Raw genomic sequence first — 71,834 nt, 5'->3', positions numbered from 1 at the left:
TCCCACACAAAATATGCATAAATAAAAATAAATTTACATGAAATGATATGAGGGAAATGAGGAGTCTAAACAGCCTGGGATCCAAATACAGTCCTGATATTCCTGACAGTGTGCCGAAACTTCTCTGGTCTCAGTGGTCACAGTCACAGTTCCTGCAATCTTAATCTCAGTCTCCTCTCCCCATCTCTCTCTCCCTTCCCCTCCCCTTGGTAAGAAAAGAATTGTCCCTGTGTATGTTGGGGAAATTATAAGAAAATTAACTGTAGGCCTTTAGCATGGTGTCTCACAAATAATGACATTCGTCATTGCTCTTCAGCGATTTATTGTTAATTCCGGCTTTGCCGGTCCTCAGATGCATTCCCCATTCATTATTGCTTTCTCTACAGCTTAGCCTGTGCGTTTCTCCACGATCATGTGTTGCTTATCAGACTATCAGAGGACACGCACAGTTTGGAAGCTTGTCATACAGACTCTCTAGCTGTTCTAGGAGCTGTGTACTGATTTGTGGTGGATTTTAAGGAAACCAGTTATGAAGTTAGGTGCTATTATCCAGGAAGCAAGGAGCCCCCAGCACTTGAGGAATGCCCCTAGCATCTGCTCTGGAGAGAGATCCAAGCTAAGGATGGTCACTGTCTGAGTAATGACTAACACCTTTTAATTAGCAAATGAAAATTGATAATGATAATGAGTTCTCTAATTTTAGCTCTCAATTTCCTGTTTCCTAGGAGTCACGTGTCTGGAATCCAGTGCCTGGCTGGCACACACTCAGCCTTTACATTTTCATCTGACCAACGTAAGTGAGTAGCTACTGAGTGGAAAAGGACCTGATCCTTTGTCCCTTCCTAGAAGGGCGTGAGGTCTTGGGGTCACAGGTCAACACCACACTGGCACATACATGGCTTTGGAGGACAGGCTGGAAGAGTCTGAAAAGTGGTGACTGTGGAATTACAATCCTACACAAGGTCCTATTGTGCTCTTTCACAAATTGGGTCGAAGGCTTCTTATAAAATACCGAATCCCCTGGAAAAAAAAAAAAAAAAAACACAGCCCACTGCAAGACACACCTCCTTAAAGGGCCAATCTCAAAAATGCAAAGGACAAAACAGGACTAAAACCAGGACCAGAGGCCAGGGGAGAAACTCACACACTCCACTGTTAACAAACGTACTGCGTGCTTTGAAAAGGTTTTATTAAGCAGTTGTTTGGTTACTATATCCGGGGGAAAGGAATGCAAGTTCTGTGAGACAGGTACATGAGAATACGGCGAAGTCTTAGTTAAAATGTACAAAACCCATCAAAGAAAGAAGCCAAAATACTCCCGATGACTATGGTGACGCAGATGGACCAATCAGTACTGCCAAGCTACATCATATATTACAGGTTGTTGCTACAGTGTTTAGAGACATTCACACAAACGAATGTTTTCCAGTACATTAAATCCACAATGCTAAATGTGAGGAACATAAACATTTTTATGGTTCAAGCTATATTTGGGTTTGAATTATTAAACCACGGAAAAGTTTCAAGCTGCTTTTCCTCAATGCTCTTTCTCTCTGTGTCTAGGGGAGAAGATGAGCCCAGAGAGGGTAATTGTGAATACTTTCACAAAACCAATTGGCCATCTTCATGAGACATATTTTCTGAAAGTAGAGGGGTGTTTTCTTTTTCTTTTTGGCCAGTTTTGAGAGTAGCTGGCAGTCTTTTGAGCAAAGATATGTACAATAAAGGCATGAAGTATTAATGGAAATTCCAGGAAGTGGCCAAATAGTAGCAGGGACATAAACACACAGCATTGGAGAAACAAGATGACAATGTTGTCAGCCTAAAAAGCTAACCTCCAGTACCCAGAACATGTCTGAGTTCAGAAGGAAAACCACAAAGATAAGCCCCACCAGAACCCTCCTCCTCAACTCTGTCACCTTTATATTATTGCAAGGAATTGGATGATTGGATCTGAGGAAAATGAATTAGGAAGTGGCAAGGGCTTTGCTGATCCTCAGATGCCTTCCCCATTATTGGGGGTCTGTGTCACTACTGTGTAGCTTTCTGTTGGATTTTGAATAGCAGTTTATTTCCTGCTAAAAATAATAAATAAATAAATAATATGTTACCAATTCACAGAACTACCGCTGATTATCTGTGCAACTTACAATTGTGCACGCCAGCTAATGTCACAGTTTAAATTGCAAAGATGTCACTGGTGACTCATCAGCTAACAAACCCTGTTAGACATGGTGTGTCTTCAAAGACATCATCTCCTTCTTTTAATGCTGTGATTTACACTACAGACAGCATTCCTGAAAAGAGAATGACTCTGTTAGCTTACACATTATGACAAGAACATTTTGTATATGTAACTATTATGCAGTATTTTAAAGAGGTACATACTATTCTTTAAAAGACAAAAGTGTAGGCACCGATCTTGCACAAAATCTCACAGTTTTTCTTTTTTTAATATTAAATTCAAGTATATGGAGCAATGAAAAAGACAAAATGAGCTAAAACTGTTTATGTTGAACCCAAAATTGTAATCATCTTAGGTAGTTAACAAAACCATTTGTGTGGAAAGAAAAAAAAAAAAAAACTAGACTCTTAAGTCCAATCTCATCTCAGCCACCTTCCCTGCAGCTCAAAGTTTGCTATAAAGGTATTTTTCTAGGCATAGGAAGTACTGGGAGTGTTTCTAAATTTCCTTACCACAAAATTTTAACATTAATGTTCATTGGTTTGTTTGTTGAGATTGGATCTCCCTCTGCATCCCAGTCTGGGGAGGAACTCGCCAGATAATTCAGGCAGTTCTTGAACTTGTAATCTTCCTGCCTCAGCTTCTCAAGTGCTGGGGACACAAGTATGCTCTACCACACCCAGCTAGAATTTCCAATTTAAAATGATTGATGGGCATGAATGTTAAAGTGATTATTCAAAATGCTCCTGTTCATAAAACAGTTACTTTCTGTTTTGGAGATAATGATATTGACTTTGAGGCTGCCTAAACTGTGACAGAAACCTGACTGTTGGGTTCCAGGGTAATGGAAACAAAGACTAAAGGAGAAGCTGGTTTCTTTCTGTTGTGAATGCCCTCAGTGTGATTCCCACTCACAGACATATTAGCTCTCTCTACAAATAGTGCCGTGATGGCCCATACAAACATATCTGCAGCCAAGAATACAATACACCTGTGGGTTGAAAGGCCCACTGCAGCCCTGGGGTGGGGAACATTTGATATAGTGCACACTAGAAATGTGTTCTTCTTCATAATTCAAACATCTTTATCCATCACCCACAGGAACAAAACACAGATGATTGTGAGATCACTAAGAATAAATAAAAACCTTTGCATTGCTACTTTCTCAGAGCTCTGAACCTAGCAGGCACATACAAAATGTTGATAAAAGGAAGGATTTCCCAAAAAATTTTCATCAGCATTATGTTCATTTACCTTGAGTTTTAAACAATACAGGGAATGTAACAGCATAAAAAAACCCGTGAGCAATCAAAGAAAGCAATGATTGGAGAGGACAAATTAGAGATGCCTTTCTTTAAACATGTCCTTTCACTTTCCAGGTTAATCAGGGGAAAGCAAGGTGGTCTTTTTCTGTAATCTAGTCTCAGGATGTGAATTCAGGACTCCTGGCATGGAGTACAAAAGGTGGGACAGGTGAAGAGATTAAGCAACTCAGTAGAAGCTTGTTTCTCTCCAAAACAGTGATAAGCATTATATGTTTAAAACCTGTTTCCTCTCAGGTGTGGTGTATTAATAGACAAAACTCTAAAGCCTCAGAGAGCTGAACTACCTCTGTTTAATTTTCTGAACACCACTTAGGAGTTGGATGCTGACGGCTGAATAACTGCCTCCTGGAACTGAGTGCATCGCTGTGCTTGCTCATGCACTCCTAAGAAGTGACTGAACAGGCAACCTGTTGACCCTAAACTCATGTTTAGAGTGAGTTTCATGTCCAAATGGACTTCAAAGGTATTTCTTTAGAAGGAATCCTAATTAAGATTGGCCTTTGATGTTTCCAAAGCAAAAAGGCAATCCATCGATTCAGCATAATAATCTTTCCTTTTAAGTGGATACAAAATAAGCACGGCATTAGCGTCTTTTAACGGCGTAAACAGTCCTTTCATTGGGAGCTGTTCCCTTGACAGAAGTGCACAGAACGGAAGCAATCATTTTGGAATGATAGATTTAGATCTTCCTGTTGAGTGGAGAGAGAGTAGTGTCTTTATAAATGAAATTTCACTTTCATAGCCCAAATCACAATATTCATTGAAGGATTATTCATAACTATTACTAAGAATGAGACTAGAGCTCCATTGACCATGTCCATCAGCTGCGCAGTGGGAGGAGAATAGCAATACTGCCTTGGAAATGGGACAAGTTGGAATAAATGATTGCAATTTTTTAAAAATTTTGAATAGCAATAGGCTGAAATGTTCAAGAAACTCTGAACCTACCTTAACCATTTGAAGCTTTCAAATATTCTTTAGGTTACTATAAGCTGGCCAGAATAAATAACAATTGCTTTAGTCACAAATTAAAGGCTTATATTTAGTTTATGTATTAAGTCAAAAAAGGCAGTCTGTGATTCGCTATGGTTTTCGTATTTCACTTCCTGAATTGATTATGCAACCAAACTTAATTTTAAAATGTATGACTTAATTTTAAGATGTATTTCACTCTCTTCCTAGCATGAAGATAGAGAATTTAGGTGTGACCTTAGGATTTATTACTCTAAAATTCTGTTATACTAATATACTATTTAAAAGCATTTGAAAGAAATAGTTACCTATTTTTAAAACATTTTATAAGAGATTGATAAATATTTGGCATGCACTCTGGATTATCTGCTTGGTACCATAATCACTAGCCATGTTTGTCTGTTGAACACCTGAAATGTACCTAGTACAACTAAAGAACTGAATTCCTTATTTCAAGTAAGCAATTCAATTAAGCAATTTAATTCTGAATTTAAAAAAAAAAAAGCTTTGTAATGTAGGTTACTCAAAAGTTTTGAGGGTACTCATGAAACTTAAGCGGTTGAGCCTACTTTTCCATGCTCACATTAAATGAATCAAACATTATGAGTGAAACTAATTGTCCAGCCTCAAGTGGGCTGTGTAAGAAACAGACTAGATTTCAGAATTGCTATGGGGGGGGAGGAGGCGATGGAGATTTCTCATCAATCGTTTCATATTGATTACATACGTGCCTTGTGTTGTGGTGCTTTGGGAGGCATGTGGTGGAGCTTTGTGGAGATTGCCAGCTTTGAAGGGCCGTGTCTGCAGTTGTTGTTTGTAATGTCATTTCGTTTTTATTATGATGAGAAAAGCGAATGGGGTTTGGTGTTACCCACCCAGAAGGAAAGCCAGTGCCCACTCTGCCCCCTCCTTCCTCTGAGCAGCAAGGCTGCCAGTAGCTCTAAACACCAAATCATAGACACAAACTTGCAAGGCGCCCTGGTGAGTGCAGTCAAGTCAAACTGCACAGACCCTGCCCATCTGGCTTTACTCCCCACCCCCGACCGTTTCGACCTTCATTTGTCTTCAATCCCCAAACTGACTTTCTACTTCCTCCCAAGTTCTGCTTGGCTCTGGCTTCCGGCGTGGAGCAGTAAGCGATGAGTGCGTGCTGCCCAGGTGTTGTCATGTGTTGGTGCTCGACTTGGTCCAGGCCCGAGAACTTTCGTCCTTCAGAGTGGAGAGCTTTCTCTGGGAGAAGGATTCAAACCCCAGAAGCTTGAACACCGCCACCCGGTACTTCTTGGACATGATGTTGTACAAGATGGGGTTGATGGCGGCGCTGAGGTAGAAGAGGACGAATGACACCAGGTTGCAGTATTGGCTGATCTGCGCGATCTCCAGAGAGCCCGGCTCGAAGGACTTGGAAAACAAATATCTCCCCACATGGAAGGGCAGCCAGCAGAGGATGAACGCAAACACCACTACAGCTGAAGGACAAGGGGAAGAGAGAGAGGGTCATTGCGAGGCATGGCGCAAATCACTGTGCACTCTTGAGTCTTGGCGCTGCTTCCTCCACGAGTGGCATGCCCGCTGACGGGGCAGTGTGTCCTGCTCTTTGTTGTGGGTAACATGGTATCCTGCTGTCCACATGATACTGCTCTGCTCCCCCCAACCCCCTTACCCCCCCACTCCCACCCCCCATCTATTCTGACACGCTAACACACAGTGAGACTGTCAGACCGACAGCTGGGTAATCTTCACTGATCTTCTCAGTCCGTCTACTTGATAAGGTCTCTGCTTTGTGACTGACCTGACACAATGACTCAACTAAACGATTTATTAATGATTATCCTCCATTTATATGCATTACACAGAGCACAGATACAAATGAGGGAAGGTGTTTGTATTCAGCCACAGCAGTTGATTAGAATTCCCAGGAGCGCTTCTCCTCCGCCATGCTGGGATCGAAAATGCCCAGTAAATACCTTACCACTAAGCCAATACTCTACCCCAGCATGCTCTTGGGCATGCTTAAGAAATTAGTTGCTTATAGACTCATTAAATTAAGTTCTCTAGGTAAGGGAAGTGGGAAAGGCACCTGCCTTTTCTTTTCCTGTCATCCTTTTTCTTTTTTCTTTTTTAAGGACAGATCTTTGTTATGTTTCGTGGACCACTGTACCCAGAATTTTAAAGTTAATTTTTACAGGGGACTGAATATGCAATTGGACTTAGTAACCACTCAGAAAAAATTCTGTCATCTTTAATAAAAATAAAGTGTAAGGGACAATTGTTAAGTCAGCCGGCAGCAATTGCCACACATCCAAGGCTTCATTTTACACGTGTAAGATACTTTCTTCAAGAATTTAAAACATTTAAACTAAGTTTTTAAAATTCAGAAATGAAAGAAAAATGATGCTCTGGTCCTTGTGCCACTTTAATGATCTCCTTCAGTTTCTCATGGCAGAAGAGCATGGACATTGGTGTGGAGATGCCAGTGAGGTAATTAATAACTTACAATGCTGGGGAGAGTAAGTTCTCTTTAGGACTAGGTTGCATAGGAAGAAATGTCACCTGGCAGCAACAATGTGGTCCTCTCTCTGGTGAGTACGAGTTCACAGCCCCATGGAGGACACAGGGCAATCACTGGTCTGGGAAACACAATTTGACATCCCTAGGGAAATCTTTATCATTTGGATATGCAGGATCTGAGAATAATAAAATTGCAAACAGGAAATCATCCTGCAATAACTAAGAAGTATTAAGTGTCTATAAGCATTGAAAAAAGTGAGATCAGCTGTTTCTCTTGGCTATGAGCATTATCTTCATTTCCTCACTACACCAGACACGTGCCTTTAAGGAAACAGAGTTCCTGCACTAACCATTCAGTACACCCAGTGGTTAGCCTGTACCCAGAGGTTCCTGCGGTAGAACTTGAGGAAAGAATGGCTTCTCTACACTACCCTGGCCTATGCTACTGGGGAGGCAGATACAAAATCAACAAAGCCCCAGAATAAACAGAGTTGAAGTGATTATCTGAGAAAGATGCAGGGCAGAAAACAAAGCCCAATATTGAAAACAAACAAAATGCATCTATAGATCGTCTTTAACAGAGCGATCCAAATTTATGGTTAAATTTACAATGGAGTAATTTCTAAGTGCAATTCCTGCCTGCTTGCTTTAATGTTATTTTGATAATCACAAATTCAATATGGGGCAGGGACCTCAAAAACAAACAAACAACAACAAAACAACAACAAAAAAACGTGATAAGGTATTTCCATCTTGAAGCAAGTTACCCCGAGTAATATTAATTTTAAGCAACTGAAAGTGTGAGAAGCCTTTTCGTGGATAAGAGAAGATACAGGAATAGACAGAGGAAGAAAGGGGAAAGCGGTGAGACCAAGAACATAGGTGGGGAAAAAAGAAAGAACCTAGGTGGGAGGGCAGAGAGAGAGAGACAAAGAGAGACTTGAGAGACATGGGGAGATAGAGACGACGAGAAACAGAGATAGAGGCCCCCCGGGGGAGGAAGAAAGGACTCACCGAGCATCTTCACTGTCTGCTTGTGGTTCTGGTCCCTGAGCGAGGCGCCCACCGCCGCGTCGCCGCGCCTCCGCCACAGCTTCCTCCCGATGAGGCTGTAGAGCACAGTGAGGCAGAAGACCGGCAGGAAGAAGAAGACGCTGGACACCCACACCATGACAGTGAGCAGCCCAGAGCGCACGGCGAACTCGGTGGCGCGGCACTCGTTGGTGTCCCGGGGGTCCGTGCCGTTCTCGTGCTCCACGCCCACCAGCACGAAGATGGGCCCCGCGCTGCAGAAGGCCACGGCCCAGATGACAAGGATGACCAGCTTCACGCGGCCCTTGGTGACCACCACCTTGGCCCTCAGCGGGAAGCAGATGGCGAAGTAGCGCTCGACGCTCAGCGCCGTGATGGTGAGGACCGTGGCGTAGGTGCAGCTCTCGCTGACGAACTGGAAGAGTTTGCAGAGCAGGTCGCCGAAGTTCCAGGGCCGGTACTGCCAGAGGCGGACGAGGTCCAGCGGCATGCACAAGAAGATGAGCAGGTCGGAGAAGGCCATGCTGGACAGGTAGAGGTTGGTGGTGGTGCGCAGCTCCCGGAAGCGGGACACCACCAGCATGGTGAGCAGGTTGCCCGAGATGCCCACCACGAAGAGGGCCACGCAGGTCGCGGTGACGCCCGCCAGCAGCGGCGCGGGGAACAGCGGCAGCAGCAGCTCGTCTGTCAGAGAGTCGTTGCCGGGGAAAGCGTCCCACTCCAGGTCCTGCGTGACGTTAGGCTCCGGTTCCTCGCTGGCCGTCGCGTTCCACATGTTGCCAGGCTTGGGGTCGCCGCCGGAGAGAGGAGATCTGGTCCTCCAGGAGGTCCCCTGGGGCATGGGAGAGTGGAGGGAATGGGCGCCAGCGGCGTGCAGGAAGGATGCTTGGAGAGGAAGGAGAGAAGTGAGAACCGAGGGAGAAAGTGGGATGGGGTGGGGACAGTGGCGGTGAAATGGAAGAAAGTGACCCACGGCGCGGCTCGTCCCTCCCCAGTCCCTTCCCTTTCTCCCCTCTCCCCCTTCGCCCCCCATCTCTCCTTGCCTCTCTTTCCCACTCTCTTCCTCGCAGTCCCTGCCACCCAGTCCGGCCACGGACCGCGCACGCACTCGCTTACCTGTCACCCTAACGCCGGAGCAGCGCCACCAGCACCGCCTGGCCCTGGAGAGCTCGCCCCGGCAGCATGTCGCCCTCCCCACCGCGTCCGAGTGCGTGGGCTCTGCACAAGGCAGGCGCTGCAAAGCCAGGGAGTGAGGACTCCTCTCTCCAGCCTTGGACGCTAGGGGGGCCGGGAAGGACAGTTCATCGGGGTAGAGTGATGAAGGGTGGAGAGCGCAGAGAAGGACGCCTTCGGCAGCCGGATCAAGCTCTTCTCCCACGAGGAGTCGAAGCGGTTACGCACCTGATGGGAAGAAAAAGCGAGTGTGCCTCTCGGAGGAGGAAGGCGGGTAGAGGGAAAAAGCAGAAGCTTCTATTTGTATTCAAATTAGGGGAGACGGAGCGCGCCCGGGAAGGGCTTCTCACGGTCTCAGAATACTACACCATCGTGTTTGCCGGGATTTTCAACCCAGAAGCCTGTTCCCTAGACGAAGGTCACAGAGCAAGTTCACTGGTTCACTCCACAAGTGTGCGAAAGCCCTGTCCTAAATCCCCGCCCTCTGCTTGGTGTGGGTAAAGGATGCTGGATGAACTAAGAGTCACCTTTACCTCATGTAAATTTGGGGCGGGGAGGGAAGGCCACGAAGCCCTCTCCCACCCCCACCCCGCGCGTACCGGGGAAAGTAGGTGGCAAGTGCAGGAGCAGAGGCAGTCTGTGCCGCGAGGCTGACGCACGTCGAGGGTGAGCGGGAAACTTAGGCTTTTTAAAAGCTTGATTTGGAGAGATCAGCTATTCAGAATCTGGGATTCCACCCCCCCACCCCCCCACCCCCCGTCAGCAAGAGTTCCAAACTTCGGAACTTCAGTTTGCGGCTGCTTCTTTGCAAAATGCTAGGCAGCATGAAGATCACTGGGGATGGAAGCCAGGCTTCAGAAATACAGGAACCATTTGATAAATTAATAAGGGTTGATTTGCTTCGCGGTTGCTGGTGAAATGGGGGAGTTTTATCCAGTGGCATTGTGTCTCAGGGCATCCCGGTACTAGCAAGGGTCTTCTGAGAACTGCCTGTGCGTTTGCAATCCAGAACGGCGAGTCCACACCGGGAAAACTGAGAAGACCCTTTGATAACTTACAAGCCCCTCGATTCAGCACCTCGGCCAGCGCCCGGGCCCTTTAAGCAAGCAGCTAAAAGCTCTACACTGCCTTGAAGCCCGTTCCTACAGCTGAGTCTTGCTTCCTCGGTGAAGAGGGAGGGAGACCACCACCAAAATACAGATCAACTATGAAGCCCCTGATTCGCCGCGCTCCTCTACACCTGGCTAAAACAATCCATCAACTACAATTGAGGTTTTTTGCATACTGGAGTGCAGTGTTGCATGACTTGGCTAGATGGCTTACTGCCTTCTCTATCACCTAAACTGCTATTGCACAAGTCTATAAGATAGGAGACTGGGTGCCTGCGCATGTACATACGAGAGTCACAATGAAAGAGAGACTGTGTGAGAGGTTTGACTCACAGTTTGCCTGTGAATGCACCACACGGTGGCTTAGTTGCACAGACTTTGGACCAAATGACTTTGAGTTTATATAAAATATCAACAAATCCAGAGCCAACAAGGTAGCTCAGCAGGTAAAAGAGCTAGCCTCCAAATACGATGACCAGAGTGCTAGCCCCAGAGCCAGCATGTACATGTGAGTGACCTCCAGAAGACACACAGCACATAAACAAACAAATAAATAAATGTGAATAGATAAGATAGAAATAAATCTGTGTTGTGTTGTCAAGAAACAGTAGAGGGTTTTATTGAAACTGAACCAATTCTTCATGATGCGTAACCTACATAAAACTGTCTCTATCAAACACTGTTAATAACAAAATAGATATAACCCATGCATAAACCTCTAATCATAAACCTCTGATCTACAGATGAAAACACAGTTAGGCAAACTATCCTAGCACAGTATTGGCAGGTGTGTTTAAGAAGCAGTTACAATGATCCTCTAGTAAAGAGAATTGTGTTACACTGAGAAAAGACTTCTCGGAGGTCCGGGCATCTGAATTGGATGTTGAAGGGGCTGAGTTCTTTCAGAAAAGCAAAAATTGCTCAACTGTTTAGAAAAAAAAAATTGCACAAAGCATGCTGGACCTAAAAGAGTACCCCATAAGGTGTTGTGCTGGGTGGGGAGTGGAGTAATGTTATGGGCCATGGATCCCTTGGTCAATTAAATGTGAGAAATCACAGCTCTTTTTCTTTTGACAAGAAAGCTGTGCCAGTGGGTTCTCCTTTATACTGGTCCACAGTCTTTCTTTCATTGCTCAGATATTGGGAACTCTGTTGTACTGTGCAGCACCAGAAGCTGGGAGCTCACATGTGCATTTGTTACTCTACATGGGAAGTACACTCTCCGGTGCGTGTGAAGGAGAAGGGAGTGGTGGGGGAGAGGAATTTATTTGAGCAGGAGAACGCATTTCCATTGTCCCTTGAGCCTTATAGAGTAGCACTTTCTGCTGAGATGCATATAAATACGTATGTGCATATACGGGTATTTCATGTTCTATCCAGGAATGTAAAACCCTAAATGTAATCACAAGGAATCAAACTTCAAATAAGAAATAACGGATTTAACAATTCCTTAAAAACTGCTATAAAAGACAAGGGAAAACTAAAGCCCAGCATTTCATAAGTGGTAGACACAAAGCAAACATGCATAATTGAAGGTGTTCGCTCTTGGCCATGGCTGTGAATCAGAAAACACTCAGGCTCCAAAGAGGCACAGTGACTAAACACTGCTCCTTGCTTGCCACAGAATCACAACTACCTGACACAAAATTCTTGTGCCAACCGACACACTTAGATATAAATAGTACAATGAGTGGAATTATTAGATTAACATCAAGTTTCTGAGCTTGCTAACACTCTGGAAAAGAATTGTTTGATGCTTAGAAGTACACGCTCAACTGTAACATATGCAACTTACTCTCACTTGTTTAAGAAAATTTTTGTTTTGCATAAGTGTGTGTGTGTGTGTGTGTGTGTGTGTGTGTCCACATTTGTGGATAGATAAAAACAAATGATAAGACATAGAGCTGAAAACGTTGGTGGCAATTGAATCTTGTGCTGCGGAAATGGCTCAGTGAGTAAGAGTGATTGCTCAGCAATTATGCAGATGTGAATTTAAACCGTCGGCATCAAAGTAGCTAGGCACTGCTGCATGTCTCTGTGACCCACCCCAGCTTTGCGGGCTGGGGGGTGGGGATGAGGCATAGAGGTGGAAATACACTTATCTTAAGAGCCCACTAACCAACAAATCTAGCACAAAAGGCAAGCTTGTAATCCAGTGAGAGTCCTTGTCTCAAGGCAATAAGGCAGACATTCTGCTCTGGCCTAGACATGCTTATTTGGGAGCATGTGAATATACCACACAAACATACAACACACAGACACACACACACAGAGATACACACATAAGATTAATTTTTTAAACAGCAGATTAATTTTACTTGAATTTTCTTACAGCTTTTCTCTAGGTTTGAAATCATATTCAGACAGGAAATTTGAAAGCTATGTTTATGTAGACACTTCCAATTCAATTTGCAATTATACACTTCTTTGACATATTTACATCATTCAACAGCTTGGCATCTAACATAAAAATTGTTTAACTTATTTTTTTAAGCCTGTTCACATTTTTTTTACGTGCTGACCACAGTTTCTCCTCCTTCCTCTCCTCTCAGTCCCTCCCCCTACCTCCCTATTGCCCCCTTTCCATCCACACCTTCTTTTCTTTTCAGAGAAGAACAGGCCTCCCATGGATATCAATCCAACATGACATCATGTTGCAGTAAGACTAGGCACCTCCTCTCATATTAAGGCTGGAGCTGGGTGAGGTGGCTCAATAGGAGAAAAGGGGTCCTAAGACCAAGCAAAAGAATCAGAGACAGGCCCCACTGCTACTGTTAGGAATCCCACAAGAAGACCAAACCACACAGCTATAACGTGTGTGTTGAGGGCCTAGGTCAGTTCCACGCAGGCTCTCTGGTTATCGGTCCAGTCTCTGTGAGCCCCTGTGAGTTTTTTATGGTCTTCTTGAGCTCTCTGGCTCCTGCAATCCTTCCTCCCCCTTCTTCTGCAGGATTCCTCAAGCTCCACCTAATGTTTGGCTGTGGATCTCTGCATCTGTTTCTTCTTGGATGAAGCCTCTCTGATAACAATGGGCTAGGCACTGATCTAAGAGTATATCTAAGAGTATATCAGAATATCATTAGGCATCATTTCATTGGCTTTTTTTTTTTTTTTTTTTTTTTTTCCAGTCTTTTTTTTTTTTTTTTTTTTTTTTTTTTTTTTTTTTGCCAGTCATGTTTGGTTCTCTCCCAAGTCTCCTTGGTTCTGTGGGCGATTCAGTTTCTATGTCCCCATCCTCCAGACAGTGTCAGGGCTGGGCTCCCTCTCATGGCATGAGTCTCAAGCTGGATTAGTCATTGGTTGGCCATTCCCACAATTTTTGTGCCACCTTTGCCCCAGCACACCTTGTAGGTGGGACAAATTGTAAGTTGGAGGTTTTGTGGCTGGGTTGGTGTCCCAGTCTCTCTGCTGGAAGTCTTGCTTGCTTACAGGGGATGGCAGTTTCAGGTTCCATATCCCCCATTTCTAGGAGTCTTAGCTAGGGTCACCCTCATAGATTGCTGGGAGTTTCCCTTGTCCTGGGTTTCTAATTCACCCTAGAGACACCTCTCCTGCTGCTTCTGGTCCTCTTTCCCAGGATTCTCTCCCTTTGTCCTCCCCCACCTAGATTCTTCCTGCTCCCCTCCTTAGTCCTCCCTGACCCAATTCTCCCCCTCCCTCTATCCCCAATGTCTATTCTTTTTCCTTTTTTCAGTGAGACCCTTCTTGACACTTAGCTTCTTTGGGTCTATGGATTGTAGCACGGCTATCCTGAACTTTATGGCTAATGTCCACTTTTAAGTGAGTACATACCATGTTTGTCTTTCTGGTTCTGAATTACCTCACACCAGGTGAAATAGAACTAGAAAGTTCCATCCATTTGCTTGCAAGTTTTATGATGTCATTGTTTTTAATAACTGAGTAGTACTATATTGTGTAAATGTACGACATTTTCTTTATCCATTCTTCGGTTGAGTGGCATCTAGGTTGTTCCAGTTTCTGGCTATTATGAATATAGTAGCGATGAAATGTAGTTGAGCAAATGTCCTTATTGAATGGTGGAGCATGTTTTGGGCATATGCCCAGGAGTGGTATAGCTGCAGCTTGAGGTAGATCAATTCCCAATTTTGAGACCATCAAATTGACTTCCAAAGTAGTTGTACAAGTTTGCACTCCCACCAGCAATGGAGGAGTGTTCCCCCTGCCCCACATCCTTGCCACCATGTGCTGCCACTTGAGGTTTTGATCTTAGCCATCCTGAGGGGTGTAAGATGGAATCTAGAGTTGTTTTAACTTGAATTTTCTTAATGACTATGGATGTTGAGGATTTATTTAGGTTCTTCTAGGCAATTTGAGCTTCCTCTCACGAGAATTCTCTGTTTAGCTCTGTATCACATTTTTTTAATTGGATGATTTGGCTTGTTGATATCTAGTTTCTTGAGTTCTTTAAGTATTTTTGAAATTAACCCTCTGTTAGATGTGGGGTTGGTGAAGATCTTTTCCTAGTCTGTAGGCTGCTGCTTTGTCCTATTGACAGTGTCCTTGGCCTTACAAAAGCTTTTCAGTTTCATGAGCTCCATTTATTAGAGCCTGTGCTACCGGTGTTCTGTTCAGGAAGTTGTCTCCTATGCCAATGCGTTCAAGGCTCTTCCCCATGTCCTTCTCTATCAAGTCCATGTGTTTGGTTTTTTGTGGAAGTCTTTGAGCCATTTGGGGTTGAGTTTTGTATAGAGTGATAAGTACGGGCTTATTAGCATGCAGACATCCAGTGTACCAGCACCATTTGTTCAAGGTTTGGAAGTCAGAGGACAACATTCAGGACTCAGTTCTCTCCTTCCAGCAAGGGTTACAGGGACTGAACTAATGTAATCAGGTTTAAAGGCTTGTACCTTTTGAAGCATGTAATCAGTCTGATACATTTCAAAATAACTAGAAGAAAAAAAAATCCCAACATATAGAAAGAATTAATGTTTGAAGAGATTGAAATGTATATTACTCTGATTTGATCATTACATATTGTGTACACTCATAGCTTTATCACATATGATTTGTACAATACACTCTTAACAACATCAAATATTAGTAACAAAAAAGAAAGAAAATAAATAAAATTTACCTAATCTCTGTGTGTGTGTGTTTTGTCTAGATATTTGAGTGTGTATGTATGTGTAGTCCACAGAAAAAATAATGCATTCAGGCCTCCATAGCTGTAGATTTTTGTAGCCCAGGTAAAACATGAGGTGCCTAAGGGCTCAACTGTGAGCTTTGAGAACATTTAAGCAACTTCAGCATAAAGCAACAAGCGGAACAACACATTATATTATGAGGAGTGAAAACACTGAATCACAGGATAAAAACAAACCAGCTGTACTTTTATTGCACATTTCTGTATTTTTCCCTTAGGATTTGTATCAGGGTATATCTGTGCTAGTGATGGATATGAACACAGGGTTGTCAGCCTTGAACTTTTGCCAGTTTATTAGATGAAATATGGGGGAGGGGGTTGGTGTGTATTCCTTTATTTTTAGTGATATTGAACCTAACTTCATATATTTGAGAGAAATTTACAGATTATCATGTGAGCTGCCGGGCAATGACTTCAGCCCATTTTCCCATGGGATATTGTTCTCCTTGGTTACATTTTTAAGAGTCTTGTTGTCTTGAAGAGTTTCTTGGAACTGTGGATATTAAAAACATTTCCTCAGTTTTTTATTTGTCTCATTATTTCAGTTCTGTTTATACTTTCCCCCCTTTTATTGACATATCTATTTCATCATATTTGTTGTTGCTCCTGATTTTATTCATATTTGTGAAAGCTATTCTCCTTAGCAGTTTATAAAGAAATCCATCTTCTCATTTTATTATTTTGATGTTTTATTTTTTGACACTTATTTCAGCATCTATTTCAGTTTATGTTGGTACATGAAGTGTCCAAGAATCCAATTTTTTCCCCACTGGCTATCCAGTTGTTTCAACATCACTTATTTAAACATTCATTTTTCTATGTTGATTAGAGGTGTGCTTTTTGTCATATATCAAATTTCTATATATGTTTTCAGAGTCCACACTCAACTCTTGGGCTCTACATACTACTTCTGCAGCCTTTGTTTGTACATTCACTGAGCTGTTTGCTCTTGGGTGACATTTCTTCTGCTAAACACTACTAGTGGACTGGAGAAATAGCTCCGTCAGTAACATGCTTGCCTGGCAAGAATGAAGACCCAAGTTTGATGCCTAAAGCCTAAAAAGACTCTACCCAACAGGGGTATCAAAGCAGAGGCTGAGCTCATAACCAAACTTTGAGCAGAGTGCAGAGAATCTTATGGAAGAAGTGGGAGATAGAAAGACCTGCAGGGGACTAGAGTTTCACAAGGAGACCAACAGAACCAAAAAACCTGGGCCCAAGAGGGTGCCCACAGAGACCAATATTCTAACCAAAGACCATGCATGGAGAGGACCTAGAACCCCTGCTCAGACGTAGCCCATGGCAGCTCAGCATTCAAGTGAGTTCCTAGTAATAGGAACAGGGTCTGTCTCTGACGTGAACTCAGTGGCTGGCTCTTTGATCACTTCCCCCTGAGGGAGATGCAGCCTTGCCAGGCCCCAGGGGAAGATGATGCAGCCAGTTCTGATGAGACCTGATAGGATAGGGTCAGATAGAAGGAGAGGAGGACCTCCCTTATCAGTGGACTTGGAGAGGGGCATAAGGGGAGGAGAGAGGGAGGGTAGGACCGAGAGGAGATGAGGGATGGGGCTACAGCTGGAATACAAAGTGGATAAATTGTAATAAAAAATGAATAAATAAATAAATAAATAGTTTTTAAAAAGAAAAGAAAAAGACGTGCATAGTGGCACAAATTTGTAATGCCAGCACTGGAAATGCAGAGACAGGCAGATTCCTGGGGCTCACTGGCCAGCCAGCTCATCAGAATCAGCAACTTCCAGGTCAATAAGAACTTTGTTGTGTGTGTGTGTGTGTGTGTGTGTGTGTGTGTGTGTGTGTGTTTAAAAATCCAAGTCAATGAAACCTGAGAAATGACACCCACATTTGACCTCTGCCTTCCGTACACAGTGTGAATCCTATTTTTAATGTTTATTTTATTTTATTTTAAGTGTGTGTGTGTGTGTGTGTGTGTGTGTGTGTGTGTGTGTGTGTACACATGTACAGGTGCCTTCAGAGGCCAAAAGAGGACCTTCTGTAGTGGGAGCTGCAGGCAGTTGTGAGCCACCCCAGTGTGGGATATAGGAACCAATCTCTGGTGTCTTTAAGAACAGCCAGCGCTCTTAACTGCTGAGCTACCTCTTCAGTTCCTCAATTACTAATTCTCTTTAATTTCATTTTTAATCTTCCCATTCATTTATCATATTTTCAATATTAGTTAGGGGTAGGGTTGAACAAACACCCAGGAAGTCTAAAAAGAGACAGAAACAAGAAAACAGTTTATCAATCAGCATATAGACTATGCCCGGTGACAGTAGAAGCACAGGGTCCCTTTGCTTCTGTTCTGCCAGCCCTCGAGAGCAGCTTCCAATATCAAGGTTGCTTAATGGCTCAAGGTTGATACTGGGAGATCTAGTCATCCAAATCAATTCCGAGTAAATCTAATAAGCTCATTGATCTCACCAAGATAGCCTTGGGTGGAATCGTGCTCTGCTCTATCCCTGACACCCACCTGGAGTGATCAGACACTCACAACAGAAGTATACCAGGGACTTAGAGTTTCTGTGCTGTGATGGGGCATATGCCTAACAGGGCTTAAGATTGCCCCGAAGGTTCTAAAGTTGGAAAAAATAAGTTGCATTCTTTGCTCTGTTTCTCCCAGGCAGATTGTAAATGTTTGAAAGCAAAGATTTTCTGTGAAATTTACATGACCCATGAGACCTAGTACAGTATGTGTGAAGGCAATGGGACACGCAAAATAAACATTTACAAATTTGATTAAATTTACATTTTATTTAAATTGCATGTTTAAACATAGGGGCACAGAAGAGAACTCAGGAAATTAAAGTGTTGCGTTACGTGTCCCGTAAAATACACAATTTGCTTTAATGTTTGATTCAAGCTTTGGACATAATGTACTAACACATTTGGCTTTGCCTCTTGTACTCTTTCCACCATATCTCATAGCCTCATTTAAATAATCTCATGCACATATTTTAGAGTAAAAAAACATACATCTCTTTTTTCCAGACCAGCAAGCTGTAAGGATCCAAATTTCATATCAATTACATCAATACAAGATTATATTCATAGAAAAGTTTCATTCCAGTACATAAAACAAGTGTTCTTATTTAGCAAATGAAGTATATTATCACCAGTAACTTTTGAATAATTAGTTACACTGTTTAGAAATTTATTTAAAAATGTATGATTTTGTAATCAGAGGAGTAGCATATTTCTTAAAAACTCAGCATACTGAAGACTGAGAGATGGTTCAGCTGTTTTAGCACTTGGCAAGCATGGAGACTAGAGCTTGGATTCCTCAGAAACCAAGCGAGGTCAGAGGGGGCATGGTGGCCAAACCGTAATTTCCAGCCTCAGAAGGTGGAGGCCGGATCTCTAAAGCAAGCTGCCTAGGGAGACTGGCCATGTTGGCAAACTTGAAGTTTGACTGAGACACCCCACCTCAGTGAGGGGGGCAGAAGAGAGATCAGCAGTGATTCTCGCCATTAAGGAAGCAGAGAGCTGTGAATACGGGTTTGACTTGCTTTCTCCCTTTCCTCCTTCTCATTCTGTCTGGGCTCCAGGTGCTGACACTCACCCATAGATCAGATAAACCTCTCTGGGAAGATCCTCACAGACATGTCCAGCAGTATGTCCCTTAGGTGATCCTAAATCCTGTAAACTGACCATGGAGAGTGACCATTGTCACTTTGATGAATACCCATAATTTTCTATTAATGGTTACCCAGGAAAACCTACATGTAGGGCTGAGGAGACGGCTCAGCAGTCAAGAACCCTTGCTGCTCTCACTGGAGACCAGAGTTTGGTTACGACCACCAAAGTTAGGTGAGACACAACCATGTGTGAGTCCAGCTTCAGGTCATCTGATGGCTTTCGTGGTAACTCCTATGTATGTGCACAATCACACCCAAATATAAATAAAATTAAAGATTAGATATTTAAAGACTGACTAGGCTTGTAATTTCATACAGATACATGAGCTTATTAAATAATGAGGAGACTGATTTGTTCATCATTACCTATCGAGAGAAAATAAATAAATCAAAACAAACAAAAGAAGTTTTAGTCCTTTTGTGTCTTTGATCCTGCATCACCATACAGAGGTATGCACACACATGTATAGGAGCATGCATCCTCTTCCCTCGTGTGCCAGTGCAACCAGACTGTGAACTCTGTGAACTCTGCGACTCAGGCCAGCGTCCCCTCAACAGTCCACACCACTACGAATCTCAGTATATGGTCACATGTTATAAAATGGTAAGAATTTTCCTTTCTTGAAATGCTTTTTGTTTTCTTTGGTATTAAATCAACCTCCTCGGATGGTTTGCCTGGTTGCGAGGTAACTCACTAGTGTTCCCAGTGAAGTCTCTTTTGGGTGTTCCTCAGGTTACTTTAAGAATTTGCTGCATTGGGATATGAGCGGTATGGCCCAAGGAGTAAGAGCACTTGCCACCAAACCTGATGGACTGAGATTAATTGCTGGGTGCATATGGTGGAAGGAGAGAAATCACCCACAGAAATTGTCCTCTGCCTTCCACGTGTGTGTCCTGGTATGTGCACATACACACTCATGCTAACGCTTGCACGCACACACACACATACACAAACACATACACAAATAATAAATAAATGGGTGTAATTTTTAGGAACAAATGTATTGTTCTGTGGAGACAACCCCTCTCTTCCTCCTCTCCTCGAAAACACTTTCTGAGTTTAGGTACTTCCTTTGAATGACAGTTTCACTGAGATACTGGAGGTCAAATTTTGAGGCTCCTTTATGTCCTCACTGTCTCCATGACGACAGCATATTGAGTCCGGTGTTCATTTGTTCGTTTGTTTTTTGATCATTTTGTCTTTTTGGAACACACTAATGGAGTACCTCGGACAAGGTGGTGTTCCAGAAATTTGTTCCTCACAGTGATGACTGCTATGAATCAGAAGACCAAGGCAAATTTGGTGTCACCGCCTTATTCCTGGAAAGCTGTGTTCTTGCTGTGCCGGCAATGGCAGAAGGCATCAAGAGAATTTGGGCCCTTCGTAAAGAACTCTGCCTCCTGGGTGAACTCTGCCCACCAGCTGAGGCTCTCATACTCCTGCTATTAATTGTTATTAATGAATTATATAATAACGAATGGGGTGGCAAACAATGTATATAACAGTCCCAGAGCTTTAGTTTAAACATCATTTTCACTACAGAATTCTACTCTAGGACTGATAGAACTCATGATATACCCCATGCTGGCTTCAAATTCACCATTCTCCTGCCTCCACCCTGCTTGGCCTTTCCCCCACAGAATTGGAGAGCAATACTCCCAAAAAAAATGTATCAGTGAAAAAAAATGAAGATAATTAAAAATTTAAACAAAATAGCAAGAAAAGATGACTTCTCAGTAAAGCCTTGAAGAATACAAGAAGATTGGCAGTGAGGGTGGCTGCTTGCATGCCAGGCAGAGCAAATGTGAAGGAGGTGGGGGCCTTAGCTCAGCTGCTTTCAGACAGTCTCCTCATGTGGGCCTTGCATAGGCATGGACGGGAGAAATTCGTCCAAAGTTGGTGGTGTTTCAGTGAATTAGCGGTCAGAAGGTTCTGGAGGTCGGTGATATAAGCAGTTATCACAGACCTGTGAGGTCATCTCTGCGGAAGGGAGGCAGCAGCCAGGTCCTGTTAGATGTCTTCCTTCAGTTTCTCTGGCTGCTGAGCCAGACCCACATTTGGCTCCACAAGAAAGGGCATCATCTTCTCCTCTCCTCCAGCCCGAGGCTGGGGTTGGGAGGTGTGGGAGACCACTATCTGCTCTGAAGAAAGACCCTGGGTTCCAGTCTGTTGTTGATTCCAGCTCCTCCTCAAGGGCTCCGTACTCTATTTAACATCCTCCACTTTATATCTGCCTGTCCTGTCTAACCTCCTACCTTGTTGACTTTAGAAGTAACATCAGTTGCAAAAGCAAAGCCATTTGTAGACTGGATTGTATGGCAATGACCTACATAAAGCTTCACACCAAAACTGTGTGTGAAAGCTTCCGCTTCTCAGATCAAGCCTCACAATATGGGAGAGCTAGACAGAAAAGCAGTAAGGGATCTCACACAGCCTCACAGTGGCATGATCAAATGGGAGAATAATAAGGAACTGAGACAAGAGAGATGATGGGAATGAATGGGTTTTGATGGTCCTAGCTATGCTTTTATTTTCCTATTACTGATATGGATAGTCACTGGAAGATTCGAGAGAGAAATGTGGCATGAGCTGACTTTCATTGTAGCACAATCATTCTGGTGGTGGTATAGAGAAGTTGAAAGTATAGAGGCAGAGGGGCTTCGTAAGTATTTTAAGTCCAGACAAGGTATTATGCTGATAAGAGGCATCAGTGGCTTACTTCAGAATGGTGTCATGGAAGTGATAAAAAAAAAAAAAAAAAAAAAAAGAATCACTAAAGTCCGTACTTCTGAAGGAAAGTACCGATGTGCTGTGTATGTCCCAGATCTGTGGATCCTTTGGCCTTTGCAACAATAGATGAACTTGCCATTAATATGGAAATTGTAGAATAGCTTAAATTAGAGACTTAGGAAGAGAACGTGGGGAGGCAGCTAGATGTACTGGTATGGAGGTCAGAGCTAGAGAGAACCAGGGAGTTGTCGGCTGTGGATGGTATGTAAATCAAGATGCCAATTTAGATGACCTAGCAAGTGAACATGGCTGGGGAAAAAGTGACCTTGAGATTTGAAGCCTAAAAATAAAGGGAATGAGCAACGGGAGGAGCAGAACCAAAGCCAGGAGAGGACAAAAGTCAATCTAGCTTGGGCAGCCAATCACATTAGACCTAAAATTTGTTTGTACCATAGCTTGTGTGTGGAGGTCAGATGAGAGCTCTGTAGAATTTTTCTGCTTCCACCTTTACCTGGGTTTAGGGACTGAAACCAGGTTGTGATCAAACTTAGGCCTCAGGCAAACCCTTGTCTGCTGAGCCATCTTGCCCGTCTCTCCCCCATTTTTAAATTATGCCTGCCATTACACACCTGATCGATACGCTCTCTTTCAATGGAATCCTTCCTATCTGCTTGAAAATGTTTGCAGAATTTTCGAATTAAAGCATAAACAAATGACTTTTCCTTTAATCTCCTTCCATCTCTTCTCTTCCCCCCAAATCTACTGAAACTCTGGCCTATGCTAACCTCCTTTCTGACCCCTATCCCCCACTTCACTAAACTCTTGTTAAGTCATCAGTTCTCAGGACACTAATATTTTTATTCCTCACACATTGACTCTTAGCGTGTTATATCTGAACACGCTTGATGTTTTGTGACATAGTACTCTGCTTTTACATTGACTTTCCTCTCTTCAAAGGCTTACATATTTGTTATAGTAACGATCAAACGCAGGGACTAACTCACACCGAAGAAGCTCTCTGCCACTGAGCTGCACCCTCAACTATGACTTACTTTTAAAAAATCCAATTTTAAGTGTTAGACTTCTTTTAGTTTAATTTTTTAATTACATGTACATGTATGTGTATCATGTGCATGAGTGAGTGCAGGTGTCTGCAAACCCTGAAGAGGCCTTGGAACTGGGTTATAGGTGGTTTTCAGCTGCCAAATATGGGTGCTGAGAAATTAACCCTGGTCCTCTGCAAGGCTGGTATGCAATCTTAACTGATGAGATAGAATACCCTTAAAAAAAAAGCAACCGAATGGAACGGGGGCACTGATTGGGCTTAGAGTTCCAGGGTACAGTCCTTCATTAGGGAAAACAAAACAGCAGGAGCTCGAAGCAGCTGGTCACTTCCTATCCAGAGTCAGGAAGCAGAGAGCAAGGAATACTTACGCTTCCATTTTAAGCAGCCCAGTACCGCAGATTTTAGGAAAGGTCCCCTCTTCCTGTAGGAGTATCTTCACATCTGATAGCCAAATCAACACAGTCCCTCACAGAAGCCCAGAGGCCCAGTAATGCAGCACGGGTGTGCCTGCAAGTGTCTCCTTAGGTGATTTCAGATCCTGTCAAGGTGACAGTGAACATGGCCACCCCACGGGCAAACAAATGGGCTTCGTTGTGGCATTTTCATGTCATTAAGCTTTGTTCTCTTCTGTCATGTGCCTCTCTCTACCTTTCTTTTTTCTCCATCCTGTTTATTATTACCCCCCCTTTCATTACTAGTCTCTCTGTCTTCTCAAGGTTTCTACTTGTTTCATGATGCATATACTCACATGAAATAAGTAACAGACACACTTTTTTTTGACCTTTCTGTGTCTTTTTTATTTTATTTATTTTTTATTAATTACAGTTAATTCACTTTGTATCCCTGCTGTATCCCCCTCCCTCCCTCTTCTTCTCTTATGCCCCTTCCCCAGTCCAATGAGAGGGTAGGTCCTCCTCCCCTTCTATCAGGTCTCATCAGGACTGGATTCTTTGTCTTCCTCTGTGGACTGGTTAAGGCTGCTTCCCCCTCAGGGGGAGGTGATAAAAGAGCAAGCCAATCAGTTCATATCAGAGACAGTCCCTGTTCCTATTATTGGGGAACCCACTTGGACACTGAGCTGGCATGGGTTACATCTGTGCAGGGGTTCTAGGTTATCTCCATGCATGGTGCTTGTTTGGAGTATCAGTCTCAGAAGAGACCCCTGGGTGGGTCCAGATTTTTGGGTTCTGTTGCTCTCCTTGTGAAGCTCTTGTTCCTCCAGGTCTTTCTATCTTCCACTTCTTTCTTAAGATTCCCTGCACTCTGCAGAAAGTTTAGCTATGAGTCTCAGCATCTGCTTTGATACCCAGCTGGGTAGAGTTTTTCAGAGGCCGTCTGTGGTAGACTCCTGTCCTGTTCCCTGTTTTCTCCCTCTTCTGATGTCCATCTTGTTTGCCTTTCTGGATGAAGACTGGGCTTCTTACCAGGGTCCTACTTCTTGATTAGTTTCCTTAGGTGTACAGGTTTTAGTATGATTATCCTACATTATATGTCTAATATCCACCTATAAGTGAATATATACCATGTGTGTTTTTCTGCTTCTGGGATACCTCACTCAGGATAATCATTTCTAGCTCCCACCATTTGCCTGCAAATTTCATGATTTCTTTGTTTTTAATTGCTGAGTAGCATTCCATTGTGTAAATTGATTAACATAGTAACTTTCATTTCTATGCATTTTCATACAAATGCCATGTTTTATTTTTCTTTAGAGATGTATAAAATTCCATTGTGTTTATCTACCACATTTTCTGTCTCCATTCATCTGCTAATGATTACATAGGCTAGTTAAAGGGTTAGACTCCTTTTTAGCACCGGGGATTAACCTTGGAGCCTCATTTCATGCTAATCAGCCACTGAACTAGCTTGCTGACTGGGGCCCTACACACTCTGAACTACCTACCTCTCCTTTTCTTCTATCCACAGCTAACACCAATACTTACTCAGAGCCCTACATTCACTCTGAAGTCCAGCAGTTTGTTCTACACAAGCAAAATGAATTTGATTATGTCAGGCCTCCCTCAACCCAAGCAAACTCAGTGGCTCTATATTACTTTTATTTTTAATTTTTATTAATTACAATTCACTTTGTATCCCCCCTGTAGCTCCCTCCCTCGTTCCCTCCTAATCCCACCCACCCTCCCTCTTCCCTACCTGTGCCCCTCACCCAGTCCACTGATAAGGGAGGTCCTCCTCCTCTTCCCTCTGATCCTAGTCTATCAGGTCACCAGGAGTGGCTGCACTGTCTTACTCTTATAAGAAAGGAAGGACCTCAAATCTTGTGGTGCCCTATATAAGAGGAAGCCACTGGCATGGTCTCGGTTGTATCTGTGGCCTTATGGCACAGTGTGCTGGTCATTAAATTCCTTGACAGGCACTTGGCACTAGACCAAAGCCATTTCCTTTGTCTGGGAAGTCCAATAACCCTGCCCCATTCCTCAACCACTCTTCTCCGTTGGCCGCATCCTGCCTTGGCAGCCATTTCCCATATAACTTTCTCTGGCTTGATCAAGTCAGCCTGTGCTTTCCATTATGACTGTTTCACTCCCACGCCTTCCCTGACTAATGCCTGCCTCACTTTAGCTCTACTATCTAGCTCTGAACTACACCTGATGCACGGTGTGTAGTGATCAGCTTTGCATACTTTTCCTACAACTCCAATGTGGGCAGTTTAAGCTTTAAGTAAGATGACAGATTCTCTAACTGCGCTGATAGGGTATCGGGAAGAATGTAATGAAAATTCTGTGTGAGAGAACGGCCAGACAATGTAGTCTGCGGCTGATGAAAGGGCTCAGCAGGTAGAGGTGTTTGATGTGAAAACTGACAACGTGAGTTTGATCCCCAGAACCTGCAAAAAGGTGGAAAGAGAAACAATTCCGCAAAGTCGTCCCTGCGCACAACCATAAACAACAAATAAACTAAAAATTATACTTTTGCAATTTCAGGCTACATTTTTCCATGCAAAATAAAGCAAATCTCATGTTATTTTACATATATAATCACTATCAAACTCAGAACTATGCTATTTTTTTTTCAAATCAGTTGATACCATCATTCCAATTTTCATTTGATACCTGAGAATAAGGTCAAGAAAATGAAAATTTCATTAAAATACAAAGATGATCACCATATAATTCAGAATAATTCCAAAAACCCATCAACAGCTCTGTTAGGCAGTATTTTTATTTCTTAACAAATGTAACTGTGGCTAATACAATCCAAAGAAGAATGGGTTTAGTATTGAACCTGGTGTGGTAGCACTGCCTACAATCCCAGCATTTGTGAGGTAGAGGCAGGAGGATCAGGAACTGAAGGCTGGCTTAGGCTACATGTGACATAAAAATAAATATTAATTAAAATAAAATAATAAAAAAGGGCAACTTGTAAGATTTCCAGAAAGATAAGAAAAACCCAGTTTGGAAATGAGGCTGGAGAGACCATAAGGGGACATTGTGGTCCAAAATGGGGCCCCTGGAGTCTGTTTGGCATGGGCCTCACCACTGCTGCCACCCTGTCTGCCTTTGGAAGCTGACGTGGCTACAGCCTTTGCCACTGAGGTCTGACAGGATCTCTGCCACCACACTTCTTTAGGTCTAAAGGACTACAAACTCTGATGCATTCAGGTGTCTCATATTTACAGGGAATTTCTCTCTCCTCTAGCTGCAAGGAGCCTGGAGAACAAAGGTTCGGACTCTTGTTTGTCTAGGACAGAGGGGAGCCTTTCTTCCCATCATGGTCCAGATGAGGTGGGATTTCCACACTACAGAAGGGGCTTGGTAATCTATATTCTCACCAGTTAAATAATAGGAAACTATTATATAAATTATGGTTCAACCATGCTGGGAAATTCTGTGACCATTAAAGTACCTTTGGGGGAAAAGAGAAAAGAAAAAAAGAACATGAAAGGAAGGCATGCTGGTGGAGGAGGGACCCAGCGGGAGTCGGATGTGGAGTGGTGGAGGGAAGTAGTGATAAAAATACACTGTATGCATGCATGAAATTCTCAAAGAATTAAAATTATTAAAAAAACACAGGGCACATGATAAGCCTGACTCCTCCATTCTGAAGTGGAGTGGAAAGTGGTCCAGAGAGCAGTGATGCCTCAACTGAACATGCTGGCCTTAGCCCAGAAAAGGGGGCAGTCTCTCCTGCAGTGCACACCCCCCCCCCCAACAGGCACCTGTGGCCTGGGTCATGAGGCTTGGGAATCATGCAGAGGTAGAAGGAGCCGATAAAGTCACATCGAACACCTCTCTCTATTTCTCAGTGCATGTGCTACACACTACCTGTAACTATCAGCGTGTCGTGTCATTAGTTATCGTGGTATGCGTCCGTCTGTCAACAGACGGTGGGCTGCTTCTGCCTTTGGGACTGTGGTCACTGTTGTGCTGAATACCGTTAAAAACATGTTCTGCTCCCGGATTTGAATCTTTGCCAGTGTGTGCCGAGATGTGGAACTGCTGGACCAAATAGAAAACTCTGTCTTTAATTTTTAGGACCCACAGTGCCGTTTTTCATAGTGAAAAACCTTTTATTCCTAACAGCAGGGGTCCAGGGTTCAAATTTCTCTACAACCTCTCCAACACTTGTTATTGTTTGTTTTGTTTCGACTTTCTCCAAACAGTGATCCTAATAGGTGTGAGATTGTATCACATTTGGTCTTAATTCGCATTTCCATAATGACCAGCGATGTTGAGCATCTTTGTGGGTATTTATTGGCCATTCACATGCTTTTCGAAGAATTTTCCATGTAAGTTCTTGGTCCAGTTTTAAAAATCAAATTGCTGGTTGTGTCATTGAGTTCCTTTGCTGTTTGAGATCGTGTTTTTTTTTTCCTCACCAATTTATCGCCTAATGACTTTGAAAGCATAAAAAAATAAACACAAAGAAGGAAAGCTAGCCTGAAGTGGTATGTAGTTTACTGGATCCAGTCATTCCATGTGTCTACGTAGGCAAGGCAATTTCAGACTGCCCAACAGATGGAGAGGGAATGAGCTTCTCTGATAGAACCACAACACATTCCATTCAATTAAAACTCCCACTTGGCAGATGCCTCCAACAGTTGGCGCCCTCGGAAGCTAATCTGCAGCGAAGACATTATTCTTTTATGGTCATTTGTAGTACGTTTGGGTCTTTGAAACTTGAGGTATCTGCCAAAGTACTGCACTGATATTTTCAGGAAAGCTAAGGAAAGTGGAGAGAGACAGTGTTTTCACCTCTAACAAGAGGATACTATGGAGAATGGGTTGTGAACAAACAGAAAAGATTTGTAAATATAATTTTATTCATGAACGTAAACGAGGCACCCCAGATGACTTAGCTATTGATTGCAACATGTTAATTTTAAAGGAAGTATTGTAAAATAGTTTGTGTCTCATAAATATCATTAGAATGGATACCCTTTAAAAAGAGATGACTATCAGATTTTTCTAAAATGCAGCAGCTATTTATCAGAATGGGTAAAGAATCCCACTTACCTTTGGCTGCTCAAGCAATTTCATTTTATTGTGTAAATTATTATTTTATATTAGATGGAGATGGTGTCTCAAAATATTCCATTCCATAAAATCAGACCAAGTGAGAGGAGCATGGCCTTCTCCTCTCCCCATCATGGCTAGCGCTGGTCCCCTCATATCGGTGTGCTCTGAAAAGGGGGGAGTCATCTGGCAAGAATGTCAAATTGCCAGCTGTGCTCAAAGCCCCCATTCGACCGGATATGGTAAACTTTGTTCACACCAACTTGAGAAAGAACAACAGACAGCCCTTTGCTGTCAGTGAATTGGCAGGTCGCCAGACCAGTGTGGAGTCTTGTGGTACTGGCAGAGCTGTAGCTCGAATTCCCAGAGTTCGAGGTGGGGGGACGCACCATTCTGGCCAGGGTGCCTTTGGAAATACATGTCATGGGGGCTGTATGTTTGTGCCAGCCAAAATCTGGCGTCACTGGCACCGTAGAGTGAACAAAACCCAAAACCAATGTGCCATCTGTTCTGCTCCGGCTGCCTCAGCCTTACCAGCTTGGGTAATGCCTACAGGTCATGGTGCTGAGGAAGTTCCTGAGCTGCCTTTGGTGGTTGAAGATAAGGTTGAAGGTTACAAGAAGACCAAGGAGGCTGCTCAGCTGCTTAGGAAACTTACAGCTTGGAATGACATCAGAAAGGTCTATCTCTCTCAGAGCATGAGAGCTGGCAAGGGCAAAATGAGAAACCGACGGTGCATCCAGATCAGAGAACCCTGCATCATCTACAGTGAAGATAACGGTATCAAGAAACATCCCTGGTATTCCTCTGCTTAGTGTAAACACGTTGAACATTTTGAAACTTGCTGCTGGTAGGCGTGTGGGACGTTCCTGCATTTGGACTGAAAGCGCTTTCTGGAAGTTAGATGAGTTGAATGGCACTTGGCATAAGGCTGCTTCCCTCAAGAGTAACTATAACCTTCCCATGCACAGGATGATGAACACAGACCTTAACAGAATCTTGAAAAGCCCAGAAATCCAAAGAGCCCTCTGAGCACCACACAAGAAGATTCAGCGTAGGGTCTTGAAGAATCCACTGAAGAACCTGAGAATCATGTTGAAGCTGAATCCTTTCACAAAGACTACCGTTCTTTGAAGGAATACCGTTCTTCACCAGGCCAGAAACCACAAACTCTGAGTGAAGAAACGGAAAGCAAGCAGCAGCATTGGCAGTCAAGTCTGAGAAGGTTGTGGCAGAGAAGGGGGCTGCAGACAAGAAAAACCTGTAGATGTCAAGAAGCTGAAGAAGCCTGCAGGAAAGAAGCCAGCAGCAGAGAAGAAACCTACTGCTGAAGAAAAAAAAAAAAAAAAAAAAAAAAAAAGCTTGCTACATAAACTATTAAAATTTGTTTCATTCCATAGAACAAATAGACACACATCTATTTGCATAAAAACCTAATCAAAGATGCAATGAGAAAAAAAAAAATCAGACCAAGTGCTTAGAAGCCAGAATTTCCCTCTGTGCAAACCATGGAACAGTGTTTGTGGGGTGGCTAGAGAGGAAAGACAGCAGGGGTGTCACAGGGAGGAGGAAAAACCATCCAGTCTGAAACACCTGTTGCATCATTGTTCCTGGAGAACATCTCGTCATTGCCGGATCTTCACGTTTCTAAAGCAAACCTTGGACCAACTGACATCACTAACATCTGTCTTTCAACTCCATTCCCAGTTGAAGTGTCCCCGTTCAGTCCCTTCCTTGATCACCATAGATGAGGCAAGTTCCCTGCCTACTTGACCACACGGGTCTGGTCAAAACTGAACTTTTAGAAATCTTGCTGTCACCTTATCTTTCCCATGTTAAATTATTTTGTTTTATTGAAACAAGGTCTCACATACCTAGGCTGTCCTCAAACTCCTTAGGTAGAAAAGATGGCCTTGAACTTTGATTCTCCTGTCTCCACCTGCTGAGTTCTGAGATGGCAGGCATGTGACATCATGCCCATTTTCTGCAGTTTGAAGAGGTGGAACCCAGAGTTGAAGCATCCTAGGTAAACACTTCTTCCAGCTGAGCTACATCTGTATCCAGGGATCAGTATTGCTTTAAATCGTTATTATCTAGGACTTACAGACTCTTAATAGACACTTGTTAACTAAATTAACTCACTTCTGGTGTTAAAGCTGCCTCTCCAAGCCTCAGACATCCTCTTAGATCTCAGAGAACACTGCTCCCCACCCCCAAACAATAGAAGAATTCAAGACACTGGAACCTTGTGTACAAATGGCTATGCCACTGCCATGTTCATATGCAGGTGCTTTTTAAAGTTCCACGATATAAATATGCTTATAGTTTCAGCTAGGATAAGGGAAAGATCTTTTTCTTTTATTGATTTCACATCTAAAATCTGAAATAAATATTTTACCTCTAAAAGAAACTTAGATAAACTTATAGCACTTGAAACATAAATTGGTTTACTTCACAGAGTAATGGACTGGCTATTTCAGCCTAAAAATGTATTTCAAGACTCAGAAGTGTTTTGATCCTGCTGTGACGCTGGGCAGACATTGTGTTACAGTCAAACAACGCAATTTGAAAGCTATATTCATAACCATTGAATTCACGGTGTGCTGGTAAGTTAACTAGGGCTTCAAAGGAAAAACAAACAAAACATTATTTTGTGATGTAACTATTCCATGCACGGTGGTCAACTTCAGACCACCGTGTAGGTTACTTCAGGCAGCGCTGGAAGGCGGTGCTAGCAAGGCCCATGAGTGCGCTCGGCTCTGCACATGCCGGAGCAACAGATAGGCAGCATGGTTCTGCTGGAGAAAGCGACTTGACTTTGTGCAGGTTCCTCAGTTGGGAAGTGTTCCAGAGAAATAAGTAGAAAATGTCTAATCACACAATGAGGACAAATGTAAAACTGGATGCCTCCTATAATAATAGACTCAAATGATTTGTTTTTTAAAAGGCAATTAAAGGTAATAAAATAAGTACTGCAGATATTGCTGTGTGTGCGTGTGTGTGTGTGTGTGTGTGTGTGTGTGTGTGTTGTGTGATTGTGTATGTTTGCTATGAAGAATCAAATACTCGATCTCTTAGACTGGGCAGGCCATAAGTAAGTATGAGCCACACTGCTCATTTCTGTCATGGTAGGGAAAGCAGCCATTGAGAGTCCATAAAGAAACGGCTTCAGGCAGGCACGGTGGTATGTGCCCATAATCCCAGCACTCCATCAGCAAAAGTAGGAGGAATGCACCAAATTCTGGTCTGCCTACTCTGCATGGTGAGTTCCAGCCTACCCAGCAAGCCCTGATTAAAAAAAAAAAAAATTCAAGGAGATGAATAATGCTGTGTTCCAAGCAACCTTGTTTATTAAACCATGCGCTCATGGAGTCAGCCTAGAAAATGTGAGATAGATACGTGTGTGTGATATCACATTTTCTATACATAAAAATATATGTATAAGTATACATACATATATATGATGAAATGGTTTTTGCCAAGATGTTTTCGAGAAAATGTGTAAAGGCGTGTAAATGTCTAAGGAAACAAGAAGACAGTGGGAAGGGGGAGAAGTGAGAAAAGGGAGCACAACAAACAAACAATAATATACACTTGGGTAGAAAAAAAAGTTTAAAACGGTGAAAGATTAGTTTGCTGACACCTGATCTCAATGAACTGAATTCAGAGACAAGAGGAAATGGTTATCAAATCACAGAAGCAAGCCTCAGCTGAAATGAGGCTTACTAAATTACCTGTCTTTGCAAAGATGGACTCAAGAGTTCACGGGGCTCTTTGCTCTCAAGCCCTCTGGCGGTGAGGGTATGAGCCTGAGCTATAGCTTGTAATAAAAAGATCCTCAGGTACACTGAACTGCCATGGTCTACATCTGAGCAGGGGTTCTAGGTAATATCCATGAATGGTCCTTGGTTAGAGTATCAGTCTCAGAAAAGACCCCTGTGCCCAGATATTTTGGTTCTGTTGCTCCCCTTGTGGAGCTCCTGTCCCCTCCAGGTCTTTCTATCTCCCCCTTCTTTCCAAGTAAGGGACTGTGTCTGACATGAACTCAGTGGCTATCTCTTTGACTGCCTCCCCCTGATGGGGGAGCAGCCTTGGCAGGAGGACACACATTGTCCTCCACAGAAGAGGACAATGCAACCAGTTCTGATGAGATCTGATAAGCTAGGGTCAGATGGAAGGGGAGGAGGGCCTCCCCTATCCGTGGACTTGGAGAGGGGCAGGGAGGAGATGAGGGAGGGAGGGTGGGATTGGGAATGGACAAGGGAGGCGGCTACAGCTGGGATACAAAGTGAATAAACTGTAATTAATATAAAAATAAAAATTTAATTTAAAAATTTACTAAATAGGTACTTTAAAAAAAGATCTTCATGTCTTTTGCAATGGACTCAACTCCCTGGGGTCTCTCTTTTGGGGTCCCACAAATCTGGCACAACACTGTCAGTGTGCTCACCATGAAACCATGAAATACTTTCACCAAAGATATCTTCCACGACAATGTACAAGGGTTCCCTGACCACCCTGGCCATCAGGACGAAGGCGAGAATCAAAGCCAAGGCCAGAAAGAAGATTAAAGCCATGGGACTGCTATTTCCCAGCCCAGCTGGACTGCCCTCCTTCCCAAGGCGGGATTCACACATACAAAAGAGACTTCTAGCATAAGAAGATGGCTCTTCCTCTTCCTCTTGACACACAGGTGGTACTCTACCTACCTCCCAGCCCATTTGCCTTTTTTCACTCAATAAAATAAAGTAAATAAATGAAAAAAAAAAAAAAGAATGAACATATGACTCAGTTCTGGCCTGAGAAACAAGACGTGACAAGCAATGAGGGACCTGCTGTGAAGGTCCTTGCTCTCTAATGGACTGGTGGCACACCCCTTTGGGGGCAGCATCTTGAGTGGCTGTGGCAAATGGAGTCACTACAGCCATGAACATGAAGGAGCCAATTCTGAGGAAGGTAGGGACAGGAAGCGGAAGATCCTAACCAGTCACCCTGGTGTAGGCGCTAGTTCTTCAAAGGCTACTTTATCTGGGGGTTCCTTAAAGTTTGTATCTCCCTTCCAACCCAATCCCAAATAGGAGAAGAAGGTTGGAAGGGAAAGGGGATGTAGCCCTCTTTACTTCTTCCTGCTGGGTAAGGTCATAGAATTCTTTTGGGGGCAATGCCAATACCCGTCATCAGGAAATCCAGAAGTCCAGGTACCCAGCAGGCCAGCAAACGAAGCAAGCGCTCTTCCTCCACCTCCTCCAAGCGGCCGTAGCTTCTTCCTCTGAGCTATCATATTTATACCCTTCAAAGTCCTCATAATTAAACTAACTCCAGCTGGCAAAGACCACACCCCTGCACTAGGCAATAATCAGCTGTGAACAAACTAAAATCCCACACTTGGGATTATAACGAAAACATGTTGACATAACATACCTGAGTTTATAAGGAAACCAAAACTTCCATTACACCCTGGGAACCATTCTCACTGGATTTCCTGTGACTAATGATGAATCGTCCTACATGAGCCCAGCAGAGATGGTCTTTCTGTGAATGGAAAGCTGAGCACATCGAGTTGCTTCAATTAATTATATTTTCTCCAAAATTGCTTTCAGTTACACATACAATACAGAAGCGCTGTCTCTTCCAGGTAGAGTTTCCTGCCTCTTTTAAGAAGCATAATAACCCTATTTAATCTTTCCTTGAAAATAGACCAGGGCTTGAAGCTGACTTAGTAAATCAGAAAAAAAGAAACAGTTGTTCTTAATTTGATTCTCTTCTACAAAGCAGATGACCGGAAGGGTCACCCGCCTTTGGGAACCGTTTCCTCTTTGGTTTCCATCTGACTTTTGGAGTACTGCCGTGCAGAAACTGCTTCCACTCATCCTTCCTGCAAGCAGGGCCCGGGGCTGGGTCTTTATTAAGAGAGTGCACACGGGTGGTGCTTAGTTTTATTGACTTCTGGGAAGATAGTCTCAGAGCTTGCCTAGATGAGGTTGGCTTGTGGTGACTGTCTCGGTTACCTGACCTGAGGTGGAAAGACCCAACCTGAGGATGAGCAGCACCATTCCTTGGCTTAGGGATCAAGAGTGTATACTAGTAGAGAGAGAAATCTAGCTGAGTTCCAAGCATGCATGCGTTCATTCTCTCTGCTCTCGACTTTGGATGAGATGTGGCCAACTGCTTTAAGTTTATTCCACCTTGACTTTCCTGCTACAGTGAGCAGGAACCTGCAATTCTGAGCAAAAATAAACTTTCTCTCTAAGTGGATTTTTATCAATATGTGGCTTTTTGTCACGGCATCAGAGGGAGAGCACGTTAAAAATGCTTGGCTCTGGGGCTGGAGAGATGGGTCAGCAATTATGAGCGCCGGCTGCTCTTCTAGAGGTCCTGAGTTCAGTTTGCAGCAACCACATGGTGGCTCACAACCATTTCTAATAGAATCTGATTCTCTCTTCTGGTGTGTATGAAAACAGAGCACTCATACACACAAAATAAATTGTGAGTTCGAGGCTAGCCTGGAGTACAAAGTGAATCCAGTACAGCCAAGGCTATACAGAGAAACCCTGTCTTGAAAAACAAAAAGCAAAACACAAAACAAGCAAACAAACAAACATACAAACAAAAAACCCAAGAAAGAAAGAAAGAAAGAAAGAAAGAAAGAAAGAAAGAAAGAAAGAAAGAAAGAAAGAAAGAAAGAAATGCTTGGCTCCTTCCTCTACTAATCAAGGAAGGGTTGCCTTGATTCATGTAAGCCAGTCCCAATGCCATTCTCCTTGACAATGAAAGATTAGAAATGGGCCTGTCTATAATTCTGAATTGCAACTGTTGAGGAAGTTCTCTCCTTCACAAAAAGATAATCCAAAGAGCCTTTTTCATGCAGTGAGGTGCTTGAAACAGCTGTCAGCATCCTGCCATCAAAAGCCAGCAGAGAGAGCAAAGCACATGGAGAAATGAAGAGTGCCTTCCTCAACACTGGCGAGGAGCCCCAGCATGATAAAGCCAGTTGTCCCACTTCGGGCTTTCTGCGCTATTAGAGCCAGTTGAACGAGGCCTTCTGCTGGTTATGCTGGAATAACGCCAAGCGAGCACTTACTCCTAAGCTGCTGTGGGCTAACTGTACCCAGGCCTCTCCGCCTGTCTAAGCAGGTTAAGGAGGAGCAGCACACTGCCTTTATTTCTGATTTTTGTAACCGCCTTGGCAGGGATGAAGCTATGCTAAGAGACACTGGGGCTTACCCTTTGGCAATCGGACTACAGAGACAATGAACCCCAAGGTAGTGGAATTTCCTAAGAAACATACCTCATTCAGGGAGAAGGAAGAGACTGGACACATGGAGTTAGCCAGAGGAAGAACATGTCTCTGGGGAAGAAATGTCATACTTTCTCACTGTGTCAGACCACCTTACAGGAGAGACTGGAGCCTAGACGGTGGTCAGAAGCTCCACGTGACCAGGGTTGTTCAGTTATGTGTAATTCTTGCTCTCTACATTAAACCTAAGCCTTCTCTCTGGACCCCCTAAATGGACACCCATTGCTCTTCCAAGTGGCCATACTGAATAAATTTTTCTCCAATGTTTGTTTCATTGGCTGTCGAGGATAGGTGGGCAGGTCAAACTTGTTAGGGTTGCAAGTGGGGGACAGGGGGGCCTTGACCCTAACAGCTCTGGCGACAGTCTCCCTCCACGCACAGTGTGCACAGGGGACTAACTCTATGGAATTTTACAGAGCAGATGGCTACAGGCTGACTTTGAGATATCAGACCCGATTCATGAATAAGCCAGATGTTTTCTACATCTTGCACAAATTAGCTATAGATTGTTAAATCAATCAGTTTAAAACTTGAGCCAAGGATTATTAAAACTGTCAGGCACAGTGGTGCACATTCACAGTCTCAGCCCTTAGGAATTCTGCGGCAAAAAGGTTAGGAGCTTGAGTCCAGCTAGATTACATGAGATTTTGTTTCAATGCCCACTCCCCACCAAAGCTTTGATTCAGTTAAGTAAAATGCCAGAACCAGTTCTAGGTAAACTGGCTTATTTTTTGTTTGTTTGTTTGTTGTTTTGTTTTCTTTTTTGTGTTGTTTTCTTTTTCAAGACAGTTTATCTGTGTATCCTTGGCTGTCCTGGACTCACTCTGTAGAACAGGCTGGCCTCGTACTCACAGAGATCTGCCTGCCTCTGCCTCCCGAGTGCTGGGGCAAAAGGCATGAGCCATCACTGCCCATCTAATGGCCTTATTTTTTGTGCCTCATCTTTACAAACAGAAAATATTTAAGTTATTAATATGTTTTTAAAAAGTCTTTATGATGGGGTTCAGTGAGCAAAGGTACTTGCCAGACAAGTCTGACAACCTCTCTCTCTCTCTCTCTGGAAACCACATTAGAAGCAGAGAATTGACCCAAGCATATCCATAATAGTAGTGATGAGGATGAGGATGATGAGGATTAATATTTTCAAATTCCTTAAAGAACAGGATAAGATGGAGAGTTTCTAGGGTTCTAAAAAAAGAAAAAAGGGCTTAGACTACACGTGGTGGCACATGCCTGTAATCCAGCACTTGAAAGGCAGAAGCAGGTAGGTGGATCACTGTGAGTTCAAGTCCCACCTAGTCCAAATAAAAAATGTCTCTTTCTTAGTGATGGTCAATTTATTATTTTTAATGAAATACCATTTTGAGACCCCAAAATTATTATATCTATATAATTTATAATATATATCTTATTATGTCTATATTATTTATGTTATTATATAAAAACATAATTTTCTATCATATTATTACAAAGAATAATGTGTTTGCTATCTCATTACATGTGAAGAATGTAGAAAACCATCTTCCATAATTTCCAAAAAAATACTGTCTGCATTTAATTCAGTAGTAATTTATGGAAAATTACAGACTATAGTATGTTTTTATACTTACTTGGTTTAGTTCTTTAACGAAAGAGTATGTGGAAGGGCACATAAATACTTCTATTTTCTTAAGATTAAGTAGAATTTTTCTCATTTTTACTGTGATGGTCAGCCTTGACAATTTGACAGAATATAAAATCACCCTGGGAATAAATCTCTGAGCGCTGCTGTGAGAGATTTTTCTAGGTTAAGTTCACTGAAGTTGGACGGTCCACCCTAAAGGAGGGTGGTGTCATGCCACAGACTGGAATCCCAGGCTGTGTAATAAAGGAGGACAGGGCTGGATGAGAGCGTTTGTCACTCCTTTCCTCCTGACTCTGGGAACAATGTGACTAGCTGCCTCAGTGGGACAACTGGTCAACCAGGCACCTCCATGAGTTCTTTGCCTATCCCCTAATTTGCAGACAAAATAAACCCTTCCTTTCTTGTTGCCTGTCATAGCAACAAGGAAAGTTACCAAAAGCATGAATGTTCTATATCTTTTATAACCAGGCCTTTTCCTGGTTATAAAGACAACCTGTACTAGGACAAATAACATAATGAGGAGATGAAGGTCTTAGTTATCATCTTCCTAATGAAGTCTGTGTTCGTGTTCAAGTACATGTAATATGTGTAGCAATTTTCTCCTTGAAGTTTGTTGTCAATGAAACATAGGAGAGGAAAATGCACTCACATTGAACTTCTCCAGTCCCCAGCCCTTCATGTGTTATATTCTTTAGTCCATTTGTTTAAAAAAAAATCAAATTACAATTTTAAATAGGGAAGGAAGTAAAAAAGCTTTTTCTAATACTTTAGTCATGAATATAACTCTTGCCTTAAAGTCTGCCAGCTGAAAATAGTTCAAAATTGCTATAATGAAATAGTTAACATGTTCTTCACTCCAAATTCCTTACCCATTTAAAATTTAAGAGGAAAAGAAATAACTCTCTATAATGCATCACAGATTTATGTAATGTGTTTTTTTAAGAACATTTTGTACATGTAGTCTCTCTTGTCTACTAATAAGTTTGTGAAGAACATAAATGAGATTCACAGTTTCAAACAAGATAGCAACTAACACAGATCCCTGACTCTGCCTCCTAATCTGGTCCTTACTGCCATGTCTCATGGTTAGTAAAGAGACTGATGATGTGAACCATATTCTGAAACCAATAGGAGTATAAGAGGTGCTTTCTTTGTGATAATGCTTGCTCAGGTCTGGGATGAGGGAACGGTTTCAAGAGAGCACCTGGGTCACAGAGGAGAGGTGGGTTGAAAAAGATCTCACAGAGTTGTTTCTTTTCCTCTGAGTTCAGTGAAAGAAATCTGCAGTGCCAATTCCATGATGGTGTAAGGTCAAGACCATGTAGAAATCTATTGCACTGGCTTTCAGGGATAACTTGTGTGTTAAAATGTAAGCAAGCAATACCTCCATAGCAATAACAACATCACTAAAACCTAATGGTTTCGATACAAATATGGAGATGCTGCAGTGAAAAACAAGAAACTTGCAAAAGTTTTTCATTTGTTTGGTGTAGGTAGATAAGAGTCAGAGATTCAAAGGTTAATAACATTTAAACTTAGATGGAGAAATGAACTTAACCATTTATTGGTCTTGTAAGACAGAATTATCAGATATTACAACAACAACAACGCTTTACCTTTTTCTCATCACCTGAGGCAGGTGGGAGAGCTGGCCTGACCCTCACTGACTACAGCATTTGGGAGAGAAGACCCTGAACCTCATCTGGGCAACACAGTGATGGAGAAGGCACAGGAGGTGAGCCAGCCTCAAGGGTGGGAGAGTGGGAGAGTTGGCCCTGCCCCTTGCTGGATGCAGCAGTGGGTGAGCTAGCTGGGGCGGTGCTGGAGAGCTTGCTCTAGTGGTCTAGGTGTGGGAGGAGCTGGTGAGATGACCAACTCTGCTACCACTAGGCTTAGTGCCAGAGCTTTGAGCTGGCCCACCCCAAAATCTACCTGAACTGCTGGAGCATGTGAAAGGGCCTGTCTTGTAGATTCAAAGCTGCAGAATCTCCATGACACAGGGAAACAACAGGATATCTTGAGAGGGGGCCCAGTGGGGATCCCGTGATAGTGCAACAGAAGCCAGAGGCCTCAAAGCAGACCCATGACCCATTGCAATGAACACTTACAAGTAAACATGTGTGCACAAAAAGGGTAGCGTGTGGGACACAGTGTGGCACACTACAGCTTCCAGGATGAAATGTTTTCTATGCTTTATTTTGTTTGGTTTGTTTTTTTTTTTTTATTTTTGTTTTTGGGGAGAGGTTGTAAGAGCAGACAGCAGGTACAAAGGGATGGGGAGAAGAATGGGATTGTGTTGCATAATATGAAACCCAGAAAGAATCAAAAGGAAGTTAAAAAAATAAAAATTTTAAAAACTAAACCTTGAGTTGTAAAGTTAAATGTGATAGTTTTAATTGTCAACTTCAAATAATCTAGAATCACCTGGAAGAAGGGCCTCTAAGAATGTCCGGGAGGAATTATCTTAATTATGTTAATTAATGTGCGACCCGTCCATATCAGCTGCACCATTCCCTGTGCTAGGATCCTGGACTATATAAAAATAAAAATAAAAATAAAAAAAAAGAAAGTGAATGAAAACTATCAAATATGCCTTAATTCACTGTTTTCTGTTCTTAACTGTGGATGTAATGTGGCCAGTTCTCAAAAGCTCTTGCCTCTGTGACTTCCCCGGAATTATGGGCTAGACCCTTAGACTATTAACTAAACTCTTTCTCCCTTAAGGTGTTTTTGTCAAGGCATTTTATTATAGCAACAAGAAATTAATTAAGTGCATTAAGATTATCCTGTGGAAGATAGGAAAATGAGTAAAAAGTAAACAGTGAAAACTAAATAAAAAGCAAAGATATATAAATGAGCTCCTATATTACAGTTTTTACAATAAGTGCAAATGGGTTAAATTCACTGATTAAATGCAGAGATCCTCAGACTGATGACAAAGTGTTTCAGCACTGTATAATTCAGAAGAGCCCAAAGGTGTAAAGAACAGATGTAAGAAAAAGATATAAAACACTGGAAATCGGAATCATCAGTCTTATCAGACAAAAAAAAGGGGGGATTGTACTTTACAGGGCAGCTCTACATGGGCTGAAAGAAAAGAGAAAAAAAAGTGTGGTGGGTGCATGGACTTCTGTTTTTATTAAGGTGAAATTCAAAGGAACGTGTGTGTGTGTGTGTGTGTGTGTGTGTGTGTGTGTGTGTGTATTTCAGAATTTACAATATTTTTACATTTGAAATAATAATCATCATCATCATAGTTAATTTACTTTCTGGCTTTGCTGCTATCAACTTGAAAGAAAAAAGAAAGGAAGGAAGGAAGGAAGGAAGGAAGGAAGGAAGGAAGGAAGGAAGGAAAAAAGAAAGGGAAAAAGAAAGAGAAAAATTCTCTTTAAGATTTTCTTGTCTCACAACTGAAAATATAGATTTAATTCTTTAAGAACAAAGGTGGTAATTCAAAATTTCTGACACTGATAATGAAACTGTTATATGCTAAATTATAGGAAACAGTTAAAATAATACTTGGAAGGAAATTACAGAACTGAATTGATTTGCCAAAGAACAAAACAGGCAAACAAACAAACAAAAACCCACGTAATAGTGATTGGTCTGGGGAGAAGGTTCGGTGGGGGAGCAGTTTTGGCACAAGCATGAGAAGCTGGGTTCAAATCCCCAGAAGTAGAGTAGGTAGTGATCGGGCGGGGAAGGCCACAATCTACAGTAACTGGAGAGAGGGCAAAAGCCACGTTGTCAACACCCCTGGCTTCACAGAGCCCTTGGAAGCAAAGAGAATTTAGAAAAGTTGACTCAAATTGTGTTTCACTTAAAAACGAAAAAGCAAGCAAACAACACACCTCAAATTCTTAACACAGAATCTAAACTTACCCTTGAAGGAAGCCTGTAACTCTCTGTATTGAAACTAGGTTATGCAAAATCTAGAGGTTATATATTTTGTGATCTCAGCTGTTCTGTGCACTCATTTTTCACAAAAATAGGAAGAATCAGAACCCCGTGTCTTCCTTCGTACCTAGGCCATTTTCAGTGTTGACATCAGTATGGCTTTCTAGGGGCTGGCTGTTAAAAAGAAAGACCAGTATGGCCTAGAACTCAACACAAAAACAATTAGGACAGGGCATGGTGGTGTACGCCTTTAGTCCAAGCACTCTGGAGGCAGAAGCAGGCAAATCTTTGAGTTCTAAGACAGCCTGGTCCACAAAGCGAGTTTCAGGACACTCAGGAGCTACAATGTCTCAAAAGAAAACAACACCAAACAAACAAATAAACAAACACTCCTCACAGACCCAGCCTCAACCTGGAGCTCCAACCGTGTATGCAAGCTTATTTTTTGTCTGTAGTTCCAGTTGCCTACAGGTAAACCATTGATCTTGGCTTTCGTTCTTGTTTTTAAACCAGAGGATTTGAAGACTTATGCACACACCTTTAAAGGACTTGACTCTGAGGAAGTTAAGGGAACTTCGCCACCTGGTGGCACTCACGGTGTGTGACAGTAAGGTGGCCCCATTTGGTCTGAAAAACAATAACAAAAAACTTTTGCCTTGACACTTCTGCTCCAAAACAGCAAAGTTGACCTCTCTTCTGGGATCATTGCTGCTTAAAATGCCCAGGTTCCCCAGGCTGATTAGGCCAGAGTGGCACTTTAATTTTATTCTTCAGGTCAGATGGTTTGTTGGGCTGGAACTCAATAAGACAAAAACAGGGCCTGGTCCTTTCCCCCGCCCCCCACCAGTAGTAATTATTCCTTTTCAAACAGATAAGAATTCATGTCTTTAAAAAAAATGGCTCCTCACAATTGTCCAGGAAGTTATCATTCTAAAATATTCTCTCCACGGTTGCTTCCTGCAGTCAGAGGCTTTATATTTTGGCAGAAGGAAAAAATATGCAGGCATGCTTGTTTAAACAAGTCATGGAGTTTAATATTGCCCATGAATTAAATCTTTGAACATCTAATCATGGTTGTCTGGGTATGTTGCATTCTTAAATATTTAATTTCTAAATCACAGCATTTGACACTTTGGTAAATTGTGTCCTGCAGGCGGCCTGCTAATTACTTGAGGAAATTAAAATGCACACACACAAAAAAGATCCCTGGGCTCCACTCCAAGATTCTGATCCTGTTGGTTTGTGGTTGAATCTAGGCATGGGCATTACAAAATGCTCTGTGGGAGATTATGAAGTAGCGTCACCCCAGGGACCATGGCTTGTGGACCATATGGAAACAGCAAACAAAGAATGTCTGTGTTCAACACAAAAATTAGAAATCTGATACCATTTCACTTGCCTGCCTACCAAACAGAAAAAAATACTATGAATTTTCTCTTCGGTGATGACTTAAGAGACCAGGAATTAAAAACAGCACTTAGTTGTTTCGTTTAGGCTGAGGTGTCACTCAGTGTGGGGTACATGCCTATTGGGAGCAAGACCCTGGGCTTGGTTCTCATCCCTGCCTCCTCCCAAAGTTAAATTGACTCCACAATCCCACTTTAGGAGTCAAAACAGAAAGACCAGTGAGTGGCAGAGAAGACCGTTGTCATTAAGATGTTGTGACAGGTGACAGAGAACAACCTGGTGGTACAATTGCTGTGATCTAGTCACTCAATGTGCAGTGTGCAACGAATGTTTTTACTGTTTTAAACTATTTTATGTTAATTTTGTTGTTAATTAATGTTTCTGGTTAGTATGCAAAATAACGGATTTCTTATGAAACCTTCACACATATCATGGTTCAGTGCCCTCCACTCCTCTGTCTCTCTACCCTCCTCCCACCCGGCCCTTCCTACCTTTTCCTGTTTTTATACCATTCTTGTGTGTTTGCGCACATTGTTAAATCTGACTTGGCATTTAGTGAAAATGTACTTTATCATTTCCTTCTTTCTTCTCCTTTCTTCCCTTCGTCTTTCCTCTTCCTTTATTGTCTTCCTTCTACCCTCACATCTGGAGTGTGTGTGTGTCCCAAAACACGTGTGTGGAGGTCAGAGGACAGCTTGTAGGAATGGGGTCTCTCCTACCACTATGTAATCCCAAGGATCAAACTCAGGTTTTCAGGATTTTTGGCAAATGCCTTTTCTTGAACTTTCAAGTTTTCTCCTTCATTATTTGACATCAACATTTTCCCATATGGTTATTATTATTACTTACGAATACATAGATGTATTTTATATAGAAATTACATGTAAGTTCCTTACTAAATATTAGGAATATGGTTGCAGGCAAGGCTAAATGTGTTTCACTATTACAATGCCTATATTCTAGTCAGAGAAGGAAAACTTTAAAATGGTAGCTGTGGAGTCTATGTGCTATTTTATAAGACCTTGATGGAGTCATGAAAAAAAAAAAAACATAAGGAGTATCGAAAGTAACAGCTATCCATAACCTTAAATTCAAATAAGTTTTTTTGAAAGACATATTTGTATGTGTATGAATATTTTGTCTGATTGTGTGTCTGTGCACCGTGTACATGCATTGCCTGCAGAGGCCAGAAGAAGGAGTCAGATCCCCTACAACTAGAGTTACCATTCTTAATCATTATGTGAGGGCTGAGAATTGAACCTAGATTCTCTGGAAGAGCAACCAGTGCTGTTTACATCTAAGCTATCTCTCCAGCAACCAAAAAAGCCTAAAAACCAACCAACCAAAACAAACAAACAAACAAAACAACAACAACAAAAAAAAAACTGGTTCAATAAAATACATCATATGGGTCCTTTTGGGGGTTTGCTGCCCTTTGGTTTTAGTCAATCTTGTGTTACTACAATGAAACTCCAGGCATAGACATCCAAAAAACCAAAACCAAAACAAAACAAAACAAAAAAATGAACAAAACTGTATCACATCCCTTTAGCTAAGGTCTACAAAACATCTTGGCAGAAGGAACAGACAGATGTAAGAGCCAGAAGACTGGGATAACAGCTACCTTCTGGGCAGGACAAGCACATTCAGGCTAGCTCAAACTTGATCCTAAAGCTCAAGGCAAACTCTTGGCTGAATATTGTGCACTTCCAAAACACAGGAAAACACTTCATTCAGAAAAGACAGGAACAGGGCTGGAAAGTGGCTCAGTGGTAGAGACGTTACCAGGCATTCAAGAAGCCTAGCTCTGCATGAGCCAGGCAGGGTGGCATAAACCATCATCTCAGCATATCCTGGAGGCAGGAGGCTGCCCGGTTACAGATCACCATAGGCCAGCCTGGGATACCGGCCTCAAAACAAATGACAAGCAAACGAGGTCTGGGAGCATGTCAAGAAGGAGGTACCAAAGACTGAGAGCCACGCAAGGTCCCCTCCAACTCTACATGTGGCAGGAAAATCTGAGCCCCAGCAGGCTGGGGCAGCCAGGCTTCAATGGCTTTGCAGGCACCTTTCTTGGCTGCTTCATTCATCGCCTGGAGTTTTCATTCATTCTTTGGGCCAGATACTCATTGATGATGGGACATAATGTTGTCATTTAAGAATTCACACTTGAGAAACACATAATCAGATACGATTTAAAAAAAAAAAACACACTCACACAAATACACACACACACTTTCACCCACTCTCTGTCTCGCTCTCTCTCTCGCTTGCTCAGTCGCTCTCTGGCTCTCTCTCTGTAATGTTTTAGGTGACAGAGTCTGTGATTTTTATGCTGGCCTGCATTTATAGCTGTCCTTGTTTTCACACAGCCCATTGAACACCCATGACCCAGATAACAAAGGCAAAATTTGTCAATTGTTGCATAAATACTTAGATATCAAAAACCTTCTAGATCTCTGCAACATGGCACCAGGTAGAGCAACGAACATGTGTAGTGATGTCATAAGCAGGTTCTTTTCATAAACACTGAAAGTGTCTATGGCTGGGCGTTTGGGCTGCTTGATTCCAGCCGACTTTTTTTGTCACATCTGTCCCAAGGGTTCTGCAGCCAAGCCATACCCCCACCAGTTCAGTCACTTCTGGGCATGTATTCAACTTAAGATATTGCTGGGCATTTGAGAGCTGTGTTTGATCTTTGCAGGTCATTTAGTTAATTAGAAAGGCTCCAAAAAAACTAGCTTCTTGGTCCAGGTCCATCAAATGCTCATTCGTCACAGAAACAAAAATCCTGTCGTTTTCCTTAAGCTCGAACAGCCCCCCCTGATAGATGGAGTAGAGTCCGTACTCTGCGTCTCTGGACCAGCAGCTGTTCCTGGCGCTCTTCATCAGTATTATGGGGTCTGGGTAGCTGGTATATTTGTAGATGTACTGCACCATCTGCTTGTTCCTCACTCCGTCCTTTGGGACTGTCTCGGACACTGCCTCAGCCTCCTGAAATCGGAAGTATGTTTGGGAATAGATATAGTAAAGGCCTTGCTCCTGGATGACCAGCTCTCCGTTTCTCAAGTGCACGTGGTTGAGGAATGAATGCCCTTTCCTCGATGACTCCCAGGACCCTATCTTCTGGCCCAAGGTCTTTCCGTCCTTGGAAACTACATGAGGATGAGAGAAACCGTTAACAGGAGGAGGAAGTTTGCATAGAAGTAAGCAGATCCTCAGCCCCTCAGCACAGTCAGCATTGTTATCATGATTGTACACCATGTGGATCCGATATCCCATTTCTTACCCATTTAATCTGACATGGATTACAAAGGCTGGTTGCATCAAGATTGGGAGGCTCCTGTGTCATTTTGAGCTTTTGTCAATCCCTCCACTTTCAGTACCTCATTTGCCAGCTATGCCACACGTATACATAGCAAGGGTTGGCAGTTCCCTGTGTCAAAAGTGTCCCTGTGGTGGGAGCTCTAGTGCCTTGTGGTGAAAATAAATGCTGTGGATTTAATTATGGTGGGGACAAGGGCTGCGGATTTGAAACTTTGAGAAGGAAGAGTTGATACAAATGGAAAGGGAAGAGAGAAGGAAAAGGGAGAAGGAGGGGGGAAGAAGAGAGAGAGGGAGAGTACAGATAGAGAGAGGAGAGAGATAGAGAGAGAATTACTTTACAGGTGAAGAAAAAAAGGCTGAGTGTAGTGGTGCTACCATCCCTGCCCTTGAGAGCCTGAGACAGAAGGATCTGGAGTTCAAATCCAGCCAGGACTCCATGAGCCACTGTTTCAATGAAAAAGGAGAAGAAAAAGAGTAGAGAAGGTGCAAGAAACAGCAACAGCAGCTAAAAAGGTTGCCAATGGGAATCTGGGAGCAATGATCTCTCATGTACACTTTTCCTAAGGCCTTCGATAGCAGAGTTAGCAAGCCCCTTGTGTGTCATTTTCCTTCTCAAAACAGTCGTCTGACACTTGATCATTATTGAGCACTTATAGTCATAAAACTATTTCAGATGAAAGTTAAAAAGAAACTACTTGGAATAATTCCAGAGCCTCACAAATGGTAGGCGTCAACCCCACCCGAACCTGCTGCCAGCCCCCGCCCCAGCCCTCGTGATCCTACGTGGAATTATGGCTGAGTTGCTTCTCCGATTGATCCCAGTGATGTGAGCTGCCACTCTCTGAGGCCTTCCACCTCTGGGCGCGGGAGGAATACTTAGCTGCTTTTCTGAAAGACACATGACAGAGAAACATCAGCACTTGTCAAAATACCTCTCAAATACACTGCCCTGCTCACACAGTTGTGTCCGACCAGGTGTCCTGAGCATAGGACCTTCCCAACCTGATCCTGTGTTGCATGAAACAGCCCATATAGTGGGGCTGGAGAGGTGGCTCAGAGGTGGCTCAGGGGTTAAGAATGCTGGCGGCTATCGCAGGAGACCTCGGTTTGAGCCCACCTACACGTCAACTCACAATTGTCTCTAAGTCCAGTTCCGGGGCAAACATGAGGATCTGAGTTTGGGTCCTCAGGGCCCACCTAAAAACCCAGGCACTACCAGCACCTGCTGTGTCCCCAGGAGAGAGCAGAGGGCGGGGGATGGGGGTAATAAATGGAGACAAGAGGAGAGCTGGGGCTGGCTGGCTGGCAGCCTAGCCGCTAAGGGAATAGGCAGACACTTAGAGGAAGGCACGTGGCAAACTCTTCTGCCCAACCAAAGCATGCAAACAGGCCCACACGCACAAAATAAGTCCTATGCAATAATGTCTCGTAAAAAATTAGCTTCAAATCCCCATTTCTGCTTATACTTGCTTAAGATAAATTATGTTCCATGAACAAACAAATATTGGCAAGGACAAGAAATCATACCACACTATACAGAGCTATATAGATGAACCATTGATTCCACTGAGTCCTTAAGGAACTTACTATATTTTTGAGACACCAATTGGAAAATGAAATACTTATTTATGAGACGTAGCGGTAAGGGGTAACACACAAGCAGAGGAGGAACGGAGTCCTGTTTATTGGAGAGCGGAGGTCAGGGCAGGGTTTGCTAAGGAGTTGACATTTAGACATCCAGTCAGTTATTCCTGTAAGCCAGGGTACCACCCTCGTCTATCCAAGCACCCATTTAGGGACAAGAAGAAAGATCACCAATAATCAAGAAATGGAGTTGTGCAGATAAAGGGTAAAGATGGTCAGGCCTGGGGTCTGTGGTGATAGAAGAGAGATGTTTCCGGACAGCTAAAGCCAAGGCCCAGGGCAGAAGACAGACCTGGAGAAGCACAGGTCTGACTTGAAAGGAAACAAAGAACACAAGACTTAGGTTGCCTTTACAAGATGCACTACTGGAAGGTGTGAAGAAATGTGTCGTGCTTCAGGCCGACTTATGTCAAGGTCTGGTTTGTTGGGTACAGGGAGAAAAGCTGGAGCTGCTAACCAAGTTACCAGGTTGAACGCAGTGGTCCATCCTGTGGTGAGCTCAGGAAGCAAAAAAGTAGGAAGTCAGATTTCATAGAGGGCCAATGAATGATAATCTGTTTATCTGGTATTAGTTACAATGTTGTTCCTGTTATTTTGAAAAGCCAAGTTTTTCTTCTTAGTGCAAAGGTCTCCTGAGCTTCCAAGAAACTTGATAGAATGGATGTGGGAGGAGAGGAGTAGCTGAATGGAGAGTGGGGGAAGATGGACAGATGGCTAAATAGCTAGAGAGTCGCTGCTGAGCAGATCTGCCGGAGAAGTGGGGAAAGGACTTAAGTGTGCGTCCTGCCTTCTGCTGCTCTATTCCCCCAGGTCCCAGAGGTCTATAAACGGTGCAAAGATGTTCTCCTTTTCCTTCATTTTATTAGCGTGTATATAAAATAATGTGTTTCATTTTAACACTCTCTCTTTTGACAACAGACCCTGCACACAGTTTTCCTCCCACTTTCCTGTCTTTTATTAGCGTATATTAATTGTATAGAGTAATGATTTTTGTTATGACATTTCTTTTCAGTGATATCATTTACTGTTTATTAGAGAAGATTAGTAAGCAGCACGAATCCTGTGATAGTCTGGTAAAATCAGTGCTGCCCTGGTCCTGTTCCCAATATAAATGCTTCAGCTTTACTGTCCACAAAAACTGCCCAAGAAAATGCAACAATATCCCAAAGACATAACTGATAACAGTTTGCCAAATTTTATGACTTAATTATAAGAGAAAAGGAAACACCCTCGAATGGTTAAGCCAGTTCTCATACACTGAATAGCACTAAAACCAACAGGAACCAATTTCTAATTATCAAAGTCTTAGGATGAAGGAGAACCCCTTCCTAAAGTACTTACAATAGCTGCTTTGGTACTGTGACCTATCTGAGGAAATGCTAGCTGCCTAACCCTAGAAGATAACTTCTTTTAAAATAGTGTATTTTTAAACAACAATATTCAAGAAAGTAAGCTTTATAAAGATAAGTTTGGAGTTTGTTTATTTCTTTGTTTTCTGTTATTTACTGCTGTATCCAAAATGATGCCTGGCTATTAGTGAGGCTGTCAGATGAGTACCTTCCACATAGAATTCCACTGAATTACAGACATTATTTAAAAAATACATACACATATGCATATATGTATATACATAATATATAATATAATCTGGCTGCAATCATATTAATTAAAAAATTTCAAACAGGTTTGAAACACACTATTTTAGGGAGGTCAAGGTCTTAAGAGGGAAAGTTGGTGGTTTAGAACTCTGCCGCTGGCAACTCTATTTTACTTAAGAAGTCTGTAGTAGCCTTTAGGATTCACTCCAGAAACCACATTCCTCCCCTCCCCCAAACATAATGTTTTTATTGATTATTTGAGAATTTCACATAATGCACCCCACAACGCTGACTTTCCGGTCCTCCCAGGTCCATTTCCCCACCCTTGTGACCTCCCCATCTCAAAAAAAGAAAAAAAAAAAAAAAAAGAAGGGAAAAATACCCAATCCAGTTTGTGTCACCCATATACATGCTGGAGCATATCAAGCTCCCATTGGCCAGCTCCTTAAAGAAAACTGAGTCCTGGCCCAGCCCCACCCCCACCAAAACCATCATCTGTGGAGAGGTACACTTCAGCATCCCTATTATCTTCAATAGCTTCCTGTCTAGACTGTTTCTCTTTGCGGGATGTGGGGGTTAGGGGCAGAAGCTGTCACAGAAGCTTTCTACGTCTCTCTCATCCATGAGTCTGCAGCCATCAATACTGCAAAAGACATTTCCTTGCCCTTTATAGTCAGCAGCAGCACAGATGACAGCAAGCACCACAAACATCTACATGGCCTCTAGCAGCAGCACAGATCACAGACATCCACATAGTCTCTGGCGGCAGCATGGACCGTGGACATCAACACTGGCCTCGGCAACAGCAGGACCACAGACAATATCATGGCTGTTGATGGAGACACAAGCCACAAACATCAACATGGCTTCAAGCAGCAGCACAGACCACAAACATCCACCATGGCCTCTGTTGGCAACATGGACCCTAGACATTAATACGGCCCAAGGCAGCAGAACAGATCTCAGATAACAACATGGCCCCCATGTACGTAGCACAGATCACTTACATCCACCTGGCCTCAAGAGGTGGCACAAACCATAGCCATGCAACCACCAGCAACCACATTATTGACAACGCAAGAAAGCAGTCAGGGCTAGAGGAAAGCGAAGAAAACCAAAACAAGTGGAAAAGAATGAAGAGGCAGAGATCCAGCCAGCAGGAGTGTTCCGGGGGGGCTTTCAGTTCGTCCTGGACTGAGGTCTCCCATCTTGGTTTGGCTACATCCTCTCAGCTCCCAGATGGAGTCTGGCTTGCTCATCTCCACTCTCAACCTCTCTCTGCGCTCGGCACACCTGAGAACCTCTCAGCTCCACGCTTCTACTTTCGTTATGACATTTTTAGCACATGTACAAGATATATTTGATCATATTGACTCCTCATTACTCTCTGGATTGTTCTCCTCTTCCTGTTGAATCCTTCTTCTTCCCAAATGCTTTCCCTTCTTTTTTCTCAGCCCTTTGTCTGTCTGTCTGTCACCTTCTCCTTCTCGCTCTATCAACCTAGCTTCCACACATGGGAGAAAAACCTGTAGGTTTTCTGAGTTTGTTTTATTTTTGCTTGACACAGAGTCTCCAGATCCACCCATTTCCCTGCAAATGACAGAGGTGTGTTCTCCATGTGTAACAGTCCACTGTGTCCATGTAACACCTGCTCTTCCTCCATCCGCTGATGTGCACCGAGGCTGATCCCCTGATGGGCTTTCATGAACAGTGCAGCAGTGAACACCGGGATGCACAGGGATCACTACTGGAGTTCAACTTTGACTCCTTCGGGTATAGTTTCAGGAGTGATGTAACTGGATTGTATGACTGGTCCATGTTAAGATTTTTGAGGAGCTTCCATCCTTATTTCCACAGAAGATGGACAAATTTCTATCCATAATTTGATTATTTTTTACGATACCCATGATGACTGGGGGGAGGGGAGATAAGATCATGGAAGATCTTTATCCTGCTTTCTTTGTGTGCATGTGTGTGTGAGAGAGAGAGCTATATGTTTCTATGGATGCTGCATGCATCAGGTACCCATGTGCAGAGATCAAAGGAGGATGTCAGGTGTCTTTCTCTGTCTGACTCTCCACTTTGGAGCCTGAAACCTTGCTGTGGGCTGCCTGTCTCCTCCCCTTATAACTCTAATAGCACATCTGTGCGGCCTTGTATGTGAGTGCTGGAATCTGACTTCAGCTGTCTGCAGAGCAAGGGCTCTTACCCACTGGGCTATCTCTCCAACTCTCTTGAGGCAGGGTCTCATATAATTAAAGGTGGCCTCAAATTTCCTTTGTAGCTGAGCTTATCTTTGAACTTATGGTCCTCCTCCTTCTACCTCAAAAGTGCTGTCAGTGCCCAGCGTCTCGCTGATTTTAAAGGACAACTTTAATAGAAGCAATAGCACTAGAGGCAGTGTGTGTGTGTGTGTGTGTGTGTGTGTGTGTGTTTATTATACAACATGCATGTGAAGGCATTCCAATGCTGACATGGCTACTGGAGTGGGCACATTCATAAGAGTAGATTCATAAGAGTAGCCTCGTGTTGGGAGGATGTTAAAGAGTAAATGTGATGTGGAGCTGCAGTCAAATACAATTGGTCTCAGAATGCTCAACTGTCATGGTTGATGTGTCCCCTCCCCACTGACCTCACCTGTCACTTGATCCGTGCCTTTCTTGTGCTTAACCCTTTAATGTTTTGCTTTTAAATAGTAAACAGACAACTCCTGTTTGCATTTGAGATCATTCTAAGCCTATAGAAAAGCCTAGACTTGAGAGCAAAACTTTTAAGCTTGAATTTTCTTATTACAGTATTCATTTTTCATGGTGCAATGGTTCTGTGTTCCATAAGAACATTTCCACACAAACACACACTGCACAGTGAGCATATTAAACCATTCCCTGACCCCTTCTTCCTACTTCCCTCCTCCTGTAGTTCCTTTGTTTCATAGACGGTTTTACTTCTGTTTTCATGCCATATATACATACATAAATCTGTATTTTCATAAAATCTAGGATCCACACATAAGAAAAAGCATGTAGAATGCAGAGAGCCCACTCTCCAACATAGTTCTTGAAGTCCTAGCTAGAGCAATAAGACAAATAAAGGAGATCAAAGGGATTCAACTTGGAAAAGAAGTCAAAGTATGACTATTTGCAGGTGATATGATAGTATACATGAGTGGCCCCAAAAATTCTACCAGGGAACTCCTACAGATGATAAACACCTTCAGCAAAGTGGCAGGATACAAAATTAACTGAAAAAATTCAGTAGCCCTCCTGTATACAGAAGAAAAATGGGGCTGAGAAGAAATTAGGGTACAACAACCTTCACAATAGCCACAAAGGACATAAAGTACCTTGGTGTGACCCTAACCAAGCAAGTCAAAGACCTGTATGAAAAAAATTTCCAGTCTCTGAAGAAAGAAATAGAAGATATCAGAAGATGGAAAGATCTCCCATGCATCTTACCAAAAGCAATCTACAGATTCAATGCAATTCCCATCAAATTACCAAAACAATTCTGTATAGACCATGAAAGGAAAATTCTCAACTTTATATGGAATAACAAGAAACCCAGATTTGCTAAAACAATCATCTACAATCAAAGATCTTCTGGAGGTATCTCCATCCCTGATCTCAAGCTGTACTCTAGAGCAACAGTAATAAAAACTGCATTGTACTGGCAGTTTTTGGTGGATCAGTGAAATCGATTAAAAGACCCAGAAATAAACCCACACACTTATGGACACCTGATTTTTGACAAAGATGCCAAAAACCATACAATGGAAAAACGATAGCATCTACAACAAATGGTGCTGGTCTAACTGGATATCTACATGTAGAAAATGCAAATAGATACATACTTATCACCCTGCACAAAACTAAAGTCCAAGTGGATGGAAGACTTCAACATAAAACCAGACACACTTAACTTGCTAGAAGAAAAAGTGGGAAAGAGTCTTGAGCTCATTGGCACAGGAGACAACTTCCTGAACAGAACACCAATGCACAGGCTCTAAGATCAACAATCAGTAAATGGTACCTCATGAAACTGAAGAGCTTCTGTAAAGCAAAGGACACTGTCATCAGAAAAACAAAGCAAGCAAACAAACAAAAACCCGACAGCTTATGGATCGGGATAGGATCTTCACCAACCTTATATCTGATAGAAGGCTGATATCCAGAATATATAAAGAACTCAAGAAGTTACATAGCAACAAATCAAGTAATCCAATTAAAAAATAGGGTACAGAGCTAAACAGAGAATTCTCAACAGAGACATATCAAATGACAGAGAAACACTTAAAGAAATGCCCAATGTCCTTAGTCACCAGGGAAATGAAAATCAAAACGACCCTGAGATTTCACATTACATCCATCAGAATGTCTAAGATTAAAAGCTCAAGTGACAACACATGCTGAAGAGGATGTGGAGAAAGGGGAACTCTCCTCCATTGCTGGTGGGAATGTAAACTTGTACAACAACTTTGGAAATCAATCTGGCGTTTTCTCAGATAATTAGGAATAGTGCTACCTCAAGATCCAGCTATACCACTCCTAGGCATATATCCAAAAGATGCCCAAGTACACAACAAGGACATTTGCTCAACCATGTTCATAGCCGCTTTATTCATAATAGCCAGAACCTGGAAACAACCCAGATGTCCCTCAGTTGAGGAATGAATACAAACATTGTGGTACATTTACACAATGGAATACTACTCAGCAATTAAAAACAAGGAAATCATGAAATTTGCAGGCAAATGGTGGGAACTAGAAAAGATCATCCTGAGTGAGCTATCCCAGAAGCAGAAAAACACATATGGTATATACTCACTTATAAGTGGATATTAGACATATAATATACTAATGTCTAATCATACTAAAATCTGTACACCTGAAGAAGCTAAGCAAGAAGGAGGACTCTGGATAAGATGCTCAATCTTCATTCAGAAAGGCAAATGGGATAGACATCAGAAGAAGGTGAAAATAAGGAACAAGACAGGAGCCTACCACAGAGGGCCTCAGAAAAACTCTACTCAGCAGGGTAATAAAGCAGATGCTGAGACTCATAGCCAAACTTTGGGCAGAGTGCAGGGAATCTTATGAAAGAAGGGGGAAATAGAAAGACCTGGAAGGGTCTGGAGCTCCACAAGGAGAACAACAGAATCAATAAATCTGGGCCTAGGGGCCTTTTCTGAGACTGACACCCTAACCAAGAACCATTCATGGAGATAACCCCTTGCACACAGGTAACCCGTAGCAGCTCATTCTCCAAATGGGCTCCTTAGTAAGGGAGCAGGCACTGTCTCTGACATGAACGCAATGGCTGGCTCTTTGATCACCTCTGCCTGAGAGGGGAGTAGCCTGACCAGCCCACAGAGAAAGACTATGAAAGACAGTCCTGATGAGACCTGATAGGCTAGGGTCAGATGGAAGAGGAGGAGGTCCTCCACTACCAGTGGACTGGGGAAGGGTCATAGAAGGAGATGAGGGAGGCAGGGAGGGAGGGTGGGATTGGGAGGGGATGAGGGTGGGGCTACATCTGGGATACAAAGTGAATAAATAGTAATAAAAATATATTAAAAAATAGAAAACAGTACAAAAAATTCAAATTTGATTTTTTTTAAAAAGGACATTATGTTTACATTAAAATAAATGGAGAACATAATCTAAAAAAATAGAAAAGGCATGAAATAGTTTTCTTTCTGAGATGGGCTTAATTTAATATCTGTACTTGTATCCATTTTGCTGCAAATGATGTAACTTTTTTCTTTTTTAGTTGAAAAATTCCATTGTGTGTATTCCACATTTTTTTCTCCACTTCTCTGCCACAGGACACCTAGATTGGTGCCACATTTCACCTATTTTTAAATAGGGCTATACTACACAGCAACATGCAGGTGACTCTGTGGTATCTTGATTTACTGTCCTTTATATACACTGGGTCATGTGGAAGGTTAGTGGCGCCATACTTGTTTGCATCCTGGCAGGCCTATTCCACATCTCTATCAGTGGTACGTAAGAGTTCCCTTTTGTTCTCGTCTTCACCAGCACTTACTTTAACTACCATTTGACTGGGGTGAGATGAAATGCCAGGGTTTGAGTTTATGTTTCTCTAAAGGCTTCTGAGGTTGAATATTTATTTCATGTGTTATTGGAAATTGTGGTTCATCTTTTGAGAACTGCCTGTTCATTTATTGACCAGATTATATGAGTTCTTGTTGTATGCTCCAAGTTTATGCTTGTGTGTGTGTGTTCGTGTGTGAAGTGTGCACTCTAGATATTAACCCTCTGTCTTATTTATAACTAGCAAAGATTTCTTCCCATCTTTCAGGCTGTCTATTCCTTCAGTAAACTATATCATTTGCTGTACAGAGCGCTTTAATTTCATGAAGTCTCATTTGTCAGTTTATGGTATCTGTACAAATGGAGCTTTTTTCAGAAGACCCTTGTCTGTGTTTGTATCTTCTTTTCTCTGACAGTTTCAGAGTTTCAAGTTTTTTGTTTTGTTTTGTTTTGTTCTGTTTTGTTTTGTTTTTTAAGACAGGGTTTTTCTGTGAAGGCTTGGCTGTCCTGGACTCCCTTTGTAGACCAGGCTGGCCTTGAACTCACAGAGATCTGCCTGTCTCTGCCTCCTCGATGACTGGGATGACAGGCGTGCACCACTACACCCAGCTCAGAGTTTCAAATTTTACATTAAGGTCTTTGATCCATCTTAACTTGTTTATCTAGTTTTGCAGTTCTGTATGTGTATGTGCTCATCATTTGTTGGAGAGACTTCTATCCAAAGTGTATTTCTGACACTGTTTTCAAAAATCAGGTGTCTGTAGCTCTGTGGGTTATGACTGCTTCCTTTGTTCTATTTCAGTGATCTACTTGTCCATTCTTACATCAATGCCAAGATGTTTTGTTGTTATGGTTCTGTAGTATAACCTGAAATCAGATATTGTGATACCACCAGTATCATTCTCTATGTTCAGGATTGCTCTGGCTATGTGGGATCTTACACGCTTCAATATGAGCTTTAAGATCATCTTTTCTAGCCTGTGAAGAATGTCATTAAGACTTGGCAAATTGTCTCTTCACAGTTACTGCAATGTGGTGGAAGAGAAAACAGTACATGAATAAAAATATATTTAAAGACACAATGAGACAATCAAAGTAATAGAAGTAACTTACTTAGAAATGTGCCCAGGAGACACTTCTGTGAGCATAAGAGCCATGATGGAGCGAGAATGGCCAGGGGTGAGAGGGGGCAGGAGTGAGAGGGGGCAGGAGTGAGAGGGGTCAGAGGCGAGAGGGGCCAGGAGAGAAAGAGCCAGATGGAAGGCTATATAAGCCTGGCAAAAATACAGTGAGATGGGGAGTAAAGAAACAGCTGCTGACCATCGACAGGATGGTGAGCATGTGGTCTCCAGCAGAAACCACAGATGAGATTGTGAGTAGGTAGGTAGTTTGCTGGGGAGGTGTGACAAAGTGAGGGGCTTTTGGGTGAAGAAGGGCCTTGTGGTCAGAGGCAAAGAAGATGGGTAATTTTTGAAGAATTTTATCCATTTTACTTCCTGCCAACTTCTAAATAATACTTAAAGGTGGTTTATTTATAGGATATTAGAAAGCAAAAGAATTAAATGAGTGAAGAATTTGTAGTAAAAAAAGAGTGCATATGAGAAAGAAAAATAAGATAAAGGAAAGCTAAACTTGTGACCATGAGTAGGCCATGAAGTTAATCCCAAGCTTTCCAGTCCTCAGTGCAAGAGAAAGAAAATCAATAAATAGGTTAAGATAGTTTGTGGGCAGAAGTCCTAATTGGAATGGGATCAGGGAGAAACTGGAGAACTATTTAGCTTATGAAGTAGACAGTAGCAAATAAAAATAACAAAAAATAGTATTACCTTGAACTGTCGAAAGGGTTTCCTCAAAGGTTCTCAAAGACACCTACAAATAGTATTGGATAAAGATTGTTAATGCCTCTAAAAACAGAAGACACACGCTTTTAAATTTTTCTTTCTGATATGGAACAGGACATTTCTACAATCAATAAAAACTTTTCTTTTATCCAATCATGTTGTGGTGTTGTGGGGGACCTGGGATGGATCTTAAGATACCATAATCAAAAGGCAGTCTGAAAGTTCTGATTGACACTTGGAGCAGCTAAGAAGGAAAGGCACAGCTACTGCTTAGGTCAGCCATCCAGGCCTCCAGGAAGCTGATGATCACCATGACCCTTCTCTCTGTGTGGAACATGTGTGCTGTATGTGTGTGTGTGTGTATGACTGAGCCCAGCAGCTGGAGCAATTTTATAGACCTGACCCATAGGATACAAGTAAGACACAATGCCCTCTCTCATGATGCCTAGAGATATGCTTACTTTATAAATGTCTGACTTTGGCACCACCATTTTTTTCCCTATTTTTGATAATGCTAAGTTCATGCCCAAAGAAACGATACCAAAGTACCACACCTTGTTAAACGTCTCATGACCCCTCTTTTGTGGTAACCAATGAGAAAACAAGTGTGAAAGAGAACACTGAGTCTTTCTATTTGGGGAGCAGAGCCTGGCTCAAATCATTATGACTTTTGAACCCCCTTCTTTCATCCTCTGTCACTCTTGATATCTATGCCATCACTGCAAATGTCAGAAGCACAGCAGCTGTTGTTCCTACAGCATAAAGTAGAAGCTTTCTGTCTCTTCTCTGCTTCAACCCTCTCCCCTCCCCTCAGCTGTGTGTGAGCATTCACTTGAGTTGGTCCCATAGGCTCTAGAGAAGGGACAAGGGGTACTGGTGGATTTGAACACTCACCTCTCTGTTCTCTGTTTTCTGTATCTCATTCTAGGACAGGCAGGAAAGAAGGACAGAGGAGGGAGAGAGGTAAAGAAGGGAGAGAGAGAAAGGAAGGAAAGGAAATGGAGGTAGGGATAGAAGGAAGAAGAAAGCAAGTGACAGAGAAGGAATCGTTCTATAAGAATGTCTACAAGTAGGTCAGGTGACATGAGTCAAAACTTTCCTCTATAGCTCTTTAAGAAGGCTTAAGTTACATAGCTGGTCTGACCTGCAACTGCTTTATCTGTTTGAAAGTGTGTGTTTAAAAGCATAACAATGATTCCTTCCTTGGGAGCTGCTCTCAGAATTTCAATGGAATATTATTCAAAATGCATAGATGTTTACAGGAAATAGAAGGCATATTGTGCTTAAGCAGAATATGGGTTTCTTCTCACATACACACTCACATCCGCCTGCTCTATGCCCCCTACCTCCCAGTTTCTCTGTACTCTAGTTATTCAGGAAGAGTCTGGGAGGAGAGGGAATTAGTGGAAAGTGACATAGAAATGGCCATCATTATTAATTCCCTTATATCTTCTCCTCTGCTGGCCCTTGCGCCTGCTAGCACCTCTGCCTGTTGGAAGTACCCTGCTGGTTGAGGTTGCAGTTCTTGCCTGGACTGGATAGCCATCATGAACTCAGTGTTAAAGGCAGAACTCCCTCCACTTGGCGGGGTCCCCTGATCTCTGCCTGTCTTTAGACACAGACTCTCCTAACCCCATTTGATGTATGGCCTCTGACACAGCTCCCTGCTAGCTCTCCCCTCCCTGTGCCTATATCTTAATTAGGTACTAAATCTCTATTCTTATGAAAGGAACGTGCTGTACAATGCAAATAAAGCATCCTTGAAGTGCCTAGTTCTAACTGATTTTGTACACCTATTCTTGGAGTCCCCCATCCACTCTGCTACGGGTATATAACCTTTGTTCTCTGGAATTAAAGGTAAACTATCCATCAGCTGTTCCCTGGGTGTGTGATCCCTGAACACTTCTCTCCTGCCATTCCAGGCACACTTCTAGTCTCCTGCCCCTCTTGACTTCATGGGCCGCAGGGAGGCAGCCCCCAGGCAGGAGGAGAACCAACATCAGCCTCCAGATTGCAACCCTTTTTCAAGTCTCTCTTCCCGATGGCTCACTGAAGCCCATTAGCCAAAGGCTTTGGCATTCCCACGTCTGAGGTTCCTCCAGATCTGTTCAAAGCCTGGGCTTTTCCTCGGCCTCCTGTACAGTCACCTTCACAGCTCTTTCTACACAGCTGTTGGTAATGTCACCCAACCAGAGAGTGTTCACACAAAGCCAAGTTGGAAGACCAGTTCATGTGACACAGCGACCACATTCCGGTGCTGTCTGGACTCTGCTGTGAATGCTGCTCAAGTCCCCTACTGCAGCTCAGGGCACACTGTTTCCATGGAACAAGCAGGAGCCTCCCGAGTGTGTCTGAAGCTCAGCCTCCTCCCGTACCGGGATTTCCCACTATATCCTTAGATGCTGATCTCATGTAGGGAGCCTCTTAGTTTGCAGAGTATTTTTAATATCATTGCTTCCATCTGACCTTTTCAGGAAGGCAGAAGGCAAATGTTTGTAAATGCCGTCTTCCTAAGAAGGAAGCAGGCAGAGGAGGAACTGATTTGACTTCATCTAAAAGTAAAATCAGTTAACCACATACAGAAAAATGAACTTGGTTAGCCAACCAAGCTTTCTGCCAGAGATCTCAGCAAAGCAACTCCCACCAACAGATGCATCTTTCCTAACTTATCATTGTTGACAATGAATTGAGATAACCTCACCTTCAACTTCTCAAGGTATCTCTCGTTCCCTCATCTCCTCTCTTCTGCACATGCACACAGAAAAGAAGTGTGTATTTAATTTTAGAGATCAGTCATGTGGGAAGAATAGAAAACATCATCATTTGGCCTCTTTTGTCTTCTAAGTAAAAACAGACAAACAGAAAACCACTGGGCAGCCTTGAACACACATGCTATCTGTGCCTGTGTTCGCAGAGTAAATGCAAAGGTTTATCTGTAGGAGGTAGCTGTCTAAAGCCAGTGTTTTACCTGCCATCGAATATCAGAGAGAGCACCACACTGGGGAAAATCACCTAAATACTTTGGAACTTGGTTTCTTCATTTGCAAAATGCCAATTTCAAGACTTGAAGGTCTGAAAATTCTTGTTCCTGCTGTTGAGAGTACCTACCTCTTCGATGAGCTGATACAGTTGCCTCTTAGCCTGCAAGCAGGGTCTGTTCATAACCTCTTCATCAGTGGAGTCCCAGGAATCCCTGTCTTCCATTAAGAAACAGGCTGTCCCACTTCTGGAGTACTTGTCCTGCAGCTGGGCAGAGATAGGATACAACTGTGTGATGAACACTTGCTTTTTCTTTTTACTCATTTAGAGGCCCAAAGAACATAAAGTGATGAAAATTGGGAAGAGTCTGGGTACCATGAGCAGTTTGTGGTTTAAATAAAAGTAGGGCATGCTACACACTGTCCATTGACATTAGCTAAACATCTGGATGTAGTGGAGGAACAGGCCAGGCATCCCGGCTCCCAGTGCTCTGCTCTGCTGCATTTCTAGCAGCTGTCATCATTCTTACTTTCTCCCACTTGCACGTTTCTCATTAGATCTTTGTGGTGGTAAGTAAGGTTCCTCCCTGCTTTGTGGAGTAGTGTGGCTCTCCCTCCAATGCTAGAAACTTGCCTGTGCAGAAAGCAGGGAGTGGAGTCCATTTAAGTGCCCACATCTTTAACAGAGAACAACCAACCATTTGGTATACGGGAAACGTCCAGTCCCTCATCATGGCTCCTGCAGCAGAGTAGACTGTACTTATTGGCATTGCTTCTACTCTGGTTGGGCCCATGATACCACTAGGAATCTGTATCCTGCCTCATTGGTTGTTCACAAAGCTGAGGGACTGGTCTAAGGAGATGTTAAGCACCAGACATTAGGGTGTTTTGTTAGGATTGGAAGCCAATATTTATAGTAGCCTCGTAATTGCCAGCAAAGTCCATCCTCTAGTCAACGATCACTGCTTAATAGTTTAACCCCCATTCCCACCACATAGCTTTCATGAACCATCCTGAACATGCTCATTACCAAATCAGGAGAAGAGGACGAAGGGAGGAAGAGGAGGAAGTAATGGGGAAGGAAGAGGAGGAAGTCCTCACAGATTTTTTTTTCTTCTTTCCCTTTTGGTTTTGTTTTCCTAACAGCTTGGATTTATAACATGTCATTTCTCTATACCTATTGAAAAAGGCCTGAAAACTCATCTAAGTGGGAGGCTGAAGCAGGAAGATCACGAGTTTAAGGCTTGTCTAAGCTACAGAGTAAATCCAAGGCCAGCATTCACAGATCAATGAGATCCATTCTCAAAACAAAGCAGAAGTAAATAAGAATAGAGAGTTGGGGTATCTCATTGGTAGAACACTTTGTCTAGCATGTATTGAAGCCCTTGGTTTTATCCCTTTCTGGTTGAATAAAAACATCTGTTGATTTGCCTTTAAGGGGGTAGCTGCTGAACAAGCTGGACTCAAACTCATAGAGATCTACTGCCTCTGCCTTCTCAATTCTGGGATTAAAGGCATGTCCCACCATGCCTGGCCTAAATATAATACTTTTATCTATTATTTAAACTTGGTGTACTACAAGGTTTGAGGTGGTGGGGAATTTAACAACCCATACTTCCTATAGAAAAACAATCTACTGATTGATTGATTGATTGATTGATTGATTGATTGATTGATTGTGAGACAGGTTCTTATACAGTCCAAACTAGACTCACACTTTCTTGATAACCAAGGCTGACTCTAAATTTCTGACCCTCCTGTCTGTGGAATTAGCAGCATTCAACAAGTCTCCTGATGGTGTTATTGATTGAAACAGAGCTTTGTGCTTGCTCGGCAAGCATTCTACCATCTGAGTTACACTCCAGCCCAAAACTATCTCATTTAAAAACAACAACAACCACAACAACAACAAACTCCATTACTCATAAGAAGTCCTGTTTCAGAATAGGACTATTCACACAGTTCTGTTCTCAGCAATGTCCCTCTAAGCAAAAGCATAACCCGAGTTAATGAGTTATGGATCATTCACTATTTAAACTAAACTAGCAGCCTGGGGAGACCTCTGTGGCTTATTGGAAGGCTAATATCCTCAGAAGGGACACTTTGTCTCCTTCTTTCCTAGCAGTAACATCCCACAAGGAAAGGGTTAGGGGCCTGGAAGGCTAGGGCCCAGGCAGGAAGGAGCTGCTATTGTTGTGGTTATTCAGAGAAGAAGGTGTGTCACTGTCCTCTCATAATTGAGGTAGGGTGTGAGTGAGAAGGACAAGGTATCTTAGGAGGAGGGTAAATCCGATCAGCCCAAACCAAATGGCTGGTGGGGTTCCAGGGTATCTTCGGGGAATTTCCAGAAATGTTTTCAGGAGGTGGAAGGGGAAATCTTGATTGAGTCAGGCCCTGAGGGAAGCTATACAAGTTAATGAGATTGAACTATTACACAAACACTATGAAGCAGGGGTGTGGCTCAATGGGAGAGATAAAAATAAAATAAAAACTTAAGGAAGCCTAGACTTAGAAGACACGGGAAATTCAGAAAGCATGGAAAAATAAAGAACACTTTCATAAAGGCAAAAAGCAAACTGTCTTCCCAACTAATAGTAGTCTGAGACAAAACCAGCATACTAAACTGAAAAGGCCAACCCACAACCACCTAAGCTCTGGCCAGCCTCTGTGTACATGCCTGAGATCAGACTGTGTGTTTGACTGTGTGCAGTCTCTCTTAAGAGCATATAGAAGTGGCATGTCCATGAAATCTAAGGGCATAGCTCAGTGGAAGTTCTTGCCTTGCTTGCCCAAATCCCTGGGCTCTAAGCATTGCTAATTTCTAAGAAAACCATATATAACAATCGAGATAGTTTTTATGACATTCACTGCAGAAAATTCATTAAGATTTAGACAAATTTAACGAGAGTCTTCTCTATCCTACCATCTTGAGGTCACACTGTCCACTTTCTGATGCTGGTCCTACTACACATTTTTTTATGCATAAGGAATGATTTTTGCACAAAAGAACAGCAGAGGGGAAGCCTCAACCCCCCCACCCCCACTCCTCATTCACTTTTAGCACCTTTAGCAGGTGTGAAACCAATGCTGCTCTCCAACGCGGGCTAGCAGATTGTGCACTGGGGCTATTCTGGAACTGACGGCTGAGGACCTCTTGGCTGTCTCTCTCCACATCCTTACTTCACCACATCCTTTCTGCCCCAGGAAGCATGCCTAACGGAAGAGATTCTAAGCTCTATTCTAAATTGCTGGGTTTTGAAGGAGAACTTTGGAAAACTTATATACAATCAGACAACTGCATTAGCCAACAGAGCGGCTGGGGCAACTTGTCACATGTGAATTGCTGAAGCCACCTGTGCATGGAGACACAGTCTCACTCTGTTTATGCTGTAAAGTTAACCAACCTTAGGACATGCCGCCAGAATCTGTAAACATGGATATGCTCCAATCCTTTATGTAAACTTAGAACTAAAAAGTGGTTATAACTATACCTTTTTTCTCAGAAATATGCAAACTTGAGGCCATCAATAAGACTCAAAGGACCAAAGTACTTGCCACTGATTGGATGACCTGAGTTCAATCCCCAGGACCCACATGGTAGAAGGAGAAAACTAATCTTCCAAGTTTTCCTCTGATACTCCCATATGACACAACAAGGCCCCCAAACACACATAAGTAAGTAAGTAAGTAAGTAAGTAAGTAAGTAAGTAAGTAAGTAAGTAAATAAATAAATAAATGCCATTTTTAAAAGTTTTTTCTTTTTTTATTAATATTTTTTATTTTTAAAAAATTTTATACATTCACTTGTATCTCAGCTGTAGCCCACTCCCTCTTTCCCTCCCAATCCTCCCCTCCCTCCCTCATCTCCTCCCTGCCCCCTTCCGAGTCCACTGACAGGGGGTGTCCTCCTCTCCTTCTGTCTGGCCCTAGCTTATCTGGTATCTTCAGGATGGTTGCAATGTCCTTATTTGTGGCCTAGCAAGGCTACTCCTCCCTCAGGGGAGAGGGGAAGCTCATGAGTTCAGTCAGAAACAGTTCCTGTCCCCCTTACTAGGGAACCCACTTGGAGACTGAGCTACCATGGGCTATGTCTGAGCAGGGGTTGTAGGTTATATCCATGCATGGTCCTTGGTTGGATAAACAGTCTCATAGAAGACCCCTGTGCTCAGACAAATTTGGACCTTGTGGGGCTCCCTGTCCCCTCTAGGATATACTAATTCCTCCTTCCTTCATATGATTCCCTACACTCTGCTGAAGGTTGAGTTATGGGTCTCAGCATCTGCTTTGATACACTGCTAGGTAGAGTCTTTCAGGTGCCTTCTGTGGTAGGCTACTGTCCTGTTACTTGTTTTCTCCTACTTCCAATGTCCATCCCCTTTGTCTTTCTAGATGAGGACTGATCATCTTACCCCTGGACCTCTTTCTTGTTTATCTTCTTTAGTTGTACATATTTTAGTATGTTTATCCTATCTTATAGGGCTATATAAGTGAGTATATACCATTTGTGTCTTTCTGTTTTTGGGATACCTCACTCAGGATGATTTTTTTCTAGATCCCACCATTTGCCTGCAAAATTCATGATTTCCTTGTTTTTAATTGCTGAGTAGTATTCCATTGTGTAAAAGTACTACAATTTCTGTATCCATTCCTCCTTTGATGGACATCTGGGTTGTTTCCAGGTTCTGGCTATTACGAATAAGGCTGCTACAAACATGGTTGAGCAAATGTCCTTGTTGTGTACTTGAGCATCTTTTGGATATATGCCTAGAAAAGGTTTTTTAAAGAAATCTGCTAACTGAGGATGCAGAGATGACTTGGTCAGTAACGTGCTTGCCAGACAAACTTGAGAAATTGAGTTCAATCTCCAGGGGCCAGAGAAAGTCTGGCCTGATCGGGGCATGGTGGTGCGTGCCTCTGATCCCAGCACTCAGGAGGCAAAGGCAGACAGCTCTCTTAGGGCAAGGCTAGCCTAATCTACAAATCAACTTCAGGACAGCCAGGGCTATACAGAGAAACCTTGTCTTGAAAGAAGGAAGGAAAGAAAGAAAGAAAGAAAGAAAGAAAGAAAGAAAGAAAGAAAGAAAGAAAGAGAAGGAAGGAAGGAAGGAAGGAAGGAAGGAAGGAAGGAAGGAAGGAAGGAAGGAAGGAAGGAAGGAAGGAAGGAAGAGAGAGAGAAAGGTAGGTCAGGCCTGGAGGCATGTGCCTGGAATCCCAATGTGGAAGAGGTAAATGGATTCTTGGCTCCTTAGGGGCTGATAGGTGAGTTCCAAGTTAGAGACCCTGTCTCAAAGCAACAACAACAATGTAGGCTTTCATCCCCACCAGTAGGAAGTAGGCAGCTAAATCGATAGCTGGAGATCCAAGACACAGGATACCTCACCCAAGACTGAAACAAAGGAAAAAAGCAAAGAAACCTTGCTCTCCTGGATAAGAGGAGAAGATTCAAGTAGGGAGTTAAAGATGGAGGGTGAGAAATATATGATATGGATACAAAGTAAAATAATGAATTTAAAAAAATAAAATAAAAAGAGAGAGATGGAAAGAAGAAAAAGGAAAAAGAAAAAAAGGTAGATGGTATCCAAGAAATGACATCAGAGATTGTCCTCTGACTTCATACATACATACATACATATTTCCTGGCACACACACACATACCTGAGAGAGAGAAAGAGAAAGAGAGGGAGGAAGGGAGATACTCTTGATCAGCACACCCTATAATAAAGAGATAATTATTAACCACGAATTTCATATTGTTTTCAAATAAAAGGAGAGTGTGCCTTGTTCACTTTGAAAGTTTTCCAGCGGATTGGCATGATCAAGTTCATCCTCCACAGGGCACACAAGTGGCATTACCCCACCAGACCTTTGCTTCTCTGTGGATTTTGCATAGTTCATTTTCCCTGAGGCTCTCCCTTGCCCTTTCAAACATGACAGCAGGTTGGACGTTGCACCGTGCACTGTGCCGATTCCCTGAGTGTCATGATGGGGAGGGAGCAGAGCTTGGCACCTGCCACCCACAGCCCTGGCACTGGCCCTGACTCCAAAGGCTGTCTGAGCTTGGAGAGTTCATTTCTCCATCAGGTTCCGGACAAGGCAGTGGGGCGTTCATAGGCCCTTCTAGTTCCCAGTTCTCTAGAATACGTGCTTACCCAAGGTGGGCGTAAGGAACCTAACGCAGAGTCGGTTTATTCTCATCATGAACCCCAGGGGCTTCGTACAACTGAGAAGTGCGCAGGCTGAAAGGACACTGACTCTTGTCCTCTGTATTCACACCTGTATTTGCATCCTCTTGGCATAAAGTCCAACTGTTTTCTCATGAGCAGTTAATTTACAGACCTCACTAGTCACGACAAGCCCACACCCAAGGAAAAGGCTGAATGCCAGAGCATTGTGTTTCCTTCCATACAGGAACTCCACAGGCCTGAAACCAAAGCACACATCTTTAAAGCGCGCGCGCGTGTGTGTGTGTGTGTGTGTGTGTGGTTTGTATGTGTGTGTGTGGTGTGTATGTGGTGTGTATGTGGTGTGTGTATGTGTTGTATATTATGTGTGGTATATGTGTATGTGTGTGGTTTGCATGTGTGTGTGGTGTGTATGTATGGTTTGTGTGGTGTGTGTGTGTGTATGTGTGTTCCAGGGGATCACCTCCAGAGCTGTCCCTACAGAGCTGTACACCTCACTTTTTGACGTGGTGTCTGGGGTTCATCAAGAAGATGAGATAGACCCCTAAGGTAGCAAGCCCAAGGAATTCTCCAGTCTCCTCCCCAGTGCTGGGATTACAGGTGCATGCTGGGTAATCAGGATCAAATGCACTTCAGAACATATTTTAGATATCTGGTTTATGTTTATGTCTGCCCTCAACCTTGTTGCACTGAGAAATGTGATATTTCAAACTTCCATTCTGATTTTAGTTCACATAGATACTATTCTACCTGCCAGCATTTCAAAGGATTACTTGTCTATGTGAGAATTTTTCAGATATTCATCTTTGTCTAGAGGACAGCCGTTATTCCAGAGACTTGCAGCTGGTCAAAGTGTGGGCAAGAAATGTCTGTGGAGCGCTGAGCCACAAACGGGCAATCTATACTCGCTCACCTCAACATTCAGGCAAGTGTGGGGCAGGGGTCTAGGGACAGCTCAGTAAAAGGCTTGCTGTATGATGACTGGAAATGCAAAGGCAGAAAGATCCCTTGGGCTTGCTGGAAAGCCAGTCTTGCTAAATCGGTGAGTTCAAGGTTGAGTGAGAGGCCCTGTCTCAGAAAGATAAGGTGAAGAGTGACTGAGGAAGACAACTGACATTGACCTCTAGCCTCCAACTCACTTGCTGTTCTCTCTTATTCTTCTCCTCTTCCTCTTCCTCCTCCTGTCTTCTTCCCTGTCTCCCTCTCTCTTCCCCCTCTCCTCCCTTCCTCCCTCTCTCCCTCTCTTTTCCCCTTTTCTCTTTCTTTTCTCTCCCCTTCTTCTCCCTCATTCTCTGTCTCTCTGTCTCTCTGTCCCTCTGTCTCTCTCTCATACACACACACAAAAGGAACTCTGGAGAATTTCACAGAAAGCACTTGTGCGTGGTGACAATGCTGACATCGTAAATTACAGACACCTTTGAAAGATGGTAACAAACTTCCTCGGGAGTGCTGCCAAAATCTATCAGCAGCTTTCGGAGCCTGCTCTGTAACTACAGAGCTTGGAAGTCTTCAAGCTTGCGATTTTACAAAGACCTGTCATTATCAGCAGTTAGAGCCTGCAGCTGGAAAGGACAGGTTTTAACACACAGCTAAGGTTTCAAAGAGGAGCAAACTGAGAGGCAAAGGAGAGAGCAGCGCTGGGCTGCTGCTGAGACCACATGGCTACTAACCTGCTTTATCTCCCTGGTGAAGTACACGTAAGTCACAGCCACAGACAGGGCCTGCAGGAGCATCTGGATGAGCACTGTGCAGATCATCATCATCCTGAAGTGCTGACCGAAGCTGGGGCCCTTCAGGCTCTCCGTGGTCCTGTCCATGCTGGACTTCCCCAGAGCAGCCCAGCACCAAAGACTGAGAAGGGCACACTTGGAAAGCAAAGTGCTCATGTAGTTTCCTTTTACTGTGGAGAGCAAAAAACGAAACTAGTTTACGCAAGACAGAGCGGGGACTGCACCTAGCAGGGACTGAGGAAGTCAGCCCACTTGAAAGCAACTCCAGCTCAGAGAGTGTGCTCTGCTGGTGTGGAGAAGGGAGAGCCAAGCTGGCACACTGACTGGCTCAGCTACCCCCCAGGGTCAGATGCAGCACTTTGAGTTGGCTCACCCCAAAATCTACATTCTCTGTGAACTGTTGGAAAAAGTGAAAGGGCTGGTCCTGCTGATCCTAAGCTGCAGGATCTCCATGACACAGGGCAACCACAGGATAGCTGGGAGGAGTTCCAGCAAGAATCCAACATTGATGGTGTCACAGGAACCATAGGCCTCGTTGCAATGAACACTTGCAAGTAAAGGCGTGTGGACACTGAGGAAAACGTGTTTTCAGGGGGATGAAATGAATAATGCGTGAGCGGCTTTCAGGAGGCGTATAGTATATGAGGGCAAAGCCACAGACACATGGCCACCCTATGATTTGATGGACTGTGATACATATGGAATTCAAAAAAACTTCTAAAAGGCCATTGTGTGAATTAGAGGGGCTGGACTCACTCCCAAACTATGACCAGACAAGAAACAAAAAAAAAATATTCAGGGGTGCGGGAGAGAGGGCTCAGCTGTCAAAAGCGCTGTGATGCAAAGGCAACAACTTGAGTTTCATCCCTGGAGCCTACGGTAGAAGGAGAGAACTGACTCCCAAAAGTTGTCATCCGAAATCCACGCGTGCTCTGTGGTGTGTACAATGTGTCTGCGCAGAGACACGTTAAATACATGAAGGCATTCATCATAGCCCCTGATAGACTATGGGACCAGGGAAAGAGTCACCAGAAACAAAGCAGCATTAATTTTAATAATAAATGTAATTCAATATATACAAAGTATTCTGAGCGTCAACATGTAACCAATATGTTTTTAAATAGTGAGGGCTGGAAATGTAGCCTGGGGGTCTGGGTTCAGTCCCAAGCATTACAAAATAAATAAAACAGGAATATGTGTGTGTGTGTATGTACATATATATGTTTCTGTTTGTTTTTTATTTATCTATATGTTTATTTATGTATATGTTCATTTATTTGTTTTGTTTGTTTGTTTGTTTTCAAGGTAGGGCTCTCCATATAGGCTTAGCTATCCTAGAACTTGCTTTGTAGACCAGGCTAGCCTCAAACTCACAGAAATCTACCTGCTTCTGTCTCCCAAGTGCTGGGATTAAAGGCATGTACCACCATTGCCCAGTATACATTCTCATTTTACACTTTCGTCTGTGTCAGTCTTGACACTAATTCTTCAGTAGAAACAGTTGAACTGCATTTAGACTTTTCAATTTTCATTCTGAGTTGTGGCACATTCCAAAAAAAAAATTTCCAACAAGCACATCAAATATGAGACTTTAAATTAAAATTGAGCCTGGAGCTTCAGAAGTTCATGGACGTCCTAGGCTCCATAGCAAGTTCAAAGCAAACCTAGGATGCATGGCTATCTCACAAGCAGATACTGAGACTCCTAACCAAACCTTCAGCAGAGTACAGGGAATCATATGAAAGAAGGGGGAGTTAGTATGACCTGGAGAGGACAGGAGCTCCACAAGGACCAAATATATCTGGGCACAGGAGCTTGTCTGAGACTGTTTCTCCAACCAAAGACCATGTATGGAGAGAACCTAGAACCCCTGCTCAGATGTAGCCATTGTTAGCTCAGTATACAAGTGGGTTCCCTAGTAAGAGGAACAGGGACTATTTCTGACATAAACTCAATGCCTGGCTCTTTGACCTCCCCCCTCCTATCCGAGGGAGCAGCAGCCCTGCTAGGCCACAGAGGAGGACTTTGCAGCCAGTCCTGAAGATACCTGATAAGCTAGGGTCAAATGAAAGGGGAGGAGGTCCTCCCCTATCAGAGGACTTGGAAAGGCGTAGGGAGAAGATGAGGGAGGGAGGGTGGGATTGGGAGGGAATGAGGGAGAGGGATACAGCTGGGATACAAAGTTAATAAACTGTAACTAATATTAAAAAATAAAAATTTAATTAAAAAACAATTTAATAAAACTAAAAAGTTAGTTCCTTGACATTCCTAACCACATGCCAAGTGCTCGGGACCTGCCTGGGACTGCCACCGGCTGTGTACACAGCATAGACAAAAATGATAGGCCTAGTGTCGGCCAGTGAAGTGGTGCTGTGAATCAGTTTCCACCTTCTTTTTGAGACAGTCTCTCGCTGAACCTGCAGCTCACCTCAGGGTGACCTGAGGGGTCTTCCTGTCTCTGTCTCCCCAGCCTTGGGGTTTCAGCCACATACTACCCCCGGGGATGCTAGGGGTCCAAACTAAGGTCTTCGTGCTTACACAACAAACCCCTTAGCAGCTCAGCCATCCCTGACTCCAAACGTTACCCCCCCCCCCGTTTCCATTTCACTTTTGGTTTTATACTTTTTAATTATTAAAAGGAAATCAAAAGAATACTCTTTGTGGCGAGTAAAAATAACATAAGCCAAATAATCCCATTCCTTTGCTTGCTTTTGTTTCTTTTTCTTTTATAACAGTATTTTTTTTTTAATTCCTTGACAGGTTATGTAATGGCATAGTCAATCTCAGTTGTCACGTTGACGTATGTGAAAAGACAGGACCTCCCTTAAGGAATTGGTTACATTGGACCAGCCTCGGGGAGTATCTTGATTATTTTTGAAATTTTTTTTATTTTATTTTTATTAATTACAGTTTATTCACTTTATAGCCCAGCGTTGTCCTCTCCCCAACCCCCTCCCAACCCCACCCTCCTCCCCTCTTCTTTTCTTATGCCCCTCCCCTAGTCCAATGATAGCAGGGGTCCTCCTCCCCTTCCATCTGACCATAGTCTATCAGGTCTCATCAGGACTGGCTTCTTTGTCTTCCTCTGTGGATTGGTAAGGCTGCTCCCCCCTCAGGGGGAGGTGATCAAAGAGTCAGCCCATGAGTTCATGTCAGAGACGGTCCCTGTTCCTATTATTGGGGAACCTTCTTGGACACTGAGCTGCCATGGGCTACTTCTGTGCAGGGGTTCTATATGGTCCATGTTGACATGGTAGGACTTAGAGCACTGTGGCAGGACCATTCCGGGACAGGTGAGTCTGCGCTGTAGAAGAAAGGACGGTGAGCAGCCTAGGGCAATGTCCTTCTATTATCTGCTTCAGTTCCTGCCTTTGCTCTCCTCAGAGCAAAGGAAAGCACGCTAGGACAGACACTGACTACTGACTGTCCATCTGCCACTGTCTCTCTGCAGCGCCTGCCGCCACTCCACCTCCCTTCCACCTTCATGTCCTCTTTTTATTTTTCATTGATAACCCTTTGAGTTCAGTGATTACTGTCCACACATACGCACATGAGTATGCGGCCAAACACTGGACCATGAGCAACCTGCCAGCAACCAAAACCCCAAAGAAGAATGACTCTCCCTTCCTCAGCAGGCATCAACTGCCAATAGCTTTTCTGGTAAGAATGGGACTTCAGAGCCCCAAGCCCCCTTTGTGCCTGGATTGTGGCTGGCTTGATCTTCTGCTGGTCACCATCGCTGCTCTGAATTGATGCATGCTACAGTTATATCACATCCCCTGGACAGCATTTCACAGCTCTCATCCCCCTCTGCAGGCTCTTACACTCATTCTGGCCCTTCTTCCTGGAAGATCT

The 71,834-nt window shown here is 43.1% G+C and overlaps 2 protein-coding genes and 1 pseudogene across 2 annotated transcripts; 1 reads left to right on the top strand and 2 right to left on the bottom strand.

Annotated features, from left to right (window-relative positions):
- Positions 1 to 5,638: 5,638 nt before the first annotated feature.
- On the bottom strand, positions 5,639 to 8,800 carry Ghsr (growth hormone secretagogue receptor). The gene is made up of 2 exons (XM_055626153.1): positions 8,008 to 8,800; positions 5,639 to 5,951 (listed from the first exon to the last, which is right to left on the bottom strand). Exons 1-2 carry the CDS (start codon positions 8,798 to 8,800, stop codon positions 5,647 to 5,649), a joined length of 1,098 nt encoding a protein of 365 aa, XP_055482128.1. The 3' UTR covers positions 5,639 to 5,646.
- Positions 8,801 to 28,531: 19,731 nt separating this feature from the next.
- LOC129690439 (60S ribosomal protein L4-like) lies at positions 28,532 to 29,445 on the top strand (annotated as a pseudogene).
- A 9,452-nt stretch (positions 29,446 to 38,897) lies between these two features.
- On the bottom strand, positions 38,898 to 68,145 carry Tnfsf10 (TNF superfamily member 10). Its single transcript, XM_055626151.1, has 5 exons — positions 67,920 to 68,145; positions 60,198 to 60,335; positions 57,075 to 57,117; positions 46,734 to 46,838; positions 38,898 to 45,778 (listed from the first exon to the last, which is right to left on the bottom strand). The coding sequence occupies exons 1-5, from the start codon at positions 68,133 to 68,135 to the stop codon at positions 45,333 to 45,335; spliced, it is 948 nt and encodes a 315-aa protein (XP_055482126.1). The 5' UTR covers positions 68,136 to 68,145; the 3' UTR covers positions 38,898 to 45,332.
- Positions 68,146 to 71,834: the final 3,689 nt, after the last annotated feature.

The sequence above is a fragment of the Psammomys obesus genome, unplaced genomic scaffold (genome assembly GCF_907164565.1).
Source record: "Psammomys obesus unplaced genomic scaffold, mPsaObe1.curated_primary_1811, whole genome shotgun sequence".
Taxonomy (NCBI): Eukaryota; Metazoa; Chordata; class Mammalia; order Rodentia; family Muridae; genus Psammomys; species Psammomys obesus.
Note: the sequence above shows the minus strand (reverse complement) of the source record. Positions and strands in the feature narration are given on the sequence as shown.

Bases quoted from the DNA above. Each gene is read 5' to 3' on its own strand.
- Ghsr (XM_055626153.1), bottom strand. From the start codon at position 8,800: ATGTGGAACGCGACGGCCAGCGAGGAACCGGAGCCTAACGTCACGCAG. The intron at 5,952-8,007 runs GTGAGTCCTTTC...CTTGTCCTTCAG, and splicing joins GCAGACAGTGAAGATGCTCG to CTGTAGTGGTGTTTGCGTTC.
- Tnfsf10 (XM_055626151.1), bottom strand. From the start codon at position 68,135: ATGAGCACTTTGCTTTCCAAGTGTGCCCTTCTCAGTCTTTGGTGCTGG. The intron at 57,118-60,197 runs GTAGGTACTCTC...TACTATTTGTAG, and splicing joins TGTATCAGCTCATCGAAGAG to GTGTCTTTGAGAACCTTTGA. The intron at 45,779-46,733 runs GTAGGATCACGA...ATCCTCATGTAG, and splicing joins CAACTCAGCCATAATTCCAC to TTTCCAAGGACGGAAAGACC.